At 41.3% G+C, this 68,919-nt stretch overlaps 1 protein-coding gene and 1 long non-coding RNA gene across 3 annotated transcripts in view; both read right to left on the bottom strand.

Moving 5' to 3' along the window:
* Positions 1–22,179: 22,179 nt before the first annotated feature.
* On the bottom strand, positions 22,180–46,597 carry LOC135231557 (uncharacterized). Its single transcript, XR_010322343.1, has 3 exons — positions 41,219–46,597; positions 24,081–24,200; positions 22,180–22,677 (listed from the first exon to the last, which is right to left on the bottom strand). It is a non-coding gene; the product is annotated as an uncharacterized LOC135231557 (long non-coding RNA).
* A 10,780-nt stretch (positions 46,598–57,377) lies between these two features.
* NIFK (nucleolar protein interacting with the FHA domain of MKI67) overlaps positions 57,378–68,919 on the bottom strand; it is a 12,091-nt gene continuing 549 nt past the window's right edge. The window contains exons 2-7 of one of the 2 annotated variants that reach the window (XM_023556091.2): positions 68,032–68,160; positions 63,054–63,162; positions 59,947–60,158; positions 58,594–58,659; positions 58,391–58,471; positions 57,378–57,914 (exon numbers count right to left, since the gene is read on the bottom strand). In XM_023556091.2, the coding sequence (XP_023411859.2) occupies positions 57,720–57,914; positions 58,391–58,471; positions 58,594–58,659; positions 59,947–60,158; positions 63,054–63,162; positions 68,032–68,160 (792 nt within the window). In that variant the 3' untranslated portion in view covers positions 57,378–57,719. The remainder of the gene's footprint in view (positions 57,915–58,390; positions 58,472–58,593; positions 58,660–59,946; positions 60,159–63,053; positions 63,163–68,031; positions 68,161–68,919) is intronic. The other variant, XM_010596416.3, reaches the window with a different exon arrangement.

The raw sequence follows: 68,919 nt of genomic DNA, 5'->3' as shown, positions 1-68,919 counted from the left end.
TGGAGCTGGCTCCGTCTCACGGCGACCCCGTGCACGACAGAACGAAATATTGTCTGCACCGAGGCCATCCTCGTGATCACTGGCCTGCTCCAGTCCATTGTTGTAGCTCCCAGGGGGTTCATCTTTCAGCACTGTATCGACCAATATTCTGTTGTGATCCATGGAGTTTTCATACTTTGGACATGTTATCAGGAGGAATCAGTCCCTGGAGAAGGACATCATGCTGGGGAAAAACAGGAAGACCCTCAACGAGATGGACTGGCAAAGCGGCTGCAACAACGGGCTCAAGCATAACAGTGATTGTGAGGATGGCGCAGGACCGGGCTGCGTTTCATTCTGTTGTGCGTAAGGTTACTGTGAGTAGGAACCGACCCAACAGCATCTAACAATAATATTTGGAAGTAGATTGTCAGGTCAATCTTCCCAGTCTGTATTAGTCTGGAAGCTCTGCTGAAACCTGTCCACCATGGGTGATTCTGCTGGTATTTGAAATACCTGTGGCAAGCTTTCAGCATCACAGCAACACACAAGCCACCACAATGTAACAAACTGACAAATTTAGGAAGCCAAAAAAGCAAGATACAAATAACATTACACAGAGAAGGCTGAGACTAAATCTAGGCAGGGGCAGGGAGGATGGGGGCATCCAGCCAGCCAGACTTAGGAATAGAAGGCTTCACAAGAGAGGCACTGACAGCAGGCTTGGTTTTAATTCTGTTGCACCCAAAGAACAGTGCCTGGCATGTTGCAGAGGCTGAATGAGTATTTGTTAATAAATAAGTGAATAGGTAATGGAGCAGTCTTCCTATATGACTGGAGGCCTCTCTGGTTACCTCTGTCTGGTAAGAAAGCTTCAGAAGATCTTGACCTTGTAAAGGCACAGAGTCAATGTCCCCTGTGGGCTGAGGCCACAGTGAACTGGGCATTATAGCCAAGCCATGGTACGGGGTTCCAGGAGCCAAGTGCAAGCCTCATTCCATCCTTGGGTGAGAGGCCTCTGCAATGCCTCCTGTAGCTCAGCTGCTGCCCCTGGTACCCCTGCACAGGGCCTGACTGGAAGGCATGGTGGAAATGGTTGGGAAACAGGAAGGAGGGAGGGAGAGTCAGGGAAGGAAAGCAAGGGGTCAGAGGTGCTCAGCGGGCTGCAGCTTCTGAGCCAACTTCAGCATGCAGTCTTGTCCCTAAGTCCAATTCCACAGAGACCTTGAGCATCTGTGGAAGCCCCCAAGGTAGTACCCAAGACTGAGGACCTCATTGACGCACTCCCTTGCCCTCTGCCTTCCCTTCTTGGACTTCCCTGTCCATCGCCACCCACTCCATTCCTTCATTTGCATGGGTAATCAGGACACTTGGCACTTGCACCGGGGTCCATTTGTACTGGTGGGTGAGTTTGACAGACCCACGGCACCCAATGGCTAGTCCTGTTCCCATGTAGGAGGACCAAACACGAGCTGTCCTTAACTTAGAGTCCCCGGGTGGTGCAAATGGTTAATGAACTTAGCTGTTAACAGAAAGGTTAGAAGTTTGAGTCCACCCAGAGGCACCTCAGAAGAAAGGCCTGATGATCAATTCCAAACAAAACAAAATAAAACAAAAACAGCCATTGAAAGCCACGTGGAGCACAGCTCTAGTCTGGCACACATGGGGTCACCATGAATCGGAACCAACTCAACAGCAACTGAACTGGTTGGTATTCATGGGATAAGCAGGGGGAAAGGGGAGGAGAGGTGTGAGGATGCTCTCACCGCCGGGACAGGAGGACTCAGTGTTTCACTCTATCTCCTCTGTAACGTGAGAATTTTAAAACTCTGCATTTATTTCTTTTTCATAAACTCTTTTAACATAATGGACCCATAAGAGATGTGCAAGAAAGTGCTTTACTGCCCAGTCTGAGTAACTAGAATGATGATGTGATTACCTGAGACAGGACTAGCAGGTTTGTGTGAAAGATGAAATCAGCTCTTGCCAGTAACAGTGCCCCTAACAAGAGTGGTCACTGAGCGGATGTCCACTGTGCGCTGCATGTGGGAGGGCTTCACTCACACCACCGCTCATGGACAACACGGGCTGTTCTTGTGGTTTCACAGAAGAGCAAACAGGCTCAGGGGCCGGGAGCTGACCCCAGGCCTGTGGATCCCCGTGCTGTGCTGGGCTTGGAGCCCCAGGGGGCCATTTATGGTAGGTGCGGTGGCGGTCTGGAGCTTAGAAAGAAGGCGAGATTCAGAGAAACAGTCAAGTTACCTGCACTGAGAGAGCTTAGGGCGTGATCAGGTCCCAGGAAGGGTGGCGGACTGCATTTATAATGCTCTGTCATGGTAGCGTTCTCTTCTTCCATGCATGATACAGGCCCCTGCTTGGCACAGTTTGCACTCAACTACACACTGAAAAATTGGCTGTTCGAACTTATCCAGTAATGCAGCAGAAGAAAAGCTTGGCAATCTACTTCTGCAAAGATTACAACCAAGAAAACTCTATGGAGCAGTTCTACGCTGTCACAAGCGGTATCCATGAGTCAGCACTGACTCAACAGCAGTAGCTTTGGATGCATGAGACCTGGGTTCAATTCCTGGCCAGCACACCTCAGGTTGAGCCACCACCCATCTGTCAAGTGGAGGACTGGGTGTTGCTTTGATGCTGAACAGGTTTCAGTGGAGCTTCCAGACTAGGACAAAATAGGAATAAAGGCCTGGTGACCTACATCCAAAAATCGGCCAATGAAAGCCCTATGAATCACAAGGGTCCCATCTGCAACCGATTTTGGGGATGGTGCAGGACATGGCGTTTACTTTTGTTGTGCATGGGGCTTTCCTGAGTTGGGAGTGACTCCACTGAAGCTAGCAACAAGCACCAAGCCATGGGAAGTGGGTAGGGACAGGTATGGTGGAGAAGAGGGTGCTGCTGCCATCAGAGCTTCTCCTGGAAACGTGCCCACTCACTGTCCCCAAATTAGAACCGTGGCTTTGTTTAGCACCTGCCCAACCGCTGACTCTAGAGCTTTCACATCTCAAAGTGACCTCTTTCTGAACAAGGCTGGCTCCACAGATCACTGTCAACTTGGCCCTCACATGCCAGTAAGTGGGGGCAGAGAGGTGCATGGGGGACTCCACTACGTTACAGCATCTCAGGGAAGCAAAGAGCCAGCCGGGTGCTGAGCCAGTGCAGGAAAGTGCAAGGAGGCGAGACTTCCTTGAGTATTTGGTCTGGTGGGCTGGGGCTAGGGGGTGGGTGGGCCTGTGCTATTCCTAACTTAGAAAAAAAACTGTGTGAGTTTCAAGGAGGGGACCACTTTCCAGCTCCAGATAATGTAAGCATCCAGAAGGAAAAAACCAGAAGCTTCTGCCAATTGATCTGGAGACTGGGAAAAAGTCCCACAGTTATTAATAACCCCTGTATTCTGGGAACTGATTTCATGCACCGGACAAAGGGATTAAAAAGTTGCTGTTGAAGGCAAAGTGATTTCAGCCAAAGCTCTACTTTCTGTTCTCCCAGTAAATAAGCACTTTTCTCCAGGGGAATACTTAGAGTTGACTGGCCCCTTGACAGGTCTGATGAGCTGGAAGCTGTGTGGTTGATCAGCTTACCTTTATAACCACTCAGTCTCTACAGGGGTAACCTGCATTTCAGTCGGGTCTGAGGGTGAGGGTGAAAACGGGCTTGTATGCGTGGCTTCTGGGAAACTGAGCTGAGGAAGGAGTCCACTCAGGGCCCGAGGGCTTAGCAGCATGTCCTGCTGAACTCATGGGAGACGGAACCTATATTAATTAATACTTAAACTTCACCTTGTTCCACAGAATTGTGGGTCGTGCTTGCTAATATGGCTGCCATGTCTATGCCCACTCAATAAGAGGCTACAAATAAATAAATTACAGACCCAAGAGAGTGCTGGAGAAATGTTTCCCATGGAAACAACATTAAAAATGATGATTGGTCTCCTTCACTCACTCACTCACTAAACTATGAGCAACTTTAGGGTGTGGCCAAGAATTAATTGAACTCTATTGTAACATGGTATTATTTCAAAAGATAACTACCACTCGTCTGTCAGTTTGTCATACTGTGGTGACTTGTGTGTGGCTGTGATGCTGTAAGCTATGCCACCAATGTTTCAAATACCAGCAGGGTCATCCATGGGGGACAACTGCATATTGTTTGATATAGTGGTGGATAACTGGATATTGTTTGATATAGTGCTGGAAGATGGGCCTCCTGGGTTGGAAGGCACTCAAAATACACAGTAGCCGCCATGGAGTCCAGCATGATCATAAAGATGGTACAGGGCCTGGCAATGTTTCATTCTGTTGTACATGGCTCAGAGCTGACTCATCAGCAACTAACAATGACAACTTGAAACTCCTTTTCTTTGAAGAATCATTTCATAGTTCTAGCCAAGTACATGCGAACTATCTCTTTGTCTGTCTCTCCCCTCCCCACTGGTGGTGGTCTCCAATCCCCAAAACAGGTCTTCACCATGACAGGCATTTCCTTCTCGGGGACTCACTCACAGTTTGATCTTGGTCAAGTCCATTATTCCTCTTTGGGCCTCCATCAGTGTACTCAGCCCATGCAAACATAAATTCTGCCTTACTGTTCCTCTTCCTGTAGCCCCTATGTCTACTGATGTGAAAGTCAGCCAGTGGTTTTCTATCTCTCAGGGCCTCTGTCTTAGTCATCTAGAGCTGATATAACAGAAATACCACCACAAGTGGATGGCTTAACAAAGAGAAATTTATTTTCTCACAGTCTAGTAGGCCAGAAGTTCAAATTCAGGGCATCAGCTCCATGGGAAATTTTTCTATCTGTCAGCTCTGGAGCAAGGTCCTTGTCATCAGTCTCCCCCTAGAGTAGGAGCTTCTCTGCACGGGAACCCCAGGTCCAAAGGACACGTTCTGCTCCCGGCACTGCTTTCTTGGTGGTATGAGGTCCCCAACTCTCTGCTTGCTTCCCTTTCATTTCTTGTAAGATAAAAGGCAGTGCAGGCCACACCCCAGGGAAACTCCCTTTACATTGGGTCAGGGGTGTGACCTGAGCAAGGATGACACATCCCACCCTAATCCTCTTTAACCACAGGAAATTATGATTTCTAACACATAGGAAAATCACAAAACAGAGGACAACCACATAATACTAGGAATCACGGCCTACCCAAGTTGACACATATTTTGGGGGGACACAATTCAATCCATGACAGCCTCCCATCTAGACTACTGTAAAAGCCTCCTAACTGGTCTTTTGCCTCTTCCAACCTTTCTGCAGGAAGAGGAATTGTATAAACACAACCAGAAATGGCTAAAATTAAAGACAGACATACCAAGTGTTGTGATTGACAGAGGAAGTAGAACTCTCATACTTTGCTGGTAGGAATGCAAAATGGTACAGTCACTTTGGAAAACAGTTTGGCAGTTTCTTATGTAGTTAAACATATACTTAGCATATGACCCAGTAATCCCACTCCTAGGTATTTGTCCAAGAGAAAAGGAAACAAGTTCACACAAAGACTAGTACTAATTTTTCCATAGAAGCTTTATTAATAACTGCCAAATAGTGGAAACAATCCAAATGTTCATCAACTAATGAACAAATTATAGTATGTCCATACAATGGAATATTACATAGCAGTTAAAAGGAATGAACTACTGATATACCCAACTATAAATAAGCATAGATGAATCTCAAAAAAACATTATGCTAAATGAAAGAAGATAGACACAGAAAACTACATACTGTATGACTCCATTTATATGAAATTATAGAAAATGTGAGTTCCTGGGTGGCACTAATGTTTAAGTTCTCTGGTACTAACCAAAAGATTGGAGGTTCGAGTCCACTCAGAGGAAGAAGATCTGCTGATCTACTTCCAAAAAATCAGCCATTGGAAACCTGTTGCCGTCGAGTCAGTTCCAACTCATGGCAACCCTGAAGGACAGAGTAGAACTGCCCCGTAGGGTTTCCAAGGGGCACCTGGTGGATTCAAACCGCTGACCTTTTGATTAGCAGCTGTAGCTCTTAACCACTATGCCACCAGGGTTTCCGACACAAATAGAGTCACCATGAGTCAGAATCAACTCGACTGCGAGTAGTTTGGTTTTAGTTTCTGGAAACCCTGGTGGTGTAGTAGTTAAGAGCTCAGCTGCTAACCAAAAAGTTGGCAGTTTGAATCCATCAGGTGCTCCTTGGAAACCCTATGGGGCAGTTCTATGAGACGGCAAGGGTTTGGGTTTTTTTTTTAAATAGAAAATGCAAAATTATGGTTTCAGAAAGCTGATCGGTGGTTGCCCAGAACCAGGGGTGAGGGGAGGGGATTGACTGCAAAGGGGATAAGGAAACTTTTTGGGCTGATGGAAATTCTCTGTATCTTGATTATGGTGGTTGGTTTTACAATTGTATATGTTTTTCAAAACTTATTACAATTTTATTTTAAATTGGTGAGTTTTGTTGTATGTAAATTATACTTGAATAAAGCTATTTTAAAAGTAAATAAAGGCATATAATAAGGAAAAAACTTACATATGAGAAAAAGTTTAAAGAAAAAATAAACACTTGTACAATGTGGAGACTTAGGGAGATCTGTTAGGGAGCTGTTCTATCAGTTAAGTTCCAATAAAGAAGGAGCTGTCCTGGGCTTGATGTAGGAGAGGGTATCCAGTGTATTATTCTCCAAAGGCCTTGGTTCTCAAACTTTGGTGGGTATCAGGACGGCTTGAGGAACTTTGCAAAACCTTCTTGCACTTGGGCCTTTCTGTTCTTTACTAGGCTCTAGCCACATAGGATTTTTCTTGTTCCATCAAGGTCACCCTGCTTGTTCCTCCTCAGAGTTTTACTCATGTTCTTTCTTCTGCCTGAAATGCTTGAGTACCTTTCTGACCCCAGGCTTGGGTTGAGTCCACCTGTTATGCGCCTGTGGCTTATTGTGCTTGCCTCTCATGACAAACGTTACTTTTACAATTTCTTATATGTATCTGTCTTCTCCACTAGACAGTAACCTGTGTGAGGGCAAGGACCTGGTCATCAAGGCTTGGAACTGTGCCTGACCACACAGTTGATACATCTGCTCTTTGCCTAGAGTTCTGCAAAGATGCCTGAGGGGGTCCAGGGAGGGTGAATTCAAGACTGCAGTCAAGTAGTTGGAGCTCTGAGCCAGCCCTTCCTTTCAACAAAAGCAGCTGCATGTTTAGACTCTGCGAGTCTGAGTACAAATTCAGGGGGGTAATGGGCTTTCCAAGTAAACTAAGCTTTGAGACAAATGGGCTGGATGATGTTGTTAACTCCAGGTGTGGGGCTTGTCCTCCAAAATGTGGGCTTTTCTGCATGTTCCTGACTTGGGGCCAGGGAAGTTGCCTTCCCCCAGTTGTGGGCTCAGACAAGACTGTGGGTGTAGAGTTTGAAGCACTGAATCTCCTGCCTACAATTCTGTGAAAACTACAATAAGATATCACGGAATACTCACTAAACCAAAGGAATAAAAAAAAAACAAACAGTTGCCTTCAAGTCAGTTCTGATTTATGGGGCCCCATGTTATCAGAGTAGAACTGCTTCATAGGGTTTTCAATGGCTGTGATCTTTCAGAAGATCACCAGGACTTTCTTCCAAGGTACCCTAAGGTGGACTAGAGCCACCAACCTTTCAGTTTGTAGCTGAGTGGATAGCTCTTTTTGCCAATCAGGCAGCCAAACACTCTATTGGTTAAAATTAAAAGAGACTGGTGTGATGGCTACACTTATGTGTCAACTTGGCTGGGCCATGATTCTCAGTGGCTTGAGAGTTATGTAATGGTGTATTTTGGCAGTTATGTAATGTTATAATTTGGCAGTTACGTAATAATGTAGTTATCCTCCATTTTGTGATATACTGTAATCACCTCCTTGATGTGATCTGATGTGATCAGCTGATCAGTTGTAAGGGGGATTTCCTTGGGGGTATGGTCTGCTTCCAATATTCATGGACTTTCTGGCAAAGCTCACTGAATTTTGTTTGCTCTGGATCCTGCATCTGGTTCATCATCATCTGAACTCTGGTTCTTGGGATTTGAGCCAGCGGCCTGCTGTATTCCCTGCCAATCGTGGGTTCCCCAGTCCCTGCAGATACATGAGTCATCAGAAGCCGCCAGCCTACAACCTGACCCACGGACTTGGAACTTACCAGCGTCCACAACTGCATGAGCCATTTTCTTGAGATTGGTTTTGCTTCTCTAAAGAACCCAGCCTAAGACATTTGGTACCAAGAGTGTTACTAGGGAAACAAAATTGTAAGGATGAGTTTTCTAAATTAGTTCTCAGTCTGGATAGTCTTAAAGATGTTGCTGACTCTGCTTCCAGCAGTGAAGAGGGCACTGCTAATCCATGGCATGAGGTGGCAATAGAAATAAACAAAATATCACAACCAATAGATCAAGTATTGGTGAGAGGCAAGGCTCTAGTCATCACATATTTGATATTTTTCTACAATTTTGTCAGAATGAGAAGTATAAGAAAGCTGGTTGGTTGGTCCTACTTTTGCTAGACAAAGTGGTGAAAGACAGAGATGAGCTCAGGACTTTAGAGTCACACCTCAAGTTCCACAAAAATGACCTCAAAATTGCCAGTCATGCCCTGAAATAAAAGTTATTCCTCGTGGTAACAGAGCTGATATCATAAGAGTGACTGAATCACAAAACCAATTGAATTCCAATCCTCAAATGGTGTTTGAAGTTACAGTGAGGGCATTGGTTGGAAAGAAATGAGATCCTAAAACTTGGGGCGGGAACATAAGGGCAGATAATCAGGAAACCGAGAACACGGAAAGCCTGAATTTTGTTGAATCACTCCTGCCAAAAAAACCAGCCCTCTCACCCCCATTTTTTTATTTTTAAAATTTTTTATTGTGCTTTAAGTGGAAGTTTACAAATCAAGTTAGTCTTTCATACAAAAATTTATATACACCTTGCTATATACTCCTTTTTTTTTTTTTTATATACTCCTAGTTGCTCTCCCCCTAATGAGACAGCACACTCCTTCCCTCCACTCTCTCTTTTCTTGTCTATTCAGCCAGCTTCTGACCCCCTCTGACCTCACATCTCCCCTCCAGACAGGAGCTGCCCACATAGTCACTCATGTCTACTTGATCCAAGAAGCTCACTCTTCACCAGTATCATTTTCCATCCCACACTGCAGTCCAATCCCTGTCTGAAGAGTTGGCTTTGGGAATGGTTCCTGTCTTGGGCTAACAGAAGGTCTGGGGACTATGATCTCCAGGGTCCTTCTAGTCTCAGTCAGACTATTAAGTCTGGTCTTTTTCTGAGAATTTGGCGTCTGCATCCGACTGCTCTCCTGCTCCCTCACGGGTTCTCTGTTCTGTTCCCCGTCAGGGCAGTCATTGGTTGTAGCTGGGCACCATCTAGTTCTTCTGGTCTCAGGTTAATGCAGTCTCTGGTTTATGTGGCCCTTCTGTCTCTTGGGCTCATAATTACCTTGTGTCTTTGGTGTTCTTTGTTCTCCTTTGGTCTAGGTGGGTTGAGACCAGTTGATGCATCTTGAATGGCCTCTTGCTAGCATTTAAAACACCAGATGCCACTCTGCAAAGTGGGATGCAGGATGTTTTAATAGATTTTATTATTCTAATTGACTTAGATGTCACCTGAAACCATGGCCCCCAAACCCCCACTGCTGCTACACTGGCCTTTGAAGCATTCAGTTTATTCAGGAAACGTCTTTGCTTTTCATTAAGTCCAATTGTGCTAACCTCTCCTGTATTGCGTGTTCTCTTTCTCTGCACCTGAAATAGTTCATATCTACTAATTAGTGAAAACCACTCTTCCTCCTTCCCTCCCTCCCCACTCTCATAACTATCAAAGAATATTTTCTTCTCCGTTTAAACTATTTATTGAGTTCTTATAATAGTGGTCTCATACAATATTTGTCCTTTTGCAAATGACTAATTTCACTCAGCATAATGCCTTCCAGATTCATCCATGTTATAAAATGTTTCACAGATTCATCATTGTTCTTTTATAGATGCTTAGTATTCCATTGTGTGAATATACTATAATTTGTTTATCCATTCATCCATTGTTGGGCACCTGGGCTCCTTCCATCTTTTTGCTATTGTAAACAGTGCTGCAATGAACATGGGTGTGCACATATCTGTTCGTGTGAAGGCTCTTATTTCTCTAGGATATATTCCAAGGAGTGGGATTGCTGGACTGTACAGCAGTTCTATTTCTAGTTGTTGTTTTTTTTTAATAATTTTTATTGTGCTTTAAGTGAAAGTTTACAAATCAAGTCTGTCTGTCACACAAAAACCCATATACACCTTGCTACACACTCCCAATTACTCTCCCCATAATGAGACAGCCCGCCCTCTCCCTCCACTCTCTCTTTTCGTGTCCATTTCACCAGCTTCTAACCCCCTCCACCCTCTCATCTCCCCTCCAGGCAGGAGATGCCAACATAGTCTCAAGTGTCCACCTGATCCAAGAAGCTCACTCCTCACCAGCATCCCTCTCCAACCCATTGTCCAGTCCAATCCATGTCTGAAGAGTTGGCTTCAGGAATGCTTCCTGTCCTGGGGCAACAAAAGCTCTGGGGGCCATGACCACCGGGGTCCTTCTAGTCTCAATCAGACCATTAAGTCCGGTCTTATGAGAATTTGGGGTCTGCATCCCACTGCTCTCCTGCTCCCTCATGGGTTCTCTGTTGTGTTCCCTGTCAGGGCAGTCATCGGTTGTAGCCAGGCACCATCTAGTTCTTTTGGTATCAGGATGATGTAGTCTCTGGTTCATGTGGACCTTTCTGTCTCTTGGGCCCCTAATCACCTTGTATCCTTGGTGTTCTTCATTCTCCTTTGATCCAGGTGGGTTGAGACCAATTGATGCATCTTAGATGGCTGCTTGCTAGCATTTAAGACCCCAGACGCCACTCTTCAAAGTGGGATGCAGAATGTTTTCTTAATAGATTTTATTATGCAAATTGACTTAGATGTCCCCTGAAACCATGGTCCCCAGACCCCTGCCCCTGCTACGCTGGCCTTCAAAGCATTCAGTCTATTCAGGAAACTTCTTGCTTTTGGTTTAGTCCAGTTGTGCTGACCTCCCCTGTATTGTGTGCTGTCTTTCCCCTCACCTAAAGTAGTTCTTATCTACCATCTAATTAGTGAATACCCCTCTTGCACCCTCCCTCCCTCTCCCCTTTCTTAACCACAAACGAATGTGTTCTTCTCAGTTTAAACTATTTCTCAAGTTCTTATAATAGTGGTCTTATACAATATTTGTCCTTTTGCAACTGACTAATTTCATTCAGCATAATGCCTTCCAGGTTCCTCCATGTTATGAAATGTTTCACAGGTTCCTCACTGTTCTTTATTGATGCGTAGTATTCCATTGTGTGAGTATACCATAATTTATTTATCCATTCATCCGTTGATGGGCACCTTGGTTGCTTCCATGTTTTTGCTATTGTAAACAGTGCTGCAGTAAACATGGGTGTGCATATATCTGTTCGTGTAAAGGCTGTTATTTCTCTAGGATATATTCCAAGGAGTGGGATTGCTGGGTCATATGGTAGGTCTATTTCTAGCTTGTTAAGGATGCGCTAAATCGATTTCCAAAGTGGTTATACCCTTTTACATTCCCACCAGCAGTGTGGAAGTGTTCCAATCTCTCCACAGCCTCTCCAACATTTATTATTTTCTGTTTTTTGGATTAATCCCAGCCTTGTTGGAGTGAGATGAAATCTCATTGTAGTTTTGATCTGCATTTCTCTAATGGCTAATGATCGTGAATATTTCGTCATACATCTGTTAGCTACCTGAATGTCTTCTTTAGTGAAGTGTCTATTCATATCTTTTGCCCATTTTTTAATTGGGTTATTTGTCTTTTTGCAGTTGAGCTTTTGCAGTATCATGTAGATTTTAGAGATCAGGCGCTGATCAGAAATGTCATAGCTAAAAACTTTTTCCCAATCTGTAGGTAGTCTTTTTACTCTTTCAGTGAAGTCTTTGCATGAGCATAGGTGTTTGATTTTAAGAAGCTCCCAGTGGTCTAGTTTTTCTTCTACATTCTTTATAATGTTTTGTTTACTGTTTATGCCATGTATTAGGGCTCCTAATGTTGTCCCTATTTTTTCTTCCATGATCTTTATCATTTTAGATTTTATATTTAGGTCTTTGATCCAGTTTGAGTTCATTTTTGTGCATGGTGTGAGGAATGGATCTTGTTTCATTTTTTTGCAGATGGATATCCAGTTATGCCAGCACCATTTGTTCAAGAGACTGTCTTTTCCACATTTAACTGGCTTTGGGCCTTTGTCAAATATCAGCTGCCCATATGGGGATGGGTTTATGTCTAGATTTTCAATTCTGTTCCATTGGTCTATGTATCTGTTGTTGTACCAGTACTAAAATGTTTTGACTACTATGGCAGTATAATAGGTTCTAAAATCAGGTTGAGTGAGGCCTCCCACTTTGTTCTTCTTTTTCGGTAATGCTTTACTTATCTGAGGCCTCTTTCCCATCCATAGGAAGTTGGTGATTTGTTTCTCCATCTGATTAAAAAATGTTGTTGGAATTTGGATCAGAATTGCATTATATCTATAGATTGCTTTTGGTAGAATAGACATTTTTACAGTTAAGTCTTCCTATCCATGAGCAAGGTATGGTTTTCCACTTATGTAGGTATCTTTTAGTTTCTTGCAGTAGTGTCTTGTAGTTTTCTTTGTATAGGTCTTTTATGTCTCTGGTAAGATTTATTCCTAAGTATTTTATCTTCTTGGGGGCTACTGTAAGTGGTATTGATTTGCTGATTTCCTCCTCCATGTTCTTTTTGTGGGTGTAGAGGAATTTGACTGATTTTTGTATGTTTATCTTATATCCTGATACTCTGCTGAACTCTTCTATTAGTTTCAATAGTTTTCTTGAGGGTTCTTTAGGGTTTTCTGTGTATAAGATTATGTTCATCTTCAAATAGATATACTTTTACTTCTTTCTTGCCAATCTGGATGCCCTGTATTTCTTTATCTAGCCTAAATGCTCTGGCTAGGACCTCCAGCACAATGTTGAATAAGAGCGGTGATAAAGGACATCCTTGTCTGGTTCCTGATCTTACCAGGAATGCTTTCAGACTCTTGCATTTAGGATGATGTTGGCTGTTGACTTTGTATAAATATCCTATATTATGTTGAGGAATTTGCCTTCTATTCCTTTTTTGCTGAGAGCTTTTATCGTGAATGGGTGTTGAACTTTGTCAAATGCCTTTTCTGCATGAACTGATAAAGTCATGTGATTCTTGTCCTTTGTTTTATTTATATGATGGATTACATTGATTGTTTTTCTAATGTTGAATCATCCCTGCATACCTGGTATGAATCCCACTTGGTCATGGTGAATTATTTTTTTGATATGCTGTTGAATTCTATTGGGTAGAATTTTGTTCAGGGTATTCACATCTAAGTTCATGAGGGATATAGGTCTGTAATTTTCTTTTTTTGTGGAGTCTTTACCTGGTTTTGATATCAGGGATATGCTGGCTTCATAGAATGAGTTTGGGAGTATTCCATCCTTTTCTATGCTCTGTTAGTAGTAGTGGTGTTAACGCCTCTCTGAAGGTTTGGTAGAATTCTGCAGTGACACTATCCGGGCCAGGTTTTTTTGTTTGTTTGTTTTGGGAGTTTTTTGATTATCTTTTCAATCTCTTCTTTTGTTCTGGGTTTATTTAGTTGTTCTACCTCTGTTTGTGTTAGTTTAGGTAGGTAGTGTGTTTCTAGAAATTCATCCATTTCTTCTAGGTTTTCAAATTTGTTACAGTACAATTTTTCTTAGTAATCTGATATGATTCTTCGAATTTCACCTGGGTCTGTTGTGATATCGCCCATCTCATTTCTTATTCAGATTATTTGCTTCCTCATCTGTTTTTCTTTTGTCAGTTTGGCCAATGGTTTATCAATTTTGTTAATTTTTTCAAAGAACTAGGTTTTGGTCTTGTTAACTCTTTCAATTGTTTTTCTGTTTTCTATTTCATTTAACTGTGCTCTAATTTTTATTATTTGCTTTCTTCTGGTGCCTCAGGGTTTCTTTTGTTGCTCTCTTTCTATTTGTTCAAGTTGTAGGGATGATTCTTTGATTTTGGCCCTTTCTTCTTTTTGTATGTGTGCATTTATTGATATAAATTGACCTCTGAGCACTGCTTTAGCTGTGTCCCAAAGGTTCTGATAGGAAGTGTTTTCATTCTCATTGGATTCTATGATTTTCTTTATTCCATCCTTCATGTCTTGTATGACTCAGTCATTTTTGAGCAGGGCATTGTTCAGTTTCCAAGTGTTTGATTTCTTTTCCCTGCTTTTTCTGTCATTGTTTTCTACTTTTATGGCCTTATGGTCAGGGAAGACGCTTTGTAATATTTTAATGTTTTGGATTCTGCTAAGGCTTGCTTTATGACCTAATATGTGGTCTATTCTAGAGAATGTTCCATGTGCACTAGAAAATAAGGTATACTTGACTGCTGTTGGGTGGATTGTTCTGTAAGTCTATGATGTCAGGTTGGTTGATTGTGGCATTTAGATCTTCCGTGACTTTACTGAGCTTCTTTCTGGATGTCCTGTCCTTCACCGAAAGTGGTGCATTGAAGTCTCCTACTGTAATTGTGGCGCCATCTGTCTCATTTTTCAATGCTGTTAGAGTTTGTTTTATGTATCTTGCAGCCCTGTCATTGGGTACATAAATATTTAATATGATTATATCCTCCTGATATATTGTCCCTTTAATCATTATATAGTGCCCTTCCTTATACTTTGTGATGGATTTAACTTTAAAGTCTATTTTGTCAGAAATTAATACTGCCACTGCTGCCCTTTTTTGATTGTTTGCTTGATATACTTTTTTTCCATCCTTTGAGTTTTAGTTTGTTTGTGTCTCTAAGTCTAAGGTGTGTCTCTTGTAGGCAGCATATATAGACGGATCGTGTTTTTTAATCCATTCCGCTACTCTCTGTCTCTTTATTGGTGAATTTAGTCCATTTGCCTTCAGGGTAATTACGGATAGGTATGAGTTTAGTGCTGTCATTTTGATGTCTTTTTGTGTGTGTTGTTGACAGTTTCTTTTCCCCACTTAATTTTTTGTGCTGAGTAGTTTATGTATTGTCTTTTCCTCTTATTAGTTGTTGATTTTGTTTCTGCTCTCTATTTTTTTCCTTGTATTTTATTTTGATGAGTACGATTGTTAGTCTTTTTTGTGGTTACCTTAATATTTACCCCTATTTTTTAATTTTAAACCTAACTTTTATTTCTTTATATCGCCTTGTGTTCTTCTCCATATGAAAGGTCTATGACTACATTTCTTAGTCCCTCTTTACTGTTTTTTTTAGTTTAAATTATAAAAAAAAAAATTTTGTGCTTTAAATCAAAGTTTACACATCATCAGTCTCTCACACAAAAATTTACAGACACCTTGCGCCCCCTAATGAGACAGCACACTCCTTCCCTCCAGTCTATTTTTGCGTCCATTCAGCAGCGTCTGACCCCCTCTGTTCTCTTATCTCCCCTCCAGACAGGAGATGCCAATATAGTCTCATGTGTCTACTTGATCCAAGAAGCTCATTCTTCACCACTATCATTTTCTATCCCACCCGTCTTTATTGTTTTAATGCTGTGTTCTTTTAAATAATGACCTTGCTGTTTCCCTGTTTTGAGCATTTTTTAATCTTGATTTATTTTTGTGATTTCCCTATCTGGGTTGACATCTGATTGCTCTGTCCAGTATTCTAGTCTTGGGTTGATATCTGATACTATTGATTTTCTAACAAAAGAACTCCCTTTAGTATTTCTTGTAGTTTTGGTTTGGTTTTTACGAATTCTCTAAACTTCTGTTTATCTGGAAATGTCCTAATTTCACCTTCATATTTGAGAGACAGTTTTGCTGGATATAGGATTCTTGGCTGGCAATTTTTTTCCTTCTATGATTTATATAAGCCATCCCATTTGCTTCTTTCCTGCATGATTTCTGCTGAGTAGTTTGAGTTTATTCTTATTGACTCTCCTTTGTAGGTGACTTTTCATTTATCCCTGGCTGCTCTTAAAATTCTGTTTTTATCTTTGGTTTTGGCAAATTTGATTATAATATGTCTTGGTGACTTTCTTCTAAGAACTACCTTATATGGAGTTTGATGAGCTTCTTGGATAGATATGTTCTCATCTTTCACGATATCAGTGAAGTTTTCTGCCAACAAATCTTCGAGGATTCTCTCTGTATTTTCTGTTATCCCTCTCTATTCTGATACCCCAATCCCTTGTAGGTTATTTCTCTTGATAGAGTCCCACATGATTTTTAGGGTTTCTTCATTATTTTAAAATTGTTTTATCTGATTTTTCTTCAGATATATTGGTGCCAAGTGCTTTGTCTTCAGTCTCAACAATTCTGCCTTCCACTTGCGAAATTATGCTTCTCTGACTTTCTACTGAGTTGTCTAATTCTGTAATTTTATTGTTTATCTTCTGAATTTCTGATTGCTGTCTCCCTATGGATTCTTGCAGCTTGTTAAATTTTTCATTATATTCTTGAATAACCTTTTTTAATTTCTTGAACTACTTTATCTGTGTGTTCCTTGGCTTGTTCTGCGTATTGCCTGATCTCCTTCCTAATCTCATTCCTGATGTCTTGAAGATTTCTGTATGTTAATGTTTTGTATCCCTCATCCGGCAATTCCAGGAAGGTACCCTCATCCAGAAGATCCCCTGATTCTTTCTTTTGAGAGCTTGTTGAAGCGATCAGGGTCTGCTTCTTTATGTGATTGGATATTGACTGTTGTTTCCAAGTCATCTAAAAGTTATTGTAGTGGTTTATTTTATGTTTGCTTACTGTATCCTAGTTTCTTGCTTTGTTTTGTTTTGATATGCCCAAAATTTGTCGCTTGAGTGAGCTAGCTTGATTATTTTCACCTTTGAAGCTCTGATGTCCAGTCACCAGATGGCTAGAAGTGTTATCAGGTATATCAGCCTAGGAGTCATGGCTCCTCAGTCAACTCCCAGATTTGAGGAAGTTTACAGACCCACAACACTTTTATTGAAGGAGAGGCCAGATCCCCTTGAGGAAGGGCCCTGCTATACTGCCAAAAATTTATACTTTTAATCTTTCTTCCAGCCTTCCCCAAAGTAATCTATGGCTTTTTATGAAAGTGACTGTTCATTGAAGAAAAGAAAATTACCAGATTTTTCAGGGATTACTGGATACTAGCTCTGAACTGATGCTAATTCCAAGAAGTCCAGAATGTCATAGTGGCCCATCAGTCAGAATAGGGGCATATGGATCTCTGGTTATTAATGGAGCTATAGCTCAATTTCCTCTCACAGTGGGTCTAGTGGGTCCCCAAACCCACCCTGTAGTGATTTCCCTAGTTTCAGAATGCATAATTGGAATACACATACTCAGCAATTGGCAGAACCCCCATGTTGGATTCCTGACAAGTGGAGCAAGGACTATTATGGTAGGAAAAGCTAAGTGGAAGGCATTAGAACTGCCCCTATCTAGGAAAATGGTAAACCAAAAGCAATACCACATTTCTGGAGGAATTGCAGAGATAACTGTCACCATTAAGAACTTGAAAGATGCAGAGGTGGCGATTCCCACCACATCCCCAACCAACCTGCCTGTTTAGCCTGTGCAAAAGTTAGATGGATCTTGGAGAATGACAGTGGATTATCATAAAGGTATAACTAGGTGGTGACTCCAACTGTAGCTGCTATTCCAGACAAGGTTTCATTGCTTGAGCAAAGTAACACATTTCCTGTTTTTTTTTTTTATTATGCAGCTATTGATCTGGCCAAAGCCTATTTCTTGATTCTGGTTTTGAAGGAACACCAGAAGCATTTTGCCTTCAGCTGGCAAAGCCAGCAATACACCTTCACTTGCCTACCTCAGGGCTACATCAACTCTCCAGCCCTATGTCATAATTTAGTCTGCAGGGACCTTGATTGCATTTCCCTTCCATAAGACGTCACACTGGTCCAATGCGTTGATGACATTATGCTGACTGGACCTACTAAGGAAGAAGTGTCAATGACTCTGGACTTATTGGTAAAACATTGGTGTACTAGAGGGTGGGAAATTAATATGACAAAATTTCAGGTGCCTTCCACCTCAGTGAAATTTCTAGGGGTCCAGTAGTGTGGAAGGATAAGTTATTGCATCTGGCCCCTTCCACAACTAAAAAGGAGGTGCAGTCTTTGGTGGGCCTCTTTGGATTTTGGAAGCAGCATATACCTCATTTGGGTGTGTTACTGCAGCCTATTTATCAAGTGACTCAAAAAGCTGCTAGTTTTGAGTGGGGCTTAGAATAAGAGAAGGCTCTGTATCAGGTTCAGGTTGCCGTGCAAGCTGCTCTACCACTTGGGCCGTATAATCTGGCTGATCCAATGGTGCTTGGAGTGTCAGTGGCAGATAGAGATGCTGTTTGGAGTCTTTGGCAGGCCGTTAATGATGAATCACAGAGCATACCCTTAGGAGTTTCAAGCAAAGCCCTGCCATCCTCTGCGGATAACTACTCTCCTTTTGAGAAACAACTTTTGGCTTGTTACTGGGCCTTAGTAGACACCAAGCGCTTAATCATGGGCCAGAAAGTCACCATGCTGCCTGAGCTGCCCAGCATGAACTGGGTGCTGTCTGACCCACAGAGCCATAAAGTCGAACATGCACAGCAGCACTCCATCATTAAATAGAAGTGGTATATACGAGATTGGGCCTGAGCAGGATCTGAAGGCACAAGTTTCATGAAGAAATAGCCCAAATGAACATGGTCTCCACTCCTGTTACATTACCTGCCCTCTACCAGTCTGCACATATGTCTTCATGAGGAGTTCCTTATGGTCAGTTGACTGAGAAGGAGACAACTTATGCCTGGGTTACAGATGGTTCTATGCAATTTGCAGGCAGTAGCTGAAAGTGGACAGTAACAGCACTACAGTAGTGAACGAAAATCCTCCTAATGGGCAGAACTTCAAGCAGTGCACTTTGCTTTGAAGAAGTGGCCAGTTGTGCTATTGTATGCTGTGGCCAATGGTTCAGGTGGATGGTCAGGGACTTGGAAGGATCATGATTGGAAAATTGGAGAAAAGGAGGTATGTGGATAGACCTCTCTGTGTCTCACGTGAATGTTCACCAAAGGTTGACTTCAGCAGGGGAGAAATTTAACACTCAAGTGGACAGGATGATGCTTTCTGTGGAAATCAATCATCATTTTTCCCCAGCCACACCAATCATTGCCCAATGGGTTCGTGAACAAATTGACTATGGTGTCAGGGATGGAGATTATGCAGGGGCTCAGCAACATGGACTTTCACTCACCCAAGCCTGACTTGGCTACAACCACTGCTGAGTTCCCAATCTGCCAGCAACAGAGACCAACACTGAGTCCCAGACGTGGCACCGTTCCTCAAGGTGATCACCCAGCAACCTCATGGCAAGTTGATTACATTGGATTGCTTCCTTCATGAAAAGGGCAGTGTTTTGTTCTTACTAGAATAGACACTTACTCTGGATATGAATTTGCCTTCCCTGCACACAATGCTTCTGCCAAAACTATCATCTGTGGACTTACAGAATGCCTTATCCACTGTCATGGTATCCCACACAGCATCATCTGGGATCAAGGGACTCACTTCATAGAAAATAATGTGTGGCAATGGGCCCATACTCGTGGAACTGGTCTTACCATGTTCCCCACCATCCTGAAGCAGCTGTCCTGATAGAATGATGGAATGACCTTCCAAAGACACATTTACGGTGCCAGCTAGTGGCAATACCTCACAGGGTAGGGGCAGTGTTCTCCAGGAGGCTGTATATACTCTAAACCAGTATCCAGTATATTGTGCTGTTTCTCTTATACCCAGGATTCATGGGTCCAGGAGTCAGGGGGAACTGAGAGTGGCACCACTCACTATTACCCCTAGTGACCCACTCACAAAATTTTGCCTACTGTCCCCATGACCCTATGCTCTGTTGGTCTAGAGGTCTCAGTTCCAATGGGAGGAATGCTCCCTCAACACTGATTCCACTGAACTGGAAGTTAAGAATGCTATCCAGCCACTTTGGGCTCTTCATACCTCTGGATCAACAGGCAAAGAAGGCAGTTACTGTACTGACTGGTGTGATTGATCCTGATTACCAAGAGGAAATCAAATTGATATTACAAAATGGAGGTAAAAAAGAGTGTCTGGAATACAGGAGATCCCTTAGGACGTCTCTTAATGCTACCATGCCCCATAATTAAAGTCAATGGAAAACTACAGCAACTCAATTCTGACGTGACTAATAATGGCCTCGACCCTTCTGGAATGAAGGTTTGGGTCACCCCACCAAGCAAAGAGCCACAATCAGCTGTGGTGCTTTCTGCGGGCGAAGGGAATACAGAATGAGTGAAGGAAGAAAGTAGTTCTAAATACCAGTTACGCCCACGTGACAACTGACAGAAACAAGGACTACAATTGTTATGCATATTCCTTCCTTGTTTGTGTGCACCAAATATTTTTATTTACTTCACTTACAAAATATGATTTGTAAATGGGGCTAGTGCATTTTCATTTATACACATGTTAGTTTTATCATGTTAGGTGCAGATATGACTTTGTAGTTGTCTTTACTTAAAGATTGTGTGTGGTTTAAAGAGATGTGTACGAGGGCCAAATTGTTAAGGGGTGGACTGTAATGGTTAAGGTTGTGTGTCAACTTGGCTGGGCCAACATTCTCAGTGGTTTGGCAGTTATATAATGTAGTTGGAAACCCAGGTGGCATAGTGGTTAGGAGCTAATCAAAAGGTCGGCAGTTCGAACCCACCAGATGCTCCTTGGAAACCATATGGGGCAGTTCTACTCTGTCCTATAAGGTTGCTATGAGTCTGAATCGACTCAATGGCAATGGGTTTTTTTGGTTTTATAGTTTTGTAGTTATGTGATGATGTGTTTTGGTAGTTATGTAATGATGTAGTTATCCTCCATTTTGTGACATAATGTAATCACCTCCACGATGTCATCTCATGTGATCAGCCAATCTGTTATAAGGGGAGTTTCCTCTGGGGTGTGGCTTGCATCCAGTATATATGAACATTCTGGCAATGTTAGCTGGCTTTTGCTTACTCTATGTTATGGATTGAATTGTGCCCCTCCAAAATATGTCCACTTGGCTAGGCCATGATACCCAGTATTGTGTGGTTGTTCTCCATTTTGTAATCCGATGTAATTCTTATGTGTTGTAAATCCTAACCTCTACGATGTTAATGAGGCAGGATTAGAGGTAATGATGTTAATGAGGCAGGACACAATCTACAGGATTAGGATATATCTTGAGTCAATCTCTTTTGAGTATGAAAGAGAGAAGTGAACAGAGCGAGATAAGGTCCTCATTACCACCAAACAAGAAGAGCCAGGAGCAAATTTTCTGAACCTGGGGTGCCTGCACTGAGAAGCTCCTAGACCAGGGGATGATTGATGATGAGAGCAGAGAAAGAAAGCCTTCCCCTGGAGCTGGTACCCTCAATCTAGACTTCTAACTTCCTAGACTGTGAGAGAATAAATTTCTGTTTGTTAAAGCCATCCACTTGTGGTATTTCTGTTATAGCAGCACTAGATAACTAAGACACTCTGGATCCTGCATCTGGCTCATCATCATCTGACCTCCAGTTCTTGGAACTTAAGCCAGCTGCCTACTGTATTGCCTGCTGGTCTTGGGATTTATCTACCTCTGCAGTCCATGAATGAGCAGCCTGTGTCTGACCTGTTGATCTTGGGTTCATCAGCCTCTGCAGCTCCATGAGTCAGGGGAAGCCTCCAGCCTGACACCTTACCCATGGACTTGGGACTTATCAGCCTCTACAACTGCATAAGCCACTTCCTTCAGATAAATTAATAAATACACACACACACACATACACTTCACTGGTTTTGCTTCTCTAGAGAACCCAGCCTAAGTCAACTGGGTATAACAAGTATCTGAAAGATGTGGAGCAACTGTAACTCTCATACATTAGTGGTGGAAATATATAACCACTTTGAAAACAGTTTGGTAGTTTCTTATCAAATTAAACATACACTTACCATACAACTTAGAGATCCTACTCCTATTTACTCTAGAGAAAGGAAAACCTATGTTCATTCAAAAAGTGTTCACAAATGTTTATATCAGTTTTATTAGTGATAGTATAAAACTGGAAACAATCCAAATATCCATCAACTGGTGAGTCAACAAATCGTGCTTCATTCACAGAGCAGTCTAATATTTGGCATTAAAAAGAATAAACTACTGAAATATGGATGAATCTTGACAGTATTATTTTTGATGAATGAAGCATACCAAAATGACTATACACTGTATGATTCCACTTATATGAAGTTATAGAAAAGACAAAACTACAGGGACAGAAATGATATCAGGAGTTGCCTGGGGGAGGGGCTTGACTGCAAAGGGGCACCAAGGAACTTCCGGGGTGATGAAAAAGCTCTGTATCTTGATTGTGGCGTGGTTACAGAAATATAGCCATTCATCAAACTCAGCAAATTGTATATTTCAAACGGGTAAATTTTATTGTGTGTAAATTATATTGCAATAAAAATGGTTTTCAAAAATGAAAGACAAAGACAATAAATGCTTTCAGAATACCAAGAAGAGGAAAATCAATTCACAATTTTGTTCGCTTCTTAAAATTTTGCTCTTCCTTTATTTCCATGGTAGGAGCTGGTTGAAAGTAGAAAGAACATAGGGTTTTTGTGCTTGAACCCTCCCTCCCCTACATGCTAGCCATGTCACCTTGAACCAGTCACTTAGCCTGTATGAGCCTAAGTTTTCTTGCCTTTATGATACTTTTGCATTAAGAAATAAAAAATAAATAAAACTCATACTTGCACATATATATTTTATGGGTCCATGTATAAGTATGTCAAAAAAAAACCTTTCCCAGTACCTTGTAAGTAGTTTAAATAACTACATAAATAATGTAGCCACCACCTCTTCAACCACCAACTTCATAAATAATGTAGCATTAAAGTCCGTTCTGTACCTGAGGAACCCTTAGGACGCTTCAATACATTGTAAACAAGAATGAAAATTTAAGCTTCTCTGAAAACACAGCTTTAGGAAGGAAAAACAAACAAAGTTTTTGCCACTGGGTCCTGTTGCCCCCCTTCAAGAATCTGCCCCTCATTAAAACATCAGAGAAAGTCCTTGTTTCCTGACACATGGCACATCCGTGTTGGACAATTAGTTGCAGCTGGGCACCCGTTAAGCAAGGGACTTTTATGGCCTTCCACTCTCGGGCTATTAAACTGGAGAGCTGAGAGCTGGGGCTCTAGGAAGCCTATGGAGGGAGTCTGGCATCTGTTTTCCCCCATATGGCCTGTGGGGACTTTCTCCCCCCTTTTACATTGTAAACATGTCTTGCATAATTTAGCCTCTCTTTCTGGTTAAACATTACCCACAGCTGCCCACTGGGTGGAAAAATGGCCAATAAATCGTGGAACAGGTATGTGTCAATGAAGAATTTCCCACTAACCATTTTTAAGTGTACCAAAAAATCAAACCCATTGCCACTGAGTCGATTCAGACTCATGGTGATCCTGCAGGACAGGTTAAAGCTGCCCTATAGGGTTTCCAAGGCTGTAACTCTTTACGGAAGCAGGCTGTCACATCTTTCTCCTGGAGAGTGGGTTTCAAACTGCTTTCTCCTGCTGATGGTTTCAAACTGCTGACCTTTTGGTCAGCAGCCAAGTGGTTAACCAGTGGGTCACCAGGGCTCCTTTTAAGTGCACAATTCAGTGATATTAGTTACACTCACCATGTTGTGCAACCATTACCACTATTCATCTTCAAGTGTTTTTCATCACCCCAAAAGAAACTCAGTACCCCTTAAGCAATAACTCCCCTTCTCTACCCCCACCCACCCCCTGATAACTACTAATAAACTTTGGTATTTATGCATTTGCCTATTCTAGATATTTCATATAAGTGGCTCATACGGTATTTGTCCTTTTCTCTTTCTCAGTCTCTTATGCTGGTTCTCCCTCATTTCCCTGATCTCTATACATTGAGGTGCTCCAGAACACTTGCTGTTCTGTGATCTCATTTAATTTCACAGCGATTACCTGTTTCCAGCTCAGAACTCTCCTCTGAACTTCAAAATTCGATATCCAGCTGCATGCCCAATATCTTCACCCTCAAGTCTGACAGAATCTGATAGACCACAAGTTTGCCATAATTTTCCACTGAAACAGAAAATAACTCTCTACAGTCACCCTCCTCTTGATCAAAAGACAATCTCAAAGCAAAGTTATTCTTGATCTAAAATAAGACTGTTCATTATTATTTACATAGGTGCAAGAATGGTAATCTATCACACAGCCTCTAAACTCTACTTTGCTGTAAGTTTTCATAATGAATCTCAGACTGAACCAGGCTGCAGTGGATGGGAAGTGCCTGGGCAACCACGTTGCTGGCTTACGTGGCACACTTCCTCTCGCCCCACCTTCCTGATGGGAAGAGGTGGAGGGTCCCAACCCCAACCACCTTGCCTGATTGGAGACTATAATATCGGCCCATCCCCTCTCCCATAACCCAGCCCCATCCACCAACCCCAACCCACCCAAACAGCAGTAGTGAGTGCACCCCCATTTACCTTCCTGCCCACCTCCCACACCCCCACCCGACAGCACAACTGTATGTATGTCCACCTGCCACCTATTGTTCCCCTCTCTGAATCAGTGAGTGGCAGTTCCTGTGGGACCACATGCATGCTCACCTGCCACTCACACCATTCCCCATATGGTGAGTAGAAGTGACTGAGCACCTGCACATGTGTGCACCAGGCACTCACCCCCCAACCCTGGCAGCTGTGGTGCCTGCCCACCATACACTCCCTCCCCCCACCTGGCAAGTGGTGATAACCATGCCCTGTGCTTGTCCACTACACCCACCACACCTGACTCACCACCCACTTGGCAAGTACCACCACCTCCTTCTGTGCCATTGGACAACAGATAATGGCCAATGCCTGCTCAGCCCACCCTCAGCTGTCCTGCATGACCAGTGAATGACCTGCATTCACACTCCCAGCTGCTGCCCCACCCACCCAGAAACAGGTGGTCAGTGCCCCAGTACTGTCAGACTAGTGACCAGAGTTGCACGCTGCCCCCCTCACACAGAAATATCAAAACAAAATAAGAAATCAGGACTAAGTAAACAAATATACAATAAATAAATATAATAACATCTTAATGTCTTGGAGACAACAGACAATATCAAATGACATAAAGAAGCAGGACAAGATGACTCAACCGAGTGACCAAAGGGCCAGAAAACCTTTCTAAGGAAGAATGGCAATGGAACTATCTGATAAGGAATTTAAAGACTTATATATAAGGATCCTCTAAAAGATCAAGAAAGAGATCAAGGAAACACAGATCAAATCAAGGAAAACACAGACAAAACTCTAGAAGAATTCAGGAAAACAATACAAGAACAAAATGGCAAAATAGACAATTAAAAACCACACAAAAACAGCAACTAGAAATCCAGAAGAATAACAACAAAATCTCAGAAAGAGCTCAATAAAAAGACATAGAAGCAGAATTGAATCAATGGAGGACAAACTCAGTGAAATAGGCCACAAATTTGTTTGAGGAACATTTGGAAAAAAGAATGAGAAAAAATGAAGAAAGACGAGTTATATGGGGCACTGTCAAGAGGAATAATATACAGGTGACAGGAATTCCAGAAGAAATGATGAAGAGCTGAACAGAAGATTTCAAAAGGCGGTTCAAGAAGACGACGTCAAATATTATAATGAAATATATAAAAATATGGAGATAGAAAACTAAAAGGAAAAAACATGCCATGCATTTCTCAAGCTGAAAGAATTGAAGAAAAAATCCAAGCTTCAAGTTGCAATATTGAAGGATTCTATGGTAAAGATACCAAAGAATACAGGAAGCTTCAAAAGAAGGTGGAAGGAATACAGAGTCACCGTACCAAAAAGAATTGGTCAACATTCAACCATTTTAGGAGGTAGCATATGATCAAGAACCGATGGTACTGAAGGAAGAGGTCTAAGCTGCACTGAAGGCATTGGTGAAAAAAAGGCTCCAGAAATTAACAGAATACCAATTGATATGTTTCAACAAATGGATGCAGCACTGGAAGTGCTCACTCATTTATGTCAAGAAATTTAGAAGAAAGCTACCTGGCCAACTGACTGGAAGAGATCCATATTTGTTCCCATTCCAAAGAAAGGTGATCCAACAGAATGCAGAAATTATGGAATAATATTATTAATATCACATGCAAATAAAATTTTGCTGAAGATCATTCAAAAGTGGTTGCAGCAATACAATGACAGGGAACTTCCAGAAATTCAAGCCAGACTCAGAAGAGGATGTGGAAGGAGCGATATCATTGCTGATGTCAGATGGATCTTGCCTGAAAGCAGAGACTATCAGAAAGATTTTTACCTGTGTTTTATTGACTATGAGAAGGCATTTGACCGTGTAGATCATAACAAATTACGGATAACATTGTGAAGAATGGGAATTCCAGAACACTTAATTGTCCTCATGAGGAACCTGTACTTAGACCAAAAGGTGGTCATTCAAACAGAACAAGTGGATACTGCATGGTTTAAAACCAGAAAAGGTATCCACCGGGGTTGTATTCTTTCACCGTACTTATTCAATCTGTATGCTGAGCAAATAATACCAGAAGCTGGACTGTATGAAGAAGAACGTGGCATCAGTGTTGAAGAAAGATTCATTAACAACCTGCATTATGCAGACGACACAACCTTGCTTGCTCAAAGTGAAGAGGACTTGAAGTACTTGCTGATGAAGATCAAAGACCACAGCCTTCAGTATGGGTTATGCCTCGACATAAAGAAAACAAAAATCCTCAGAACTGGACCAATAAGCTACATCATGATAATGGAGAAAATATTGAAGTTGTCAAGGATTTCATTTTATTTGGATCCACAATCAATGCCCATGGAAGCAGTAGTGAAGAAATCAAAATACTCCCTGCATTGGGCAAATCTGCAGTAAAAGTTCTCTTTAAAGTGTTAAAAAGCAAAGATGTCACTATAAGGACTAAGGTGTCCCTGACCCAAGCCGTGATGTTTTCAATCACCTCATACGCATGTGAAAGCTGGACAATGAATAAGGAAGACTGAAGAAGAATTGATGTCTTTGAATTATGGTGTTGGTGAAGAATATCGAATATACCATGGACTGCCAGAAGAATGAACAAGTCTGTCTTGAAGTGAGTATGGTGAGACTTCATCTCATATACTTTGCATGTGTTATCAGAAGGGACCATCCCTAGAGAAGGATTCATGCTTGGTAAAGTAGAGGGTCAATGAAAAAGAGAAAAATCTTCAATGAGATGGATTGACACAGTGGCTGCAACAATGGGCTCAAGTATAATAATGATTGTGAGGATGGCGCAGGACTAGGCAATGTTTTGTTCTGTTGTACATAGGGTCTCTATGAGTTAGAGCCAGCTCGGTGGCACCTGACAACACAACAACAACAGGAATTCCAGAACAGGAGGAGAAAGGGGGGGAAAAAAAAAAGCTCATAGAGAATTTTTGAAGATTTGCTGGCAGAAAATTTCCTGAATATCATGAAAGATAAGAAGATATCCATCCAAGAAGCTTAACTAACCCCATACAGGATAGACCCCAAAAGAAAGTCACCAAGACATATAATCCAACCTTGCAAAACCAAGGATAAAAAATCCTGAGAGCAGTTTGGGAAAAACAAATTGTCACCTATAGGCAGAACCAATAAGACTAAACTTTGATTTCTTGGCAGAAACCATGTTGGCAAGAAGGCAATGGAATGACATATATAAAACCCTTAAGGAAAAAAATTGCCAATCAAGAGTTATATATCCAGCAAAATGGTCTCTCAAATATGATGGTGAAACTAGGATATCTCCAAGATAAACATAAATTAAGTGAATTTGTAAAAACCAGACCAATGTTACAAGAAATATTAAAAGAAGTCCTTCAGACAGAGAACCAACAATATCAGACAACAACCTGAGATTAAGACACATGACAATGTAATCCAAACACCAAGCAAGACAAAGAATTCTGAAAAATAAAATAAAGCTACAAGACTAAAACGGGGAACCAGAGACGTCAATCTATAAATGATAACAACTTCAGAATAAAAAAGAGGAATAAATGGTGTAGCTACAGAACTTTCATATGGGTGGGAAGTCAAGGTGATATCAAGATATAATGGACTGTTTTAAACTTAGGAAGATAAAGGTAAATTTCAGGGTAACCACAAAGAAAACTAATAAACCTGTTACTGCTGAGGGCACGGAGGCCCTCTGGACTAAATGGGTCCTTGTCTTTCCCTTGTAAGAATACACAGAGAAGACAATTTTGGGTTCAGGTCTAACAGGTTTATTTTACTTGTGACAAATAAAAGGAGTCAGTGGGGGCTCATGCCACTCAAAAGACTGACTCAAAAATGGAAGTAAGGTGAGGGCTTGTATGGGTTTGGTGGGGACAGTGAAACAGTGAATATTCAGTGGATTTGCAAGCAAGGGAAAGGGTTTCCAGGCATAGGAGTGATTAACTAAATCGGCATCTGAAATCTAAGCTGGAGTTGCTTGACATGACTACCATGGTGGTGGTGTTCATTACTGCCACCTCAGGAAGGCGGTATAGCGGTCACTATGGCTTGGACTATGCATTTCTGGCACCTTTGGACTCTAGAAAAACAACTTAAGAGAAACACGTTATCACTTGAGCAATTAGTTTTGCAACAGAACAAGGATGTGGCTGGCGCTGGGGTCTGGGTACAGGCAGTGCAGATTAAACAATGTTGGCTAATGTGTAGGTGCAATTCTTAGCAAAAACAGGAGGTGCCATACTGTTTTGGCTTGCTGCCCAAGCTTTTGTTAACACTATCTGTCTCAAGCCTACCCACCAAAATAAAAAAGAAGAAAACCACAAAGATTCAGCAAACACAAAATCAACAAGGGAATGAAAAGAAAATCCACAAACAAAAAGAACTCAGTGTTGAAAAGTAAGCAGAACAAAGAAACCATCAATATGACAACAAAAAAAAAGCACAACAAAATGACAGAAGTAAATTCATACCTATCAATAATCACATTGAATATAAATGGATTAAATGCACCAATCATAAGTCAGAGTAACAGAAGCGATTAAAAAAAACATGACTGATTAATATGTTGCCTACAAGAGACATACCTTAGACACAAAGATACAAATAACCTGAAAATAATGGAAAAAAAAAAACATATTGTCCTAGTCATCTAGCGTTGCTATAACCGAAATACCACAAGTGGATGGCTTTAACAAAGAGAAGTTTATTTTCTCACAATAAAATAGGCTAAAAGCCCAAATTCAGGGTGTCAGCTCCAGGGGAAGCCTTTCTCTCTCTGTCGGCCTTCTCATCATTCTTCCCCCAGACTAGGAGCTTCTCTGTGCAGGGACCCCAGATCCAAAGGACACACTCTGCTCCCAGCACTGCTTACTTGGTGGTATGAGGTCCCCTGTCTCTGCTCACTTCTCTCTTTTATATCTGAAGAGATTGCCTCAATCCCTGCCTCAGTAACATAACTGCCACCCACCCTCCTTCATTAACATCATAGAGGCAGGATTTACAACATATAGGAAAATCACACAATACTGGAATCATGGCCCAGCCAAAGTGATACATGCATTTTTGGGGGGAACATAATTGAATCCATGACATTCCACCCTTTGGCCCCCCCAAAAGAACATCCTTGCAACATGCAAAACATATTCACCCCATCATATCATAACAAAAGTATTAGCTCCAAGTCCAAAATCCAAAAATTCCTCTTCATCTGTGAAATCTAGAATACAAGTTATCTGCTTCCAAAGGTACAATGGCAGAGCATGCACAAGCTAGACATTTCCATTATAAATGGGAGAAATTGGAGGAAAAGAAGAGAAAACAAGCACCAAACAAGTCAGCAGAACACATTACATTAGCCCTCAAGGCTTTGAAAATAATCCTCTGTTCTCTGAGACCATTCATACAATGGCCCTGCTCTCCAGACTCTAGGTATTGGCCATACTCTCCAGATTATGAGTGGAGGTCACTCAGCCCTGGGCTTCAGCTCTGCCTTCCAGGCCCACCCAAACCCAAAACCAGACCCACTGCCTTCGAGTCGATTCCGACTCATAGCGACCCAGGCCCACAGGGACAGTAAACTCTGCTCCCTCGGGTTTAGGCATGCCATTCTCCTAGTCCATCTGAATGAAGACTTCACCTTTAGAAACACCAGAGGCCATGGTTCCACCCTTTGAAGCCCCTGAGGTCATGGCCATTCCTTTTGAGACTGAGGCAGCTCAGCTTCTTGTGTTCTTTGTCTCTTCAGCTTCTGCTTCCTGGTCTCTTGGCCTCTTGGCTACTTGGGCATCACACCTGCATCTGCCCTGTTGGAGCAAGTGTTCCAAAGCTCTGTAGCTCCACCGATAAGTGCCTGGAGGCATCCTACTCCACCAAGAAGCCTCCTATACACAGGCACTCAGCTCTCTGGCTCCGTGGGTTGGCTCCAGCGCTGTCTGGCGCTGGTCTTCCGGTTCTGCTGCTGCTGTTTCTCTGCTGCTGCTGGTTCTCTGTCGCTGCTGCGTCTCCGCTACTGCGGGTTCTCTGCTGCTGCTGATCCTCCGCTGCTGCTGCTCCTCTATCCAGTCACAGTTTAAAAGCCGCTTTCACATTTTAGGTATTTGTTAGAGCACACTCCACTCTCAGTACCAAATTCTGTCTTAGTCATCTAGTGCTGCTATAACAGAAATACCACAAGTGGATGGCTTTAACAAAGAGAAGTTTATTTTTTCACAGTAAAGTAGGCTAAAAGTCCAAATTGAGGGTGTCAGCTCCAGGGGAGGTCTTTCTCTCTCTGTCGGCCTTCTCATCATTCTTCCCCCGGACTAGGAGCTTCTCTGCACAGGGACTTTGGGACCAGAGGATGCACTCTGCTCCCAGCACTGCTTACTTGGTGGTATGAGGTCCCTGTCTCTCTGTTCACTTCTCTCTTTTATATCTCAGGAGACTGCCTCAAGACACAATCCAATCTTGTAGGTTGAGTCCTGACTCACTAACACAACTGCCGCCCACCCTCCCTAATTAACATCCTAGAGGCAGGATTTACAACATACAGAAAAATCACACAATACTGGGAATCACGGCCCAGCCAAATTGATACACACATTTTCTGGGGGACAAAATTCAATCCATGACACATATCAAACAAACAAAAAACAAAAAGAAAGCAGGAGTGGCAAGATTAATTTCTGAAAAAATAAACTTTAAAGCAAAATCCAACATAAGAGACAAGAAAGGGCACTATATAATCATTAAAGGGTGAAGACATAACCATAATATTTATGCAGCTAACAACAGAGCTCTGAAATACGTAAAACAAACTCTAACAAAACTGAAAAGAGAAAGACAATTCCACAAAATAGTAGGAGACTTTAACACACTACTTTTGAAGAAGAAGAGAACAACTAGAAAGAAACCCAACAAAGAAACAGATGTAAACATCACAATCAAGCAACCGGACCTCACAGACATACACAGAACACTCCACCCAACAGCAACACACTACACATTACTCTCCAATACAAATGGATCATTCTCCAGAAAAGACCAAATCCGAGCCCACAAATTAAGCCTCCATAAATAGATTTCAAAAATGTTGAAATAATAAAAAGCATCTCCTCAGATCAAAACGCTATAAATTTAGAAATCAGTAACTGGAAGAACAAGGAAAAAATCAAATATACGGAAACTGAGTAACACCTTCCTTAAAAACCACTGGGAAATAGAAGAAGTTAAGAATGAAATTAAAAGATTCTCAGAATCAAACAAGAATGAAAATGACATACCAAAACCACTGGAACACAGCAAAAGCAGTGCTCAGAGGTCCATTTACAGCAATAAGCACCCTCATCAAAAAAGAAGAAAACGTCAAAATCAATACCTTAACTCTACAACTTAAAGAAATAGAAAAAGAACAGCAAAGGAAGCTCAAAGCCACCAGAAGAGAGGAAATAATAAAGATTACAGCAGAAATAAACAAGAAAACAGAAAAATGGTTAAAAAAAATCAACAAGACTAGAAGTTGGTTCTTTAAAAAGATTAATAAAATTGATAAACTGCTGGCCAAATAGACAAAAAAAAAAAAAAGATGCAAATAACCCAAATAAGAAGTGACATTACAAGAGAACAAACTGAAATAAAAAGGATCATAACAGAATATTATGAAAAACTGTACGCCAACAAATTTGAAAACCTAGAAGAAATGGATAAATTTCTAGAAACACACTACCTACCCAAACTAACACAAACTGAGTTAGAAAATCTGAACATACCCATAACGAAAAAAGAAATTGAAGAGGTTATTAAAAAACCCACCTCCCCCCCCAAAAAAACCCAGCCCACAGAGCTTCACTGGAAAATTCCACAAAACCTTGAGAGAAGAGTTGACATCAGTACTACTCAAACTATTCCAGAGCATAGAAAAGGAAAGAATACTCCAAAATTCATTCTATGAAGCCAGCATAACCCTGAAACCAAAACCAGGCAAAGACACCACTAAAAAAATTAATGTATACACCAATTTCCCTCACGAATATGGACATGAAATTTTTCAACAAAATTCTAGCCAACAGAATACAACAGCATATAAAAAATAATAATACATCATCACCAAGTGGGATTCATACCAGGTATGCAAGGATAGTTCGACATTAGAAAATCAATCAATGTAATCTACCACATAAATAAAACAAAGAACAAGAATCAAATGATAATCTCAACTGATGCAGAAAAGGAATTTGACAAAGTCCAACAACGATTCTCGATGAAAAAAAATCTTAGCAAGATAGGAATAGAAGGGAAATTCTTCAACATAATTAAGGGCACGTATAAGAAAACAACAACCAACATTATTCTCAATGGAGAGACTGAAAGCATTCCCCTTGAGAATGGGAACAGATAAGGATGCCTTTTATCACCACTGATACTCAGTATTGTACTAGAAGTCCTAGCTAGAGCAATTAGACAAGAAAGGGAAGTAAAAGGCATACAAATTGGTAAGGAAGAAGCAAAACTATTCCTATTCACAAATGATACGATCATATACACAGAAAATCCCAGAGACTCCACAAGAAAGCTACTGGACCTAATAGAAGGATTCAGCAAAGTGGCAGGGTACAAGACAAACATACAAAAATCAGTAGGATTCCTCTGCATCAACAAAGAGAACTTCAAAAAAGAAATCAGGAAAACAATACCATTTACAATAGCTCCCCAAAAGAGAAAATACTTAGGAATAAATCTAACTATAGACGTAAAAGACTTGTATGAAGAAAACTATCAAATGTCACTGCAAAAAACAAGACACCTACATAAATGGAAAAACATATGCTCATGAATAGAAAGACTTAACATTGTAAAAATGTCAATACTACCCAAAGTGATCCACGAATATCATGCAATTCCAATCTAAATTCCAACATCATTCTTTAATGGGATGGAAAAAAGAATCAACAACTTTATATGGAAAGAAGAGAGACCCCTGATAAGCAGAGCGTTACTGAAGAACAAGTAGGAGGCCTCGCACTCCCTGATCTCAGAACCTGCTATACAGCCACGGTAGTCAAAACTGCCTGGTACTGGTACAATGGCAGACACATAGACCAATGGAATAGAATTGAGAACCCAGACATAAATCCATTTCTCTACGGCCACCTAATCTTTGACAAAGGGTCAAAGTCCATTCAGTGGGAAGAAATAGTCTCTTTAACAAACGGTGCTGGCAAAACTGTATCTATATTTGCAGAAAAATGAAACAAGATCCATACCTCAAACCATACACAAAAACTAACTCAAAATGAATCAAAGACCTAAATGTAAAACCTAAAACTACAAAAATCCATGGAAGAAAATAGGAACAACACTATGGGCCCTAATATATGGCATAAATAGGATTCTAAACATGACTAAAAATGCACAAACAGGAGAAGATAAACTAGATAACTGGGATCTACTAAAACTTAAACATTTTTGCTCATCAAAAGATTTCACCAAAAGAGTGAAAAAAGAACTTACAGACTGGAAAAAATCTTTAGCTATGACATATCCAGCAAGGATCCAATTTCTAAAATGTGTACAAACTTCAACACCTCAACAAAAAGACAAACAACCCAATTAAAAAATGGGCAAAGAAGATGAACAGTCTTCACAAGAAGACACTCAGGAAGTTAACAAACACACGAAGAGATGCTCACAAACATTAGCGATTAAGAAATACAAATCAAAACTACAATGCGAGACCATCTCACCCTGACAATAATGGCACTGATTAAAAAAAAAAAAAAAACCCAGAAAGCAACAAGTGCTGATGAAGTTGTGGTGACATTGGAACTCTTACACACTGCTGGTGGGGATGCAAAAACGGTCCAGCCACCATGGAAAACAGTATGGCGCTTCCTTAAAAAGCTAGGAATAGAAATACCATGCAATTGAGCAATCCCACTCCCAGGTATATATAAAAAAAAAAAGGTATATAGCCTAGAGAAATAAGAGCCGTGGCAAGAATAGACATATGCACACCCATGTTCACTGCAGCAATATTCACAATAGCAAAAAGATGGAAACAACCTAAGTGCTCATCAACGGATAAATGGATAAACAGAACGTGGAATCAATGGAATACTATGCAATAATAAAGAATAATGATGAATACATGAAACATCTCACGACATGGATGAATTTGGAGGACGTTATACTGAGTGAAATAAGTCAATCCCAAAGGGCAGATATGGTATGAGATCACTATTACAAATAGTCAAGAAAAGGCTTACACACAGAAAGAAATGTATTTTGATAGTTACCAAGGATGGGGCGGGGGGAAGGGAAAGTAACTACCTAGAAAGTACACACTTGCTAACTTTGGTGAAGGGAAATGCACTACACAATATGGGGGAAGTCAGTACAACATAATCAAGGCAAGGGAAGACACTGAGAGGCATACAAGAATAAAAGGAAACAAAGGTAAATACTATAACATACACGATCCTGAAACAACAGTAATAACACAGTTAATGAGTGGACACATAGGTAGATATGTATGTTGAATAGGTACGGGAGTACATCCACATGTATATACAGATTTGGCCCATTTATTGCACTTCGCTTTATTGCGCTTCTCAGATAATTGCATTTTTTACAAATTGAAGGTTTGTGGCAACCCTGCATCAGCAAGTCTATCAGTGCCATTTTTCTAACAGTAGGTGCTCATTTTCACGTCTGTGTCACAAATTGGTAATTCTTGCAATACTTCAAACTTTTTCATTATTATTATATCTGTTATGGTGATCTGTGATTAGTCATCTTCGATGTTACTATTATAATTGTTTTGGGGTGCCATGAACCATGCCCATATAAGACAGCAAATTTAATCGACAAATGTTGTATGTGTTCTCCAGTGACTGCCCTGGCAGGGAACATAACAAGGAGTCCCTGACGGAGCAGGAGAAAAGCGGGGTGCAGAACTCAAATTCTAGTAAAAGGACCAGATTTAATGATCTGACTGAGACTGGAACCCCAGAAGACATGGCCCCCAGCCTGTTAACCCAGAACTAAAACCATTCCTGAAGCCGACTCTTCAGACAAATAAACAGCACTACGAGACATAAAATGATACTCGTGAAGAGTGTGCTTCTTATTTCAAGTAGATACATGAGACTAAATGGGCAGCTCCTGTTTGGAGGCAAGATGAGAAAGCAGAAGGGGATAGGAGCTGGTTGAATGGACACGGGAAATCTGGGGTGGAAAGGAGGGATGTGTGGTCACATTACAGAGATAGCAACGAGGGTCACATAACAATGTTTGTATAAACTTTTGTATGAGAAACTAACTTGAGCTGTAAATTTTCACCTAAAGCACAAGTAAAAAATGTGTGCGTTCTGACTGCTCCACCAACTGGCTGTTTCCCCATCTCTCCCTCTCTCCTTGGCCTGAGACACAACATTGAAACAAGCCCAATTAATAGCCCTACAATGGCCTCTAAGTGTTCAAATGAAAGGAAGAGTCACACATCTCTCACTTGAAATCAAAAGCTAGAGATGATTAAGCTTAGTGAGGAAGACATGTCGAAAGCCAAGACAGGCTGAAAGCAAGCCTCTTGCATTGAACAGTTAGCCAAGCTATGAATGCAAAGAAAAAGCTCTTGAAGGAAATTAAAAGTGATACTCCAGTGAACACACGCATGATAAGAAGCGAAACAGCTTTATTACCAATAAGGAGAGAGTTCTAGTGGTCTGGAGAGAAGATCAAACCAGCCACAGGATTCCCTTAAAACAAAGCCTAATCCAGAGCAAAGCCCTAACTCTCTTCAATTCTATGACGGGTGAGACAGGTGAGGAAGCTGCAGAAGAAAAGTTTGAAGCTAGCAGTTTGGTTTCTGAGGTTTAAGGAAAGTAGCTGACTCTATAATATAAAAGTGCAAGATGAAGACGCAAGTGCTCACGGAGAAGCTGCAACAAGTTATCCAGAAGATCTAGCTAAGATAACTGATGAAGTCAGCTACATTAAACAACAAATTTTCAATGTAGATGAAACAGCCTTAGGTTGGAAAGTGCCATCTAGGGCTTTCATAGCTACAGAGTAGAAGTCAATGCCTGGTTTCAAAAGTTCAAAGGATGGGCTGGCTCTCTTGTTAGGGGCTAATGCAGCTGGTGACTTTAAGTTGAAGCCAGTGCTCGTATACCATTCTGAAAATCCTAGGGCCCTGAAGGATTAGGCTAAATCTACTGTCTGTGCTCTATGTTGTTGTTGTTGTTGTTGTTAGGTGCCATCGAGTCGGTTCCGACTCGTAGTGACCCTATGCACAACAGAACCAAACACTGCCCGGTCCTGCTCCATCCTTACAATCGTTGTTATGCTTGAGCTCATTGTAGCAGCCACTGTGTCAATCCACCTCATTGAGGGTCTTCCTCTTTTCCACTGACCCTGTAACTCTGCCAAGCATGATGTCCTTCTCCAGGGACTGATCCCTCCTGACAACACGTCCAAAGTATGTAAGACACAGTCTCGCCATCCTTGCCTCTAAGGAGCATTCTGGCCGCACTTCCTCCAAGACAGATTTGTTCGTTCTTTTGGCAGTCCACGGTATATTCAATATTCTTGGCCAACACCACAATTCAAAGGCGTCAACTCTTCTTCGGTCTCCCTTATTCATTGTCCAGCTTTCACATGCATATGATGTGATTGAAAATACCATGGCTTGGGTCAGACGCACCTTAGTCTTCAGGGTGACATCTTTGCTCTTCAACACTTTGAAAAGGTCCTTTGCAGCAGATTTGCCCAATGCAGTACGTCTTTTGATTTCCTGACTGCTGCTTCCATGGCTGTTGACTGTGGATTCAAGTAAAATGAAATCCTTGACAACTTCAGCCTCTTCTCCGATTATCATGATGTTGTTCATTGGTCCAGTTGTGAGGATTTTTGTTTTCTTTATGTTGAGGTGTAATCCATATTGAAGGCTGTGGTCTTCGATCTTCGTTAGTAAGTGCTTCAAGTCCTCTTCACTTTCAGCAAGCAAGGTTGTGTCATCTGTATAACACAGGTTGTTAATGAGTCTTCCTCCAATCCTGATGCCCCGTTCTTCTTCATATAGTCCAGCTTCTCAGATTATTTGCTGAGCATACAGATTGAATAGATATAGTGAAAGAATACAACCCTGATGCACAGCTTTCCTGACTTTAAACCAGTCAGTATCCCTTTGTTCTGTCTGAACAACTGCCTCTTGATCTATGTAAAGGTTCCTCATGAGCACAATTAAGTGTTCTGGAATTCCCATTCATCGCAGTATTGTCCATAGTTTCTCATGATCCATACCGTTGAATGCCTTTGCATAGTCAATAAAACAGGTAAACATCCTTCTGGTATTCTCTGCTTTCAGCCAGGATCCATCTGACATCAGCAATGATATCCCTGGTTCCACGTCGTCTTCTGAAATCGGCCTGAATTTCTGGCAGTTCCCTGTCGATATACTGCTGCAGCCATTTTTGAATGATCTTCAGCAAAATTTTGCTTGAGTGTGATATTAATGATATTGTTCTATAATTTTCACATTCAGTTGGATCACCTTTCTTGGGAATAGGCGTAAATATAGATCTCTTCCAGTCAGTTGTCCAGGAAGCTGTCTTCCATATTTCTTGGCATAGATGGGTGAGCACCTCCAGCGCTGCATGTGTTTGTTCAAACATCTCAGTTGATATTTCATCAATTCCTGGAGCCTTTTCGCCAATGCCTTCAGAGCAGCTTGGACTTCTTCCTTCAGTACCATCGGTTCCTGATCATATGCCACCTCTTGAAATGGTTGAACATCGACTACTTCTTTTTGGTATAATGACTCTGTGTATTCCTTCCATCTTCTTTTGATGCTTCCTGCGTCGTTTAATATTTTCCCCATGGAATCCTTCACTATTGCAACTCGAGGCTTGAATTTTTTCTTCAGTTCTTTCAGCTTGAAAAACGCCGAGCGTGTTCTTCTCTTTTGGTTTTCCATCTCCAGCTCTTTGCACATGTCATTATAATACTTTATTTTGTCTTCTCCAGAGGCCCTTTGAAATCTTCTGTTCAGTTCTTTTACTTCATCAATTCTTTTGCTTTAGCTGCTCAACGCTCAAGAGCAAGTTTCAGAGTCTTCTCTGACATCCATCTTGGTCTTTTCTTTCTTTCCTGTCTTTTCAGTGACCTCTTGCTTTCTTCATGGATGATGTCCTTGGTGTCATTCCACATCTGGTCTTTGGTCATTAGTGTTCAGTGCATCAAATCTGTTCTTCAGATGGTCTCTAAATTCAGGTGGAATATACTCAAGGTCATATTTTGGCTCTTGTGGACTTGCTCTGGTTTTCTTCAGTTTCAGCTTGAACTTGCATATGACCAATTGATGGTCTGTTCCACAGTCGGCCCCTGGCCTTGTTCTGACTGATGATACTGAGCTTTTCCATTGCCTCTTTCCACAGATGTAGTCAGTTTGATTTCTGTGTGTTCCATCTGGCAAGGTCCATGTGTATAGTCGCTGTTTATGTTGGTGAAAGAAGGTATTTGCAGTGAAGAAGTCGTTGGTCTTGTAAAATTCTATCAATCTCTGGCATTGTTTCTATCACCAAGGCCATATTTTCCAACTGCTGATCCTTCTTCTTTGTTTCCAACTTTCACATTCTGATCGCCAGTAATTATCAATGCATCTTGATTGCATGTTCGATCAATTTCAGACTGCAGCAGCTGATAAAAATCTTCTATTTCTTCATCTTTGGCCCTAGTGATTGGTGTGTAAATTTGAATAATAGTCGTATTAACTGGACTTCCTTGTACACGTATGGATATTATCCTATCACTGAGAGCGTTGTACTTCAGGATAGATCTTGAAACATTCTTTTTGACGATGAATGCAACACCATTCCTCTTCGAATTGTCATTCCCAGCATAGTAGACTACATGATTGTCCAATTCAAAATGGCCAGTAGCAGTCCATTTCAGCTCCCTAATGCCTAGGATATCGATGTTTGTGTGTTCCATTTCATTTTTGATGATTTCCAATATTCCTAGATTCATACTTCATACATTCCAGGTTCAGAGTTAATGGATGTTTGCAGCTGTTTCTTCTCATTTTGAGTCATGCCACATCAGCAAATGAAGGTCCCGAAAGCTTTACTCCATCCACATCACTAAGGTCGACTTTACTTTGAGGAGGCAGCTCTTCCCCAGTCATCTTTTGAGTGCCTTCCAACCTGAGGGGCTCATCTTCCAGCAGTATACCAGACGATGTCCCACTGCTATTCATGAGGTTTTCACTGGCTAATGCTTTTCAGAAGTAGACTGCCGGGTCCTTTTTCCTAGTCTGTCTTAGTCTGGAAGCTCAGCTGAAACCTGTCCTCCATGGGTGTCCGTGCTGGTATCTGAATACCGGCAGCATAGCTTCCAGCATCACAGCAACACACAAGCCCCCACAGTACGACAAACTGACAGACACATGGGGGCTGTGCTCTATAAATGGAACAAAAAGCCTGCATGACAGCACATCTGTTTACAATATGGTTTACTGTATATTTTAAGCCCACTGTTGCAACCTACTGCTCAGAAAAATTCATTTCAAAATATTACTGCTCATTGACAATGCACCTGGTCACCAAGAGCTCTGATGGAGATGTACGAGGAGATTAATATTGTTTTTAGGCCTGCTAACACAACATCCATTCTGTAGCCCATGGATCAAGGAGTCATTTCAACTTTCAAGTCTTATTATTTAAGGAATATATTTCGTAAGGCTATAGCTGCCATAGATAGTGATTCCTCTGATGGATCTGAGCAAAGTAAATTGAAAAACTTTCTGGAAAAGATTTACCAGTCTAGATGCCATTAAGAACATTCATGATTCATGGGAGAAGGTCAAAATATCAACCTTAACAGGAGTTTGGAAGAAATTGATTCCAACCCACATGGATGACTTTGAGGGGTTCAAGACTTCAGTAGAGAAAGTAATTGTAGATGTGGTGGATACAGCAAGAGAACTAGAATTAGAAGTGGAGCCTGAAGATGTGATGAAATTGCTGCAATCTCATGATAAAACTTTAATGGATGAGGAGTTGCTTCTTATAGATGAGCAAAGAAAGTAGTTTCTTGAGATAGAATCTACTCCTGTGAAGATGCTGTGAATATTGTTGAAATGACAACAAAAGATTTAGAATATTATAAAAAGTTAGTTGATAACAGCAGCAGGGTTTGAGAGGATTGACTTCAATTCTGGAAAAAGTTCTATTGTGGGTAAAATGCTATCAAACAGCACTGCACGCTACAGAGAACTATTTTGTGAGGGTGAATTGACGCTGCAAACTTCACTGTTTTATTTTAAGAAATTGCCACAGCCACCCCAACCTTCAGCAGTCACCACTCTGCTCAGTCAGCAGCCATCAATATCGAGTCAAGATATTCCACCAACAAAAAGATTACCACTTGCTGAAGCATCAGGTGATGGTTAGCATTTTTAGCAGTAAGGTATTTTTTAATTAAGGTATGTACATTGTTTTGCCTTTTTTTTTTTTTTTTGGATATAATGCTATTGCACACTTAATAGACTATAGTATAGTGTAAACATAACTTTTATATGAATTGGAAACAAAAGAATTTTGGTGACTCACTTTATCGCAGTCTTCACTTTATTGCAGTGGTCTGGAACTGAACCTGCAGTTATCTCCAGGGTATGCCTGTACAAATTTTACAATAAAGCACACAGGGGCACAGTCATGGAAACAACCTAGATCTAACCAAACACCTTGTGAGACAGAGTTACGGGGCTTGAAGGCTAAGGATTATGGTCCCGGGGGGATATCTAGGTCAATTGGCACAACATAGCAAATAAAGAAAACTTTCTACATTCCATTTTGGTGAATAGCATCTTAAAAGGTTGTGAGTGGCCACCTAAGATACAACTATTGGTCTCTTTTCATCCGGAGCAAAGGAGAGTGAGGAGAACCAAAGACTCAAGGAAACAATTAGTCCAAAGGACTAATGTTCCACAAGAAACACAGCCACCACCTGCCTGAGACCCAGAAGTCCCAGATGGTGCCTGGCTACCACTACAAACTGCTCTGACCAGCATCACAATAGAAGGTCCTGCTTAGAGTGGGGGAAAAAATATAGAACAAAATTCAAATTCATAAAAAATACTAGATTTGCTAGAGAGACTGGAGGAACCCCTGAGACTGCAGTCCTTGGATACCTTCCTAACTTGGAACTGAAACCGTTCCTGGAGATAACTTTTCGGCCAAATAATAGGCCTATAAAATAAACAATAATACCTGTGAGGTAAGTGCTCCTTAGAACAATCACCTACGTGAAACCAAAAGGACAACATATGCCTCAAAAGAAACATGAGAAGGCAGAAAGGGGCAGGAAAACCAGATGAATGGAAACGGGAAACTTAGGGTGCTAATGGGGAGAGTGCTGACACACTGTGGGGAGTACAACCTGTCGTGGAACAATTTGTGTATAAACTATAAACAATTTGGGTATAAAATAGGAAATGAATTTGCTCTTTACCTAAAGCACAATAAAAACAAACAAACAAAAATCCTCACAACTGGACCAATAAACAACATCGTGATAAACAGAAAATATTGAAGTTGTTTTGTAGATAAACCCATGAAATCTTCGCCAGCCTACCTAACTCCTAATTTTTTAACTTTTTTTTTATCTTGATTTTGTCTTATGCTTTTTTTTTCTCCTCATTCTGGCCCTGGTGGCACAATGGTTAAGAGATTGGCTGCTAACCACGAGGTCGGAACTTTGAATCCACCAGCCCCTCCTTGGAAATACAAGGGGCGAGTTCTACTCTGTCTCATAGGGTGCCTATGAGTCAGAATTGACTCGGTGGCAAAGGATTTTTTTTTTTTTCTTTTAACCTTAGGAGAAATTTACCTCCTTTCTCCTTAACAACACATATTCCACATACTCATTCTAGCCTAAGTTACTTAAAATTTTGGAGACTGTCTTTAAGTCAACGTACCAAGAAACATAAAAGGTTTTGTCAGAACAAATTCACTTTCATTAATTCCTAAGAATACTGTTGTTCTTCTTAGGTGCTATCAAGTAGATTTTGACTCATAGCAATCCCATGTGACAGGGTAGAACTGCCCCATAACGTTTTCTAGGCTGTAATCTTTACGGGAGCAGGTAGCCAGGTCTTTCTCCCATGGAGGTGGTGGATGGTTTTGAACCACTAACCTTCTGGTTAGGAGCCAAGTGCTTAAACACTGTGTCATCAGGACTCCTTTGGGAATATTCCAAACCAAACCTATTGTCGAGTTGATTCTGACTCAGGAACCCTATAGGACAGAGTAGAACTGTCCCATAGAGCTTCCAAGGAGTGCCTGGTGGATTCAAACTGCCGACATTTTGGTTAGCAGCTGTAGCACTTAACCACTATGCCACCATTTATATAAGTGCTTATCTATCTCTAAACCAATCGGAATAAGTTTCTGAAGGAATATTATAGTTTAATTCGATAATACCATCCAGAGGTAGAAAAATACTACGTTTTCATAACCCTATCTTCCACATGCTTTATAGAATCTTTTAGAAAGACAATTTAGAATAACTTTTGTCCTTTTTTTTTTTTGAGTTCTTGTTAAACCAATCCAGATAAACAATCCATTCTTTCTCAGTGAACATTTTAAATGAACCATTTTATAACAAAGAGTTTCTCAAAGTAGCTACAAAAGGCCCAAATCATAAGATAGGAAAAAGTAGCAATTTTTCAGATGCAGACTTCAAATTCTTGTAAAAAGACCAGACTTAACAGTCTAACTGAGACTAGAAGGACCCCGGAGGTCATGGTCTGTTAGCCCAATGCAGGAACCATTTCCGAAGCCAACTCTTCAGACAGGGATTAGACTGGACTTTGGGATAGAAAATGATACTGGTGAAGAGTGAGCTTGGATCAAGTAGACACATAAGACTATGTAGGCAGCTCCTGTCTGGAGGGGAGATGAGAGGGTAGAGGGGGTCAGAAGCTGGCCTAAAAGATATGAAAATAGACAGTGGCAGGAAGGAGTGTGCTGTCTTATTATGGGGAGAGGAACTAGGAGTATATACCAAAACCAACCAAACCCACTGCCATCGAGTCAATTCCCACTCATGGCGACCCTATAGCAACCCTATAGGACAGAGTAGAACTGCCCCATATAGTTTCCAAGGAGTGCCTGGTGGATTTGAACTGCCGACCTTTTGGTTAGCAGCCATAGCGCTTAAACACTACGCCACCAGGGTTTATAGCAAGGTGTATATAAATTTTTGTATGAGAGACTGACTTGATTTGTAAACTGTCACTTAAGGTACAATAAAATTTTTTTTTAAAAGTAGCAATTTTTCTTGAAACAGAAAAGAACTGAGATTTAAAATTATCACAAGAAAAGTTGGCAAAACAGCCTCAACCACACTACCTAACGGTGGGTGGAAAAAACAGACAGATCCTTATCTCTAGATTGTTAAAATATAATCATATGGGAATAACACAATATTTGGTTTAATAAAAAAGTTGCAAATAGGAAGAACATTTCCTCATGCAAGAGAAAGTTGCTTTCAGAGAATAGAGAATTCACAGAAACTTAAATAAGTTTTGCTTAAAGAATATAGTGGTGAAGAACTGCTTAACGGCTACTGAGTTAACATTAAAAAGGTTAACTTCATGGACGGATTTGTCCCTCTACCCACCTGCAGAAATTCAAATTAAAGAAGTCTGAGTCCTTCTCATTTAATCACCCGTTAATGGTTTTGTTATGGTCTACTCTTTGGAGCAGAAAGAAAGGTTGATTAGCTACTTTGGCTGAGAGAAAAAAAAAAACTGCTGGTGGATTAATTTGGGGTCAGGAATTTTTAAATTCATGGATAACAAAAGCCCTTGTCTTAGGCTGAGTTCTCTAGAGAAGCAAAACCAGTAAAGCAGAGAGAAAGGGGGAGATTTGTGTCAAGGAAGTGGCTACATGGTTGTAAAGGCTGGAAAGTCTCAAGTCCATGGATCAGGCTGGAGATTTCAACTGACTCCCGTAGCCGCAGGGGCTGGAGAACCCAAGATTGTAACCAAACACTGCTTGGGCTCTTGTCCTGTTCTATTAGAGGATCAAAATAAAATGGACACTAATTGCAAGGGAAACAGAAAGTGGCCAGTTTATTGTCTGCACAGACAAGGAGCAACCAGTATCTAGCAACCGTAAGATCATGTGCTCCTCATCTGAGGAGGCTGGGGAGCTTTTATTTCCAATGGTGTCTGGGGGCTGTGTTTGGTACCCGTAACTTTCCACCCTTAGCCCTCCCATGTCCACATTTGGAGGTCTGGATGCTGAATCATCCTCTGTTGGACATCCGTGTGGGGGACCTCTTGCTTCCCAAAAGGGCTCGGATGAAACCATGGGCTGGGAAATACCTTCCTTTCTGGTGACATCAGGTCCAGGGTCAGGTGAAGGATGCGATCTCCTCGATCTGCGCATGCTCCAAGGTCTAGTTTGGGCCGGTTTAGTGCTGCTGCAGCTTCCTGAAAAATGTTGCTCAAAACAAGCTTGTGATTAGCAAGACAAAGAAAGGAATGTCATTTGGGGGTTTCAAGATCATCAGGTCAGATGGCAGTCCTCTGGCTCACAGACTGCAGAGACAGGCGAATCTCAAGATGGGCAGGCAAGACGGCAGGTAAGCTGCTACCTCAAGTCCCAAGAACTAGAGGTCAGATTAACAGGAGCCAGGTATAGGATCCAGAGTGAACAAAAAGTCAGCAAACTTTGCCAGGAAGTCCACATATATTGGACGCAGATCACAGCCCCAAGGAAACTCACATTCAACTGATTGGCTACTCACAGGAAAACAGGCTGCTCCGCCGTATTGAAAACTCCAATCAACACCCCTTCCCCCCTCTCTGTCTCGCTAACCACAAGCTTGTTTTGAGCAACATTTTTCAGGAAGTCGCAGCAGATAGTGGCTCCATCCACTGAACTAGCCCCAGCTATACCCTGAAGCATTCGCAGATTGAAGAAATCACATCCTTCAACTGACCCTCCCGGACCCCCAAATGGGAGGGCTAAGGGCAGAAAATTCCGGGTACAAAACCCAACCCCCAACGCCACTGGAAGCAAAAAGCTCCCCAGTCCCCTTAGTCAGCGAGCACGTGGCCTTATGGTCACTAGACCCCAAACACTCCTTGTATGCGCAGACAATAAACTTGCCACTTTCTGTTTCTGTTGCGATCAGTGTCAGTCTTATTTCAATTTGCTAATAAGATAGGCCAAAAACCTGAGTGGCGTTTGGTTACAACAGCAGATCCCATCGTGGAGGTGATCACTTTATATCAGATCACAGCATGGTAGTGTTTACATTATTATACTACTGCCAAACTACATCGTAACTGCCAAAGCACTGACGATCATGGCTCAGCCAAGTTGACACACAAACTTGATGATCACAGCCCTCTGAAATAAAAGTAAAACATGTATTTTTAATTTAATTCCACAAAATTAAAGCCAAGCTTTAACAACAAACAATGGGACAGAAAGGAGAACCACAAACTAAGTGGTCTGTGAGGCCACCTGTAACAACCAGGCTTATATGGCCTTCATGCCTATTTTCTACCCTATGATTTCCTTTTTATGACAATTAACAATTTCAGACAGCACAACAAAAATTAAAGCAAATGGCAACCCAGTTGCCTGAAGTGGCCACTGAAAATTCAGGTCATCCTTGATATACTCAACCCATTTCTAAGAAACATGTGGCTCCAGAGTGAGAACAGAAGGAGCTCCTGCTTAAAAAAAAAAAAAATCCCTAAATCCCTTCAATGACTATATCTAAACTGAGGTTCCCATCAAATGGCTGTCTAATAGCACAGGGATATACAGACCTTACCCCAAACAGAACAAAAGGGGTGGGGATTAATGGTGTTAGAAAAATCACATTGATAAAGGGTAGGGCTGCACAGCCAGTTACTGCAATTGCTGACAATAAGTTGTACACCTATAAAAAATTGAATCAGCAAAAGTTGTGTGATAGATATATTTACAATAATGACCAAAAAAAAAAAAAAAAAAGAGTAGCTGCTAATGCTGCTTAGGTACTGCCAAACACTTGATGGGATTTGGTTCCTTGGTTTGGAGATTTAGGGTAATGGTTTCACGCCTGGGGTCTTAAAAGCTTGCTCGTGTCTATCCACATTACAACTGGTCTCCATTCACCTGGAACAACAGAGGAAGAAGCAGAGTCAGGAACAGGAAGAGGAAACGGAATGTATAGCTGATTGCCTCCGTGAACAGCTGCCTCCTTTGCCGTGAGACCAGAAGAACTGGATGGCGCCTGGCTACCGTTACTGAGTGTTTTGATCGAAGATTCTATAGAAGCGTCCTGATCAAAAGGGGAAACACGCAGAGAGGAATTTCAAATTCTCATGGACTCCAGACTCCCTGGAGCCATGAAGTTTCGATGAACCCCTGAAACTACTGCCCTCAGATAAACTTTAAACCTGTGCTAGGGTAAAATCACCACGAAGTTAAGCAGAAAGATTTTATTCAGTACATGTTCCAAGAGGCAGAAGTGGGAAAAGGATAAGCATGCTGCCAGAGCGGAGTCCGAGGAGTGTTAGAGAATCGTCAGTGTATATTGACGTTACAAATAGGTAAGATCATTGAAAGATTCACCTTTTCACAGATTGGCTAAAAACTGCTAAATCACCGCAATTCTGCGTTTTGAATTGTCTTTCTTAATAATCACTGGTACAAATTTTATTAACAACAGTCAGGAGGGTCTTCAACAAATCTTACTATTTACTCAACACTAACAGAAAAAGAGAAGAGAGGAAAACATGAGGGTCTTTTGTGCTCTAAGTATTTGTAAGGTTTCCTAAAAGATGTTTTCCAAGATTGTCCGACCTATTGTTTTTATACCTCAGGGCCCAGCTGAGGAGTCCTTGAGTACATGTGAATCCGGCTCCAGCTGGACAGTGAATAATGGCTCCAACTTTAACTCCTAAGTCAAATCTTAAACCAAATCTACCCCCTGAAGTCTTAATACCAAACAGTAGTTTAGTTTACCTAGTAAAAAATATCTGCCACAAGCATTATGTTCTTTCAAGAACTATCCATATGGAATAAAATTGACAACAGCAACTTGAAACATTAGATAGAAACCTTAAGGGGCAGTGAGTTTATGTTAATGAGGGAAGAACAACTCAGAAAAGGAGGGTGAGAATGGTTGTACAACTCAAGAAATGTAATCAATGTCACTGAATTGTATATGTAGAAACTGTTAAATCTGTGTATATTTTGCTGAGTATATAGTCTTAACAACTCAACAATAAAATGAAAAAAACAAACAACAACAAAAAAGGATTACTTACCAAGATGGTGGCCAGAATCCAAGCCTGAGTGAGGCTTAGCCAGAGTCACCCAACAAAACCTGGATGAAAGACTAACCCCTCGTGAAAGTGGTGAGGGAACAGTGGACATACAGGGTCCTTGTGAGTGTTGCCACCTGTTCACTCATCAGCCATGGGGTCTCTAGGGAGTGTTCTTCAGACCCCACGTCTGACACGAGAACTTTGAAGGAAAAATTGTGATCAATATGTCAATTAGAGTTAAAATGTTTCATTTGGCAGAAAACCACCGTTTAAGAACAGGGAGCACGCCTCCGAAGAGGTAAGCCTGTCACATCACTATTTTGATTAGCTTATACACAGTGCAAACTGTTAGGGGATTTCCCATATGGGAACTTTGAAATGATTGGTTGTCCTTCGCTTAAGCGGCAGGAGGCGACTTAGGTTGGTTTATTAAGTTAGCGTGTCTGCATTCTATAGGCTAGTTATGGCTGATCTAATTATTTAAATTTTTCCTATAACTGTCTTTATCATGAGTTTTTCATTTCTGTGAAGGTTAGGAGTTAATTTAAGCAAGGGGGGGGTGGCATTTTCTTTAGCACCTTTATATAATTCTTTCTACATTAACATCAAATCAGATAACTGGTTAGATACAAATTTGCAGGTTTGGAAACAGCTGTTCAACTGGCATGTAGTAAACTATTGGATGCGTTTTTTATTATAGCAAGCACCAGTAGTGATTTTTTAAAAAAGGCTAATTAAAATAAGCCACAATAGTTATCATATAGCTAAGTGTTAAAGCAGAAATACAAGTTGTAAGAAAAATTGACACATTCCTTCAGAATAGAAAATTGGTAGTGACTACCCTGTATCATTGCCAGAAAACATCTGAACTGCTTCTCTTTTGGGTAATTGTTTAGGGTACAGGTAGTCCCCAACTTACAACGTATTCAAGTTACCACAAACCGCACTTACAATGGCCTTTTTTTTTACATCTTATCATTAGTAACTTCTAGGCCTTTTTTCCAAGGTGCCTCTGGCTGGCCTCAGACGTCCAACCTTTCCGTTCGTAGCTAAGTAGCTAAGTTCATTAACAGTTTGCAGCACTTCAGGGCTTCAAACCAGGCTTCTGGCACCCCTTTGAATGACCCAATTACAGAGACTCGTGAAGGACACTGCTGGAGGACAACAGCCGTGCTCAAAGCACACTTGCTACTGGAAACTAGGAAACCACGTTTGGCAAGTATCAAATGTCTTTACTTCTTTTCCTGTGCACCGGAGGGCTGACAGCATCTATTTATAACAGTGGAGATTCTAAAAATGGCCACTATTAATACAAAAAAGTAATTTCCACGATGCGGCTGCAAATTAATTTCCTTTCTGTTAGTACAAAGAGAACCAGAGTAGGCTGCCCAGCTACTTGGTAAAGCAGCTTAATTACAAAAAAAACTCAGACTGGTTACTGGCACAGAAGAAATTTGTAGTGAGGTATGTGAAACATTTTCCAATTCCATCAATGGAACATATTAACTCCTTGACAAATGAAGCCGTAATGTCCCAGTGTTTTTTTTTTTCCTCCTTGTTTTTGTTTTTTGAGAGAAGAAAGGGCCAGAAACATATCATCTAAAGTAGAGCTTAAAAAAAATTCCAAAATGTGACAATCAGTATATGGGGAAAAAAAAAAAAAGAGCCCCACATTCCAAGTCCGTATAAAACCTAATTGAGTACAAAGACTGGAAAATAGAAAACACTCTGAAAACCACAATTATGGTAGTAAAGCGTAGCCCTCCTGAATGAAATTTTCTTTTTAAATAACCAAAAGAAAAACCCAAACCTGTTGCAGTTGAGTCGATTCTGACTCACAGTTATGAGTATAGGACCGAGTAGAACTGCCCCATAGCGTTTCCAAGGAGTGCCTGGTGGATTTGAACCGCTGACCTTTTGGTTGGCAGCCATAACACTTAACCACTGCACCAGCAGTTATGGTAGTAAAGCAAAGTTCACTTGAATGAAATTTTGTTTTTAAATTGGCCTGACCAAATTCTAATATACACTTCGGACCACCAAATTATAATTATTTGTGCATAAGCTTATTCACAATTATATGCAATTTCATAAGCTAAAAACCTTCGTGGTTCACACCATCAGTATGTTGCATTGCTGGTGATCTGAGGTCTTTCAGCAAACACATTTTTTAAAAATATAATTTTATTTATTCTGTGTTGTTGTTGAGAATATACTTAGCAAAACATATACCAATTCAACCGTTCCTACATGTACAGTTTTGTGACACTGATTACACTCTTCAAGTTGTGCTGCCATTCTCACTCTCCTTTTCTGAGTTGTCCCTCTCCATTAACATAAACTCACTGTGAAACACTTTCTAATTCCATCAGTGGAACATTTACTCCTTACTAAATGAAGCCCTAATGTTCCTCTCTCTCAAGTTGCTGTTGTCAGTTTGATTCCATATAGGTAGCTCTTAAAAGAGCATTACGCTCAAGGCAGATATTTTTTACTAGTTAAGCTAAACTATTATTTGGTTTTAAGAAGACTTCAGGGGATTTTTTTGTTTACAGTTTAAAGATTATCTCAGGGCAATAGTTTCAGGGGTTCATCCAGCATCCACGGCCCCAGAAAGTCTGGATTCAATGAAAATGTGTAATTCTGTTCTATTTTTTCCCCCTTTGATCAGGATTCTTCTACAGAATCTTTGATCAAAATATTCAGCAATAGCAGCTGGGGGCAATTAGCCACATATACCCTCTCCTCCTCCTATTCCTAACTTCCCTCCTTCCTCTGTTGCTCCAGGTGAATAGACCAATTGTGCTGTGGATGGCCTCTTGCAAGCTTTTAAGACCCTAGGGACTACACAGTGAACTAGTAGGTAGAACAGAAGCACTAAGCATGTTATAAAACCAATTAACTGGGATGTCCCATGAAACCATGACTCTAAACCTCCAAAACAAGAAACCAAATCCCATGAGGTGTTTGGCTGTAATCAGCCTCAGCAGCTACCCCGCCTTTTTTTTGCTCATTTTTGTAAATATATCTGTCACAAAACTTCTGCCAGTTCAACTTTTTACAGGGTTACAACTTACTGACAGCAATCACAATAATCGGCTGTGTAACCTTACCTTTAATCAATGTGGTATTTCCATCACCATTAACTCCCCTCCTCTTACCTCTGGTAACCACTAATAAACTTTGGTCTCTATACATTTCTTTTCTCATCTTTTATATGAATGAGGTCATACGGTATTTGTCCTTTTGTGATTGACTTATTTCACTCAGCATAATGTCTTCCAGCTCCATCCATATTGTAGCATGTATCAAGACTTCATTTCTCCTACTGGCTGAGAGTATTCATTCCATTAAATGTATGTGCTAAATTTTGTTTATTCATTCATTCGTTGATGGGCATTTAGGGTGTTTCCACCTTTCGGTTATTTAAATAGTGCTGCAGTCAACATTGGTGTACAAGTCTGTTTGAGTCTCTGCTTTCAAGTCTTTTGAGTATATGCCTAAGAGTGGAATTGCTGGGTCATATGGTAGTTCTGGAAACCCTGGTGGCGTAGTGGTTAAGAGCTACGGCTGTTAACCAAAAGGTCGGCAGTTCGAATCCACCAGGCGCTCCTTGGAAATGCTATGGGGCAGTTTTACTCTGTCCTACAGGGTCGCTATGAGTCAGAATTGACTCAATGGCAGCAGATTAAGTTTTATTTATTTTTAATGGTAGTTCTGTTTTTAATTTTTTGAGGAACTGCCACACTGTTTTCCACAACAGCTGTACCATTCTGCATTCCTGCCAGCAATGGTTAATATTCCAGTTTCCCTACATCCTCACCAACATTTTCTGTTTTTTTATCTTAGCCGTCCTAGTGGGAGTGATACGGTATCTCATGGTGGTTTTAATTTGCATCTCTCCCTTGGCTAATGACGCTGAGCATCTTTTCACGTGTTTGGTGGCTGTGTGAAAGTCCTCTTTGGTGAAAAGTGTATTCAAGCCCTTTGCCCATTTTATGATTTCTTATCTTTTTGTTGCCTATATATATATATATAATATATTTTGGTTATTAGATTCTTGCCAGATACATGGTTTCTGAAGATATTCTCCCAGTCAGTAGCTTGTCTTTTCACTTTTTTTGGTAAAGTCTTCTAATGAACAAAAGTTTTTAATTTTTATGAGGTCCCATTTAGTTAGTCTTTTGCTGTTTGTGCTTTTGTTATTAGATAATCCATCGTTGAAAGCTAGGCGTGACAGCATTGCCTTTGCATTTTCTTCTGTGAATTTTATGGTGCTAGTTTGCACAGGAAACCCTGGTGGCGTATTGGTTAAATGCTACAGCTGCTAACCAAAAGGTAAGCAGTTCAAATCCACCAGGCACTCCTTGGAAACTCTATGAGGCGGTTCCACTCTGTCCAATAGGGTCGCTATGAGTTGGAATTGACCTGACAGTAACGGGTTTGGTTTTTTTTGGTTTTAGTTTGCTAATTTAGGTCCTTAACCCATTTTGAAGTTGTTTTTGTGTACGGCATGAGGCATGTATTGTTTCATTTTTCTGCATGTGGAAATCCAATTTCCCAAGAACCATTTATTGAAGAGACTCTTCTTTCCCCATTGACTGGACATAGCACCCTGTGAAAAATCAGTTGAGCATAGATGTGTGGGTTTATTTCTGGACTCTCAACTCTATTGCATTGATCTGTGTCTATTGTTATATCAGTATCAGGCTGTTTGAATTACTATAGCTGTACAGCATGTTTTAAGATCAGAAAGAGTTTGAGTGGCAAAAACATTTTTTAGCAGTTATCAAACACCAAAAAGCCATTTTTTAAGCACTCATTTGTTGATAGTGATAATTTCTGCCCTTTAGTTATCTAGACCTATATATAAAAAAAAGGTATACACATCAATGTATGCATGCAAACTTACATATATATGTATGTATACACACACATCATATACATTTTTTTTTTAAAATATGTTAACATTAGGGCATACACCCTTTTCATCATTTTGCATTTTTTTACATCTCTCGAAACAGACTGTAGATTTTTAGTACCATATTTTTATATAAATAATGCACCCTCTGCGTTTGTTTGCCGCTGCGCCCTCCCGCCAGGAGGCACCTTCCTGCCAATCCTCTTCTGCATGTCGTGGTAAAATCCGCACAGTAGGCTTACAAAAATACCTCCTGGGGGGAAGGCACTTCCAGCAGACAGGAAGGCTGTGCTATTTGCATAAAAATAGTGTGTGGGATCTACTGCCAAATGGCACTGGGTAATGTTAAGTTGTTCTCAGTAATTCAAAGCTGAACCCCAAATGATGGAAATCTTACTTACCTCCTTCTCTCGTCTTCCCCAAACCACTTCTCCCTGAAATGGAATCATCATGTCTTGTCAGTGCAAGGCTTTTGCACCTTTCCTCTTCACGGCCACTAACAGTTTAGTGTTCATGCCCACCCCATCAGAGGTGAACCTTACTAGCTCGAGTCAGGCGGCTCTGAAGTCTGATCATGGGTGTCCAGGTCCTGGCTCAATCCTGCGCGCCAGTGACTTAAATTCTTTGGGTTTCAGTCTCCTCATCGTTTAGATAGGAACAGTAATATGCTTACTTCATAGCGTTGTTCTGATTAAATATCTATTTTAAGTGCTTAGTATACTTGACACATCCATTCAATGTTTACTATCACAAGTCTCCCATCGTGCCTGAGTCCTTAAATGTGAATACAAGTGTTGAAAAATATTACTTTCTGTTATAGGGTCAGAAGGCAGGAGTTGGGCTCCCTAATGACAATTTGGTCTGTTTATTTTGAGGTCTATCCTGGATAAAACGGCCTTTGTTGAATTATGCGATTTGCAAATATTTTCAGTCTCTGATTTGTCTTCTCACTCTCTTAACAGTGTCTTTCACAGAGCAAGTTTTAAATTTTAATTAAGTCCAATTTATCATTTTTCTTTTATGGATCATGCTTTGGTGTTATGTCAAGACCTCTTTGCCTTAACCTGGGTCACCAATTTTTCTGTTTTCAGCTTTAATTAGCACCTGCTTTTATTTTGTTTTGTGTAAGGTGTGGAGCATTTATCATTAAAACCGTTTACAAACGTTCATCTATTACTGCCGATATGTAATGAGCCAAACGAGCTGCCATCGAGTCCGTTCTGACTCATGGCAACTCTATAGGACAGAGATCTCCCCCACAGGGTTTCCAAGGAATGGCTGGGCTGGTAGATTCCAACTGCTGACCTCTGGTGAGCAGCCACCACTCATGTAGCTCCCACCTACTGCGCCACTAGGGCTCCCTGATCGCTAATAAGACTTACGTATTTCATCTTTCGAAATGTCTTTTCACTCAGGTAAGTGCCGCCCAAGTATTGACAGCAATCCCCAGATGATTTTAATTAGCATATTCCTTACTTGGAAGGGATTTGTAGAATTCTATTAGATTCTTCTCTTGATATTTACCTTTTAGCATGTCATTACATTGCAGATTAATCACACCCAGCTGAAGGTCAGGTAGAAGCCTTACCACCTGAGTTAACTGGATTCCTCGGCACTTGTTTATCGAGGTCTGGGAAACACTGCTGGAGCTGTCGTTTGAGCCTGGCAAGTTCATCTGCTGCAACTGTGTGTGGGTATGGAGCTCTCACTTGTTCTAACTTCTGACATTACAACTGTATAAAACAGCCAGACGTAACTTTTGATACAAACATTAGTTGTCATCAAAATGACTTTACCACCACCATATAAAGTCAAATTATAAGTGTTTTGTAATTTTTGGTTGTAATTAAGAAACATTACCAAGTCTGCCGCAAAAGCTATTTTCAAAGCCATTCAGTGCTGGATAATAGTGATTGAGGGAGGTTCTCCTCATTCAGAAACATTTCAATCTTGGCCTTGAGCTCAGAAAATCTCAGTAACACTTTACCACTGCTAAGCCCTCAACCTTCTTTGTGGTAGCACACCAGAATATTCAGCTTCTATTCCTGTCAGAAATTCACGGAGCTGATGATGACTAAGTCCACAAAAGCAAAAAAAAGTACATCAATGATACTACTCATTCAACAACCAACGACAGATTTGAATGTTTTCTAAAAACCATCTGATGGTAACACAACGAATAATGAATAGGCCTTTTATATTTTACAAGTATAAATTTGTCAAAAGTATTGACAGACATTTCAGAGAGACTAATTCCTTAATCATTTCTAGAATGATAAACTATCCCGGTATACCCTGGGACTGATGGGGCTCCCTGAATGTGGGATCTTCAGTACTAGAACAGAAAGGTCGCAGGCAAACCAGGATAAGTTGGTCACCCTAACACTTCAAACTTGGTGCTGACTCAAAAAAACAAAAAAACCACTTGGCAGTACTAACATGCTAGCTCATCAAAAGCAAAGGAAAACCATTCAAAATAATTTGCCATGTTTTCACACTGACTATTGATGTAGCTTCCAATGCCCCCAACTCTTCAAGCAATTGTTCTGAAAGCCTAACAGTCTTACAACGTTTATCTTCTCTGGACAGACTTCTCTGGCTGCTGTAATCAAACACAATTAACTCACCATTGGTAAATGGCTTGTTCTGCTGAAAAACAGCCATTTGGAAATATACTTTGGTTGCAGCCTCATTTTTGTTTTTGTGAAGAAATTCTGTAATGATATTCCATTTTAAATTTTCTGCTGGTTTCCTGTGAGCTAAAGATATTGTAATAAGTGCTTAGACAAAATGTGTTAACTACAAGATGTGTAGTTAACACAGTTCGTATTCTTTTAGCACAGCTAGAGTGCTGGAAAATAAACACAATGCTTTGCCACCACATTTTGGTAACAACATAATCCACGCTCCACTGTGTCTTAAATGCATGACATCTGAAGTCCCACGTTTCTTGTTTTGACAGGACAGGTATGCAGCGGTACGGAAAAAAACAACTCATAGTACCGTGGTGCCGAAAACATTCCAAGGTGTACTGTCACTGCAGCTTGTAGTGCGCCAGGCAGCAGCGCTAAGCGACGACAGCACATATACGCTCAGTCACACCCAAACTCCCGTAGTGCAGAAGCTGCCACGGATAATATGCAAATAAGTGTGGCTGAGAAATCTTTATCTAAGGACACGAAAATTTTAATTTTCACCACAAAATATTCTTCCTTTCCTAACCATTTAAATATACGAAAATCATTCTTAGCTCAAAAAACTCATTGCCACCGATTCCAACTCACAGCAACCCCACAGGACAGAATAGAGCTGCCCCATAGTGTTTCCAAGACTGTAAACCTTCAGGGAAGCAGAGTGCCACATTTTCCTCCCACCAAGTGGCTGGTGGGGTTGAACTGCTTACCTTTTGGTTAGCAGCTGAGCACTTAACCAGTGCACCACCATGACCTATCTGAATTCCACCAGCTGGTCTACTTGTACTGTAGTGCGTTGTGTGCTGTTACGATGCTGGAAGCTCTACCACCAGTATTTCAACTACAAGCAGGGTCACCTACGGTAGGCAGGTTTTAGACGCAGACAATGAATAAAAACCTGGCAATGTACTTCTAAGAATTAACCAGTGAAAACCTTATGGATTACAACAGAACACTGTTCAACTTGCTCTCAACGTATCATCAGGGAAGACTAGTCGCTGGAGGGATATCTTGTTTGTAGAAGATACGTGTGGGGATACAAGTGAGAATTACGTCTGTGTGTGGATGTGCTCATCTCCTGCTCCCCTAAGGGACAACCAAAGGCACACTCAGACCACAGAGTTCAGAGCCGGCTCAGAGAGGGGGGCAGTTCTGCTACCCATCTGCTCAACAGACACACCAACATTTCCTGTCAGGTATCGTTCTAGGGACATACTCTGGTATATGCATTAACTTAATTGCTTGTATTTTGTATCAGAACATCTAGTCCAATGTTTTATCACATTAAAGATTTACCAATTATTGGCTGAAAAAGTCCTCAGTAGCAATGGATGTTCTTATGAATCCAGGGTAGCTAACAGGGTCACTATGAGTCAGGGTCGACTCGGCAGCAACGGGTTTTAATACATACAGGGTCGCTATGAGTCGGGGTCGACTCGGCGGCAACGGGTTTTAATACATACAGGGTCGCTATGAGTCGGGGTCGACTCGGCGGCAACGGGTTTTAATACATACAGGGTCGCTATGAGTCGGGGTCGACTCGGCGGCAATGGGTTTTAATACATACAGGGTCGCTATGAGTCGGGGTCGACTAGGAGGCAATGGGTTTTAATACATACAGGGTCGCTATGAGTCGGGGTCGACTCGGCGGCAATGGGTTTTAGTACATACCGGGTCGCTATGAGTCGGGGTCGACTCGGCGGCAATGGGTTTTAGTACATACAGGGTCGCTATGAGTTGGGGTCGACTTGGCGGCAATGGGTTTTAGTACATACAGGGTCGCTACGAGTCGGAATAGACTTGTATGCAACGAGTTTGGTTTTGGCTTTAATACATTTCAAGGCATCATAAACTTAGAAAATAGTTGAGAAGGCAAAAACCTACTTGTTTCACTCGCATGCAAATAATTGTAGGAAGTTATCTACTGGTTACTGTTTGAACAGCAACTAAGGACAACTATGAAATACGCAACACAAACAAGAGGAGACTAGGCAAAGAAGCAGCGTGAGCAGGTCACTGAAAGCTCCCTGTATCTCAGCAACGGTAGCCAAGCCACAACTACCAACTGCTTTTATTCGAACAAATGTTTTTCTTCCAAAAATTGGGCCAATGTCTGCATATCACTGCACTGAGTAAATAACAAAATACGTCCAGAATCACTGTTTGCTTTTTCGTCGTCGTTGTCTTTTTTTCCCTGAACGGGTAGATGTTTGAGTCTCTTGTGCTTCTTCTTTTACACCAGCCACAGGCTGTTTGAAAATGATTTCTTTATCTTCCTCATCATCATTCATTTCAGCCACTTCACATTTTCGCCTCTCCAAAAATGTTGGTGTACAAACTGGTGTGGAGCCCTGGATTCAACAAGTAAAAGATTACATACAGCACGTCAATGTGGGGGGACTCTAGGAAGGACCATCTGGAAGTATCGCCTCCCCTCTGCTCTCAAGTTCTCTGAGTTCTTTCAGGCCCAAGTCTGTCTTTTGGTGATGCAATCACACTAAGAGCACGGATGCATATCAGACTTTGTACGGAAATTCTTAATCCATTGAAATATGAGTATGTTCCATTATAGGGTTTTGGGTAGAATATCCTAATCCTACATTTATAAAAATAATGGGAAGTCTCATTTCCCTCTGCTAAAAAGGTAAAATGACAACAAACTCACGATAACCTTTGTTAAGCTCTCTATATTCAATAAATCACCAGCAAGGATTTACCAAAACTGTTACAAGATTACATTTGAAATTTTAACAAAGTGGTAATAGTTCTGAAACTGCTTTTTATCATTCAAATTATTTCTATACCTGGTGCCGAGAGTAATCAAGACAATTTTATCAGAGTATACAGTCTTCTCAGGAGTACTAAGAGTGCCTGAAACTTTTTTTTTTTCCATCATCACATGTAAAATCTTAAATAAATTTTAAAATGCACCACAAATGTGCACACTTATCAGCTATAGTAGTCTTAAATATATTTTACTATCTATCTATCTCTAATATCTAGCATGTAATATGATAAATATAATTTTACCTGGCTATTTGTAGAGCTCTGAAGATCTGTGTTTGAAACATTTCCTTTTTTCTTCTTTGGTAAAATCTTAAATAAACATAAAAAAATTATAAATCTCTAGTCTCACATCTTCATTTTTTTTTACTTACTGTTATTGTCTCATGCATATTATCGGTAAAGCTTCCCAAAGATACAGTGAATGGTCTGAAGTAACAGGCAAAACAAGAAGGGACCAACTGAGGAATCCCTGCAGAGGCTGAGGAGAAGACGGAAATCTGGAGCTTACCGTATGGAACCCTGAATCAGGAAAGTGAAGCTGGGAGAACGTGCAAAGGCAGGCCCCAGAGAGGGCCTGCCCTGCCTAAGTTCAGGACTGTGGCAATGAAGCAGGCCTGCCTTTCCACAAGGGCTACAGGAAAAGCAGTCCTCGGATGCTTGTTTTCAAGCTTCACTGTCACGGCTTCTAAACAATTCGCGAGAGTAATCAGGGCCCAAGGCCTGTGACACAATGTTCCAGTTACTGTTAAAGACCAGGTTCGGGATCTGGACAAAGAATTAACAGCAGAGGCTGGGCCAAACAAGGGTCAGTCAGTCTTGCAGCCATATCCTAATGACCCTCGTTCTTGTTTTGTAGTAAGAATTTCTTCTTGTAAGTGCTGGTAAGCACTCCTTCCTGTGACAGAGGAAAGATTCAACAAGCTCTCTCTATTCAACAAGCAAGGAAATCAGAACTGGATGAAAATCCATGCTAACTCATCTCCATGTAAAAAGGCTTACTCCACTTCACTCTACTCATTTCATTCACAGAACTGATGCTTACTGGTTAATTCTGATAACATATTTTAACAATATTTTCAGTTCAAGAGACTATGAAATGAAATAGGAAAATGTCACTTAAATTATTTTAGCACAAAAGGGATTGCCAATTTACAGTCTTGATATTTACACACAGCATTTAGTAAACCACTTTCATTAATTCTGGCAATGCCTTTAAACAGTAACCCAAAAGCATTATGGATTCTGGTCAAATAGTGGCTTAATTTCAACAACTCAAAATCAGATCATGAAAGTTCTGCAAATCAGGTCATCTCTAAGGAGTTTCCTCTTGTGCATAATGGATATAATAAGATCTGCTCTGATAAGCTTTCAGGAAGAACCTACAATGTAAACCATTTCACAAATTCTGTCAAATCCTAGTATGTGATAAGGCTAGATGCTTTGTTTAATTGTGAAGGAACACATAGATACATATTTTACGGCTGGTGTTGTTTGTTGCTGAGTTAATTACAACTCACAGGAAGCCCGTGTCACAACTAGTGAGGTAATAATATCCCTCCCACAAACACCCAAGGCATTTCGTGAAAGAGTATTTACCAATGATGGAAAATTATACACTATTCCTTTTTTAGCTAACTTTTTCCTGAGTAATTTTTCTTTGTTTTTAAATCGCTTCTCCATCCGTAGCTTCTGAGTAAGTGACCGTTTCTTATTGTACCGTTTTACTGCTGGATATGATGGCTTTGAAAATGGAACATCCCAGTCTTTGAACACTTTTTCATGTACCTTTTCAGGTGGCATAAAATCACCTATATTTAATAAAGAAAAAAAAAAAAGTTTTCAACCAAGTGGGAAGGAGAGGATTTGAATGCTAACTTCAATGCAAATTTCCACAGACCATAACCAGGATAATGTGGCTAATCTCTTATTACCACAAGAAATGAGTCACTTCCACCCCAAGGGAGTGAAGGTCTTACAGCAGAAACAACAAAATCTGAGTTCAGAACATTTTTGCTATTTTTCAGAAGACGGCCACCACACAGCACTTACCTCACACATGTGACAGAACCCTGGAGGCTGCCCACCTGGCCCATCTCCTCCTGGCTGGAGCCACGTTTTAATGTGTGGCTGTACCTCGGCCTCAGCCAGGCTGTTCAGATTCTCTCTTATGGCAACGGGAGCGAGGACAGGGGTGCTGCTTTGGCAGCCTTGTCAGCTGCTCAGGCAAGACGCAGGTAAGTGTGGGCACCTGGAGTGGTCATGCTCTGCCCCAGGTACATTCTGCCTCTTGAGACACTAGGATTAGGATGAAGATGCTCTTGATACCCTTTGAAAATGCCAAGTCAGTGGCTCCTCTTGCTTCTTTCTGCCTAGCTTCTAATCTAGGAGTCCCTGGGCGGTGCGAATGGTAAGGTTGTGATTACTAGCTGAAATGTTGTTAGTTCAAAGCTACCCAGAGATACCTGGGAAGACGGGCCTGGTGATATGCTTCCAAAAGGTCACAGCCCTGAAAACAACCATGGAGATGTGGAGAAGTTGGCAGCTTAAAAAGATCATTGTTCCGACTCCTCCTCACAAATACAAGAAACACAAAAAGGAAAAGGTGCTTGGCCTCAAGGGACTCTGAATCAGGGAGGAGAGGAAAGCAGCAGAGAACCGCAGACAGGCAAGAATCAACGGATCAATGAACTGAGGTAGGAAAACTGCTTCTCCCCCCATCCCTGCCCCTCCCCCAGCCATGAAAGATGCTATGAACTGTGGAAGCAGCCCCAGCAAACTAACCACCACACCCCCTACCTGTGCAAAGGGACAAGACCCCAAGCTTCTGCTCTAAAACGAACAAGGCAGAACTCCCCAGGGGTCTGTCTAGAGCAGGCCAGCACCTCCCCAACCCAGACACTGTCAGCTACGAGACTCCTGTGAAGTGTTACAGAAGGCTCCCTCCAGTGGGATCTGCTCCCATAGTCAACACTCCACCTGCTTCCTGGTATATCCCATAGCTCAGGACTCTGAAACCAACAGGGCAGACATCCCTGGGGGTCAGTTTGGGTCTGTCTGTCCCCATTCCTGTCCGCGCTAAGGACTACTGGCTGAGGCTGCTATGCTACAAAGCAGGCGTCTTCAGTGGATGCCACACCCACCGCTAACACACTGTGGTGGGGGCGGTGGGCTCCGACAGCGACAAGGCAGGCCTCCCTGGGGGTCTGTTTGGAGCATGACAACCACTTTCCCACCTGGTAACTGTTTGCTGCTGGACTGATACAAACTCCTACAGAAGGTCCCCGCAGTGGAGACTGCTCCCCCAACTACCACAGGGCACTGAAGCTCTGAAACCACTAAGACAGATGTCTCAGAGGTCCTTCTGGGGACTGACAGCCCTTTCTCCTCCTGATAAGAAAGTCTGCCTGTGCTTCCCCTTAAGGCCAGCTCAGATATAAGCAGCCTCAACAGAGCAAGGAAGGAAGTCTTGGGCAAAACCAGAAGGCAACACCCAGTCCCGCAGGGGGCTAGCTGGGTGTGAGCTTTCTGACTGAGAACGTGGTTGCAGAAACAGAGCAGGAGTGGGAGTAATAACCAGAGTGGAGGGTGAGGGGAGGGAAGAGATGAGACTGCGCCCTCTGGTGGACAGACTGATCACAGCGTGCTCTCTTGTGTGTTTAGGAGACACTGAAGTAAAAAACTGAACTCTAAAAGAGTCAAATCCTGATTACATCAGGGAGGAAGAAGAAGCTATCACAGAGAGGGACAGGAAGCAGTAAGCAAAGGCGGAAGGCTCTACCCACCAAAGAGGTTTCTGCAGAAAGCAGTACAAGCAAAAACACTAAATACTGGAGAGAACTGAGAAAGTTAACACCCTCAAAATTCCAACGCCCCAACAAAAAAATCACGAGACACACAAAGATGAAATGATGACCCATCCAAATGAACGTGACAAAAGAAATAAAATCACATCTGTGGAAGACCAAATAATGAAAAGAACGGAAGAATACAACAATGTTAAACACAAAGAGCTAAGTGAAAACATGAATGAAAGACTTAAAAGAAATAAGAAAACCAACGCATGAACAAACCCCTCTGGAGCACACGCGGGGTCGCCATGAGTCAGAATCAAGCCAACAGCAACCAACAACAAGGCTCTCATCTGCTGTCCCTCCTCTTCCTCTGCTTAGGGATTCTCTTCTAGCGCCAAGAGTCACAGCCACTCGCACCGAGGCTGGCTGCGAAGTGTCATCCCATCTAGAACCCAGGATCAACTCTAAACTCCCCTACGTCTAGTGTACTTTTTTTGACTCATCTCTTGCTATTTCCTCTCACGCTCCCTCCCAGGCAAATACTATCAGTCACCTCAGGTTTTGTCCTTGCTGTCCCCTCAGCCAGGCTCAACCCCCTTCACCTGGTTCAATCTTCAGGTTTCAACTTAAATGATACTTACTCAGGGAAGCCTTCCATATTCCATTAAGAATGGGTAACTGCTCTTCCTATGTGCCTCCAAACTAACTTGTCCTGACTCCAACTTCGCTTAAGAGTTCTTAACTCTAAAGATTTTAAAATTCTAATCAGAATCTGTCTGGAAAATGCACTTAATTCTTGCGCCACTCCTTAAGAGACTCACCCAGAGAGGAAGTGAGGTATCAAGCAGCACCAGGCACTCACCAGCAGGAGCACCACTCAGTCTTACTCAATCTTAAGAGAAGAGCACTTACACTTCAAGAGTCTTTCACCAAAAAGGTAGTTGTTCATTGTTTCAGCAACTATCTTGGCAACATCGTCAGACTCAAACTCCACAAAGGCATAGCCTTTGCTATTTCCAGTCTGTAATGGAAAATTCACAACATGTAGGCCAAATCAATTTTAATGCATTATTAAACTAATTTTTAGCTACTCATTTAAATAACATACATTTGCCCAATTATCAAATAACATTAGGACACTTTTAATTTTAACATCAACTCACAGGGTCTGGAGTTAGCTACAAGAATAAAAAAGATCCCAGTCTGAACATACAATTGATTTCTAAGTATTCCTAAAATTTTGGTTATGTATGATAAATACGGAAACCCTGGTGGCATAGTGGTTAAGTGCTACGGCTGCTAACCAAAAGGTCGGCAGTTCAAATCCGCCAGGCGCTCCTTTGAAACTCTATGGGGCAGTTCTACTCCATCCTATAGGATCGCTATGAGTCGGAATCGACTCGACGGCAGTGGATTTGGTTTTTTAATGATAAATACACGATGACTGTGGCTGAGATTTATTCGACACCTCACTAAATAAAGGAAATTGGTAGGGCTCCCCAGTCCTTTACTCACTATCCATTTTATTGACGGTCTTCTTATTCATATATTCCTAATACCCAGGGGATGGTCTGATGCTTCACAATAAAATGCAGCTACATAATTCCCATTTAATAGGTAAGAACGGAGAAGAAACTAACTCCTCAGTATCTCCCAGCTAAACAATCAAACATCCTGTGCACACTTTCACCTGTGTCAGTGACAGCCACCCTCCCAGGTGGCAGCAAGGGATCTGCAGACTCTGTGAACTGCACGTCTGGGCTCTGACCTCAGCCCCAAACTGTAAAGTGAATTCTCTCACCTATCTTAGTAACACCCCCACGTGTCTGTCAGTTTGTCCTACTGTGGGGGCTTGCGTGTTGCTGTGATGCTGGAAGCTGTGCCACTGGTATTCAGACACCAGCAGGGTCACCCATGGAGGACAGGTTTCAGCTGAGCTTCCAGACTAAGACAGACTAGGAAGAAGGACCTGGCGGTCTACTTCTGAAAACCATTAGCCAGTGAAAACCTTATGAATAGCAGTGGAACACTGTCTGATATAGTGCTGGAAGATGAGCCCCCCAGGTTGGAAGGCACTCAAAAGACGACTGGGTGAGAGCTGCCTCCTCAAAGTAGAGTCGACCTTAACGACGTGGATGGAGTAAAGCCTTCGGGACCTTCATTTGCTGACGTGGCATGACACTCAAAATGAGAAGAAACAGCTGCAAACATCCATTAATTATCAAAACCTGGAATGTACGAAGTATGATCTAGGAAAATTGGAAATCGTCAAAAATGAAATGGAACACATAAACATCGATATTCTAGGCATTAGTGAGCTGAAATGGACTGGTACTGGCCATTGTGAATCGGACACTCATGTAGTCTACTACGCTGGGAATGACAATTCGAAGAGGAATGGTGTTGCATCCAGCGCCAAAAAGAACGTTTCAAGATCTATCCTGAAGTACAATGCTGTCAATGATAGGATAACATCCATACGCCTACGAGGAAGACCAGTTAATATGACTATTATTCAAATTTACGCACCAACTACTAAGGCCAAAGTGAAGAAATAGAAGATTTGTATCAGCTGCTGCAGTCTGAAATTGATCAAACATGCAATCAAGATGCATTGATAATTACTGGCGATCAGAATGTGAAAGCTGGAAACAAAGAAGAAGGATCAGCAGTTGGAAAATATGGCCTTGCTGATAAAAACAATGCCGGAGATCGAATGACAGAATTTTGCAAGACCAACGACTTCTTCACTGCAAATACCTTCTTTCACCAACACAAACAGCGACTATACACATGGACCTTGCCAGATGGAACACACAAAAATCAAATTGACTACATCTGTGGAAAGAGATGATGAAAAAGCTCAATATCATCAGTTAGAACAAGGCCGGGGCCGACTGTGGAACAAACCATGAATTGCTCATATGCAAGTTCAAGCTGAAACTGAAAAAAATCTGAGCAAGTCCACGAGAGCCAAAATATGACCTTGAGTATATCCCACCTGAATTTAGAGACCATCTCAAGAATAGATTTGACGAATTGAACACTAGTGACCAAAGACCAGACGAGTTGTGGAATGACATCAAGGACATCACCCATGAAGAAAGCAAGAGGTCACTCAAAAGACAGGAAAGAAAGAAAAGACCAAGATGGATGTCAGAGGAGACTCTGAAACTTGCTCTTGAGCGTCGAGCAGCTAAAGCAAAAGGAAGAATTGATGAAGTAAAAGAACTGAACAGAAGATTTCAAAGGGCCTCTCGAGAAGACAAAGTAAAGTATTATAATGACATGTGCAAAGATCTGGAGATGGAAAACCAAAAGGGAGGAACATGCTCGGTATTTCTCAAGCTGAAAGAACTAAAGAAAAAATTCAAGCCTTGAGTTGCAATCCTGAACGATTCCATAGGGGAATATATTAAACAACACAGGAAGCATCAAAAGAAGATGGAAGGAATACACAGAGTCATTATACCAAAAAGAATTAGTTGATGTTCAACCACTTCAAGAGGTGGCATATGATCAGGAACCAATGGTGCTGAAGGAAGAAGTCCAAGCTTTCTGAGGGCATTGGTGAAAAACAAGGCTCCAGGAATTGATGGAGTATCAACTGAGATGTTTCAACAAACACATGCATCGCTGGAGATGCTCACTCATCTATGCCAAGAAATATGGAAGACAGCTTCCTGGACAACTGACTGGAAGAGATGCATATTAATGCCAATTCCCAAGAAAGGTGATCCAACCAAATGTGGAAATGATAGAACAGTATCATTAATATCACATGCAAGCAAAATTTTGCTGAAGATCATTCAAAAACGGCTGCAGCAGTATATCGACAGGAAACTGCCAGAAATTCAGGCCGTTTCAGAAGAGCATGTGGAACCAGGATATCATTGTTGATGTCAGATGGATCCTGGCTGAAAGCAGAAAATACCAGAAAGATGTTTACCTGTGTCTTATTGACTATGCAAAGGCATTCAACTGTGTGGATCATAACAAACTACGGATAACACTGCAAAGAATGGGAATTCCAGAACACTTAATTGTGCTCATGAGGAACCTTACATAGATCAAGAGGCAGTTGTTCAGACAGAACAAGGGGATACTGATTGGTTAAAATCAGGAAAGGTGTGCCTCACGGTTGTATTCTTTCACCACATCTATTCAATCTGTATGCTGAACAAATAATACCAGAAGCTGGACTATATGAAGAACAGGGCATCAGGACTGGAAGAAGACTCATTAACAACCTGTGTTATGCAGATGACACAACCTTGCTTGCTGAAAGTGGAGAGGACTTGAAGCACTTACTAATGAAGATCAAAAACCATAGCTTTCAGTATGGATTGCACCTCAACATAAAGAAAACAAAAATCCTCACAACTGGACCAATGAGCAACATCATGATAAATGGAGAAAAGATTGAAGTTGTTAAGGACTTCATTTTACTTGGAATCACAATTAACAGCCATGGTAGCAGCAGTCAAGAAATCAAAAGACAGATTGGGTTGGGTAAATCTGCCGCAAGGGACCTCTTCAGAGTGTTGAAGAGCAACGACGTCACCCTGAAGACTAAGGTATGCCTGACCCAAGCCATGCTATTTTCAGTCACGTCATATGCATGGGAAAGCTGGACAATGAATAAGGAAGACCGAAGAAGAGTTGATGCCTTTGAATTGTGGTGTTGGTGAAGATATTGAATGGACTGCCAAAAGAACTAACAAATCTGTCTTGGAAGAAGAGCAGCCAAAATGCTCCTTAGAGGCAAGGATGGCGAGACTGTGTCTTACATACTTTGGACATGTTGTCAGGAGGGATCAGTCCCTGGAGGACATCATGCTTGGCAGAGTACAGGATCAGTGGAAAAGAGGAAGACCCTTAACGAAGTGGATTGACACAGTGGCTGCAACAATGAGCTCAAGCATAACAACGACTGTAAGGATGGTGCAGGACTGGGCAGTGTTTCGTTCTGTTGTGCATAGGGTTGCTATGAGTCAGAACCAACTCAACCGCACCTAACAATAACACCAAATCTTAGTAACAATTGTGTGGATTCTGGAGTCCAATTGCCCACATTTGGATCCTGCTGTGATGCTTACATGGGTAAGTAACACTTAAGCTCTCTGAGCCACAGTTTTTGAATCTATAAAACTGGGATGATAAAATAACCATTCTCACAGGATTGGTATAAAGACATGGAATAATCCACGGGAGCTCAACATTATGTCAGTTAAGTACTCAGTAAATGTTACAGGTTATTAAGGCCAACTAGAAAGGTTTTACAATCTGGCATTAAATATTTCTGGATATGAATAAAACTCGATGATACGATTCTGGAGATAAGAAACCACTTAAAAGTTGCATGGCTAACAGACTGGGAATCAGCAGGCTCATTTCTAGCATCAGCTGTGGTGTAACTTGCTACCTGGACAAGTCCACAACTCTGAGTCTCAGTTTCTCTGCAGGGGGATTTTGGTAAAAATTAAAATGCCAAACCTATCTCACAATCCCAACTCTCAACAGGGAGGAGACAGATGGTGGAGGAGTGGAAGGGAAACCCTGTGAAATCCCAGTCAATTTACCACCACTGTACACAGATATAAACCTTTTGAGAAATGATCTGAAAATACTTATCATATGGCAAAATATTAATCCTTTACCCAACAATCCCAAGAATGCTGGAAACACCAAGCAAACAATCCCATATGTGACAATGCTCTGTAAACTATCAGTAAATGTTACCATTTATTAGGGCCAACTAGAAAAGTTTTACAATCTGGCATTAAATATCTTTGGATATGAATAAAACTCGATGATATGATTATCAAGGCTTATATACATATATTTGAAAAATAAGATAAATAACCTAATTCAATTTTAAAAATTTTACCTTTTTACTTCTGGACAATTTGAGTCTTGTAACAGTGCCAAACTGGGAGAAATATGCCTTGAGCTGGGGTTCAAAAAGGCCTCGAGGTATGTGGCCCACATAGACTACTCCAGGAGTAAGTTTTTCTTGCTAAGGATAAAAAGATCAAGTAAATATATATACTTTTAAATTAACAACAACAAAATGACATTGCAAGAAAACCCCCAGGTTTAGGTTCAACAAAGATGCCAAGAATGACCATGTATTTCCAGTTATTACACCTGTAATTAAAGAGTTAGTGGTTTAACGTCTATCTCCCCAGAACAATCATCAAGCAGACAACATTCTTCTCAGTTTCATATCCCACCACACTGTAAGGACTACAAAAGTCTATACTGGATCAACCAATAAACAAATAAACCTCTGAACACGTCGTTTTAAATTTCCTGCCCAGAGAACTTGCACAAATGTCCCCTTCAATTTTTTAGGCATACCACTTACTCGCACCTAATCGAAGAGATTCTAGAAGTCTGCTAACGTTCACAAGGAAAACTGAGCATCTCAGTTACCACATACCTACCTTTTAACAAGAGCTTTTAATTAGTTTCCCGCCCCGTATATTTTACGCTAAAGGAGCCCTGTTGGCTCAGTGGTTAAAGCACTAGGCTGCTGATCTGGAACCCACCAGCCACTCTAGGGGGAAAGATGTGGCAGTCTGCTTCCGTCAAGAATACAACCTTGGAAAACCTATGGGGCGGTTCTACTCTCCTATAGGGCCGCTATGAGTCGGAATCAACTCGACAGCAACGGTTTTTTTTTTTTTTTTACGCTAAAATCAAAGCAAATATGAAGCTGATGTCAGGAGCCACAGTCAGCAAATAGACTTTGGAAAAAGCTGTCTTTTAAAAG

This window comes from Loxodonta africana, chromosome 6 (assembly GCF_030014295.1).
Source record: "Loxodonta africana isolate mLoxAfr1 chromosome 6, mLoxAfr1.hap2, whole genome shotgun sequence".
NCBI classification, from domain to species: domain Eukaryota; kingdom Metazoa; phylum Chordata; class Mammalia; order Proboscidea; family Elephantidae; genus Loxodonta; species Loxodonta africana.
This window is presented reverse-complemented; position numbering and strand designations above follow the sequence as displayed.